Here is a 72089-nt window from a genome sequence, read left to right as displayed (position 1 = left end):
TTGGAGCTGAACGAGCACTCCATTGCATTAACTAGCAGCTCGTTCCATGGCATTGTATTAATTAGCAGATTCCAAACCAGTAACTGAACTTACCACCACTATTTAATACTCAAAGTAACAATTTCATGGACTTAAACTGTAAATTACAATGACAGCCAGGCTGTCTCCCTTAGTTTTTACCTTAATTGTCTCATTACTTTTTGTAGTTGATCACAGCAGTTAACAACCTCAGCAGTAAATCCAGCAAAGTGAGGTTTTAAATCACTGATGCAGATCTACGCTACTGATTTGTCTCATTTTTTCCATGTTGGTCTCTGCTACCATTATTTATATCATGCCCCTTCAACTTTCCCCGCTCCCATCCCCAGATTTACCAGGCTACAGGTAATATTGAAATGACATTAACCCTTTCACTATGTATGCGTTAGGAAATGTAACCTCTTCAGCACAGAGACTGTATCAGTGCTAGGTGTATGTGCAGTGCCTATAGTCAGGGTGCCAGAGGGGGGAGGTCAGAAGTCACCTCCCCTGCCACAGGCCCCAACTCCACCCCTGCCCCGGCCCGGCCCGGCCCGGCCCTGCCTCTTCCCAGAGCGCACCATGTTCCCCCTTCTCCTTCCCAGCACTTGCTGCCATGAAACAGCTGTTTTGCAGCAGCAACCAGTGGGAGCTAGGGTGAAAAGCGGGGATGCAGCTTGCTCATGGGAGGAAGCGGAGTGGAGATGAGCTGGGGGCACCCCCCAATTTTTCTCCATGGGTGCTCCAGCCCCAGAGCACCCACAGAGTTGGGGCCTATGACCCCATGCCCTGAGTTAACAGGAGGTGTGCAAGATCCCAGGTGGAGCTCTTAACTACAGCACAGCATTAATCTGAAATGTAAGTTCTCCAGAGGAGAGGTACTCCTGAGGCAGAGAGTCAATATTTTGTTTACAAACAGAGGCAGGGTGATTATGATAAAGGGCTGGTGATTAAATTAAGGATATGGAAGTTTAGCTTGTAAAAGAGGAATCCCTCTGGAGAGGGAGGAGGGGTTGTTTTAGACACAGGGGACTCAAAAAATACAGCAAAGTACTGAGCCTAGGTTACATTCAGAAAAGGGGGGATTTGGGGGCATAGGTTAAAGGAAGGGATCAAACCCAGGGAAGGGCCTCGCAGTGCATAGAGAAGTTCCCACTCTACCTGTGATACTTTTGGCCCCATCACCATGATATCTGAGGCTGCACCTCAATGTCAAACCTATTTCTTCTCCCAGTGAGGTACAGCAATGCTATTATCTCCATTGTACAGATGGGGCACTGAGGCACACAGACTAAAGGCCAGATTTTCAAAGGTATTTAGGCATCTAGTGAGATTTTCAAATGCACTTAGGTTTGGTGCTTTGTAAACCCCACTAGATATCTAGCTGCATCTTTGGGTGCCTAAAAACCTTTGAAATTCTGTCCATAAAGCATTGGTCTGGGTCAGATGGGGAGTCCATGGGGGTAGGGGGAGTACAACCCAGGTCTTTCAGGGCTAGCTCCCTGACCAGCCCCTCTCGATGCTGCATGCTGCCAAAAAACCAAAACCTCAGATGGGAGCAAAACCAATGTGGCCAGTTTTCTGAGACTCCAGCAAATGGTCCCAGGATGGATGTCATGAAAAGCACAGCATGAAAAGCAGCACAGAGGTCAGGAAGGATGGAGAATGAGAGTTTGATGAGAGGAGCTCACTTAACTCCCAAGGGGTTGCAGGTTCTGCCCCATGCTGGGTTGTACAGCAACGGCTGCCGTGCAATTTTACATTTTAACTGAAAACCATTTTGTTCAGTCATTTTTTTGTTCTGAGTTCGAGAAAAGGAAGGAACAAGTGTATCATAAGTATCAGATGTGTTTATGCCTCAAATTCTTAGGATTTCAGCTGGATTCAGGCCAATTCTAGAACAAAGAACAGAAACTGCATCCAGAGTCCATGAAGTCAACACTGTTCAGAATATGCCAGAAAATCCAGTCCCTGAGCCAATGCATATAAGATGTGTAACTCTGGGTAAGATGGCTCAGATATTTAAGTATGAAGTGTATAGTTACTGACCACACATCATCACATGGTTACTGTGATGTTTATATCTGAGTGGAGGTACTGATGGCAATAGAACTTTTCATAGAATATCAGGGTTCGAAGAGACCTCAGGAGGTCATCTAGTCCAACCCCTGCTCAAAGCAGGACCAATCCCCAACTAAATCATCCCAGCCAGGGCTTTGTCAAGCCTGACCTTAAAAACCCCTAAGAAGGACATTCCACCACCTCCCTAGGTAACCCATTCCAGTGCTTCACCACCCTCCTAGTGAAAAAGTTTTTCCTCATATCCGAACTAAACCTCCCCCACTGCAACTTGAGACCATTACTCCTCGTTCTGTCATCTGCTACCACTGAGAACAGTCTAGATCCTCCTTTGGAACCCTCCTTCAGGTAGTTGAAAGCAGCTATCAAATCCCACCTCATTCTTCTCTTCTGTAGACTAAATAATCCCAGTTCCCTCAGCTTCTTCTCATAAATCACGTGCTCCAGCCCCCTAATCATTTTTGTTTTCCTTCGCTGGACGCTTTCCAATTTTTCCACATCCTTCTTGTAGTGTGGGGCCCAAAACTGGACACAGTACTCCAGATGAGGCCTCACCAATGTTGAATAGAGGGGAGCGATCACATCCCTCGATCTGCTGGCAATGCCCCTACTTATACAGTCCAAAATGCCATTAGCCTTCTTGGCAACAAGGGCACACTATTGACTTATATCCATCTTCTCGTCCACTGTAATCCCCAGGTCCTTTTCTGCAGAAGTGTGGCCTAGCCACTTGGTCCCTAGTCTGTAGCAGTGCATGGGATTCTGCCGTACTAAGTTCAGGACTCTGCACTTGTCCTTTTTGAACTTCATCAGATTTCTTTTGGCTCAATCTTCTAATTTGTCTATCCCTACCCTCCAGCATATCTACCACTCCTCCCAGTTTAGTGTCATCTGTAAACTTGCTGAGGGTGCAATCCACACCATCCTCCAGATCATTAATGAACATATTGAACAAAACCAGCCCCAGGACTGACCCTTGGGGCACTCCGCTTGATACCAGCTGCCAACTAGACATGGTTGATTAAGGACTAGAAGATTTGACCCTCCAACTTTCTTTCTGAGGAAGAGCTGCCCAGAGCTCCTGTGCCTGTTTATTTTTCTTTCCTGCCTGCAGTGGGTTGATGTCTTTTTCCTCAACTCTAAAAATATAGAATTTTCTTGGTGTTTAGTTTTAACTGTTCTCCTGTGAGAACTTCAACTTAATCACTGTAGAGTTATGTTTAAGAGCCTTCTGGAAAGTAACTAGCCTTTAAAAAGCAGTGTTGCCAACTCATGAGTCTCATAATTGTTTTTCTTAAAGCCCCAGCTCCTGGAGTCAAGTGGATATGTTATTTCAGCCTTCATTCTTAAAGAAAAATGAAATTTCTAGTCTTCATGGTTGTGGAGAGCTCCAAAATGTGACCCCAGTGCACCTTAAAGGCTCAAAAAGCAGAAGGCAAATAAAAAAGAACCTCAAATCTATTTTTACATAATCTCATGATTTTAAATCCAATCTCATGACTTTTCGTGAACCTGATTCATAATTTTTGAATGTTTGGGATTGGCAATACTGTGAAAGTGATGTGAAAGTGTCAGTTTAATTCCTGTTTAAGGTTAGTTTCTAGTCTATTTGTAGTGAGGTAACACCCCTAAAGCCCCAGGCATGTGCAGTATAAACTATATCTATGAATCATGGGGCCTTGCCCTAGTAAGATGTTTCCTAAATTAAATGATCTATTCCAAGTTTGGTGAACTGCAAAAAAGTGATAGAAAGTAATCTAGATTCAAGAGCCCCATTCAAGAGTACTAATTCAAGAGTTAGTAACAAAGAATATACATTAAAAATTTAAACCTAACCAGTGTTACTTAAGTGACTTCTCACAAGATGTGAGAACATGTTAGTATTAGAGCTGAGTGGGTCCAATATTTATTCTTTTTTCATATATGGGAATTAGTTACAATGCCTTTATCTGCAAAAAAAAAAAAAAAAAAAAAAAAAAACCCACAAACAAAAAAACTCTAGAGTTTTCAGCTGCTTAAGTAGCCCTTGGAGTCAAAGTTGCCATCCCCCCTCCCCCCAGCCAAAATCTGAAATGGTGCCCCACCTATAGTATTGCCAACATGTTAAAAAAACATGAGTCAGTCCCCACCCCTTGTCCCCCACCAAGTAATGAGATTGGCTTAAAAAGCATGAGGCGATTTTGAAAAAATACACTGTGGGTTATTTTTATTGGCCATGTGGGGATTGAGCCTTTCTGATTCAAGTTTTCAGTCTTTTCTTACCAACCATAAGGGCTAGAGACCAACTGTATTTTAAAAAGAATGCTGAGATTTTCATGTAATCATATGACTCCAAGAGTGGGTGGGGGGTTTAAGAAAAACAAATATCCTAGCACTCATGATAAAATTGCAAGAGGTAGCAAAAATGTGCCTAACACAATGGGGCCCTGATCCAGGAGAGCACCTGGAAAATAATTAATAAGTAAAGGGATTTGAGGTTAAAGACCACTGCACTTAATATTCCCTTTCTTCCTCACTTTACAGATATTGAGCCTGATTCACTATTTTATCTATTGATTGCAATTGAGTTAAACTGGTGTAAAACTGAAGTAACAGTGCTGCATTAAGCCCTGCATGTGCTACTTATGATAACCACTAAAGTCTCAATGCTTATAATTACCATCAGGATTAATAAAATTGAAATAAAATGTCCATGCTGTGGGTATGTCCAAACTATTGGCATTTTAAAAAGTGATTTTCAGCGGTTATATATTCCTTTATTCCAAACATTTGTAACCTCTATTGATCTGCTAAGGCAGAAGCACAGAATAAAAGGTCTTTGATTGATTTGGAAAATACTACTTTGTTTTCAGTCCACAAATGTCTAGGACGGTTTGCCATACTTCTTCCTTTTTCCATGCCTAGAAAACCCATACATATACATTTGGTACAATACGGGGGTTTTCCATACAGTTTAATTACAGCTGAAATTTCCAGCATTTCCACCAGCAGAGTGGTAACAAATTTTGCTTTAATGGGCCTCATTGTGTTCACTTAACCTCTTGGTACCCCACTATGTTTGCATACAAACTCTTGGGGTCGCATCAACCCGTCCACATCCAGGCACACAAGGGAAGGGACTAGCACAAATATATTTGGCCGGTAAGCATGGAAGAGGGAAGTAGGGTCTATGGGGCATCTTTCCTCCTTCCTTTGGGCTCTATTTTGCCACCCTTACTCACATTGAATAGTGTCTCATTGTACAAATAGTTCCACTGATTTCAGGAGGACTGTTTGTGGAGGGTAGTACTACTCAATGTGAGGACGATAGAATGTGCCACCCCACACTCCAAGATGGAAGCTCCACTGTGTGAACACCACAGGGCACCCAGACACCGGAGGACCACGTGGGGAAGTTGTTCTATATGGTATTAGCCCCTACAGGTGCATTTTCCATTTAAAAATCCATCGGAAGCAAGTGTTGCTCAGAGCAGCACTAACTCCCATTCCTATCACCTCTCAGAGAGTGGGAGATACGTGCTCTGCTGCATCTGGGCTTCTACTGGACACAAGGACTTACCCATGCTGCCTGGAGATGGGGACTCCAGGGAGCAGCATGGAGGAGCTGGATCTCTGCACACATGGCCTCAGATGGGTATGTTTAACAATATGGTTAACAGTTTTCCCATTATCTTCCATTTGATACTTGAGCCCTTTGCGTCTGATGGTTCCAGTGTAGTAAGTAACAGTTTTCAAACCCAGCACAAACACCGTGAACTTGCAATGGCCCAGTAAAGTTTGCACATTGATAATTCGAGTGGCCTTTGTACTCTTATGACTTATGAGGCAGAACAAGCTCTCCAAGTTTTTCGGTCAGTGCATGGCTGTCATGTTTCATTTCAGCTGATACACATCAAGGTGACCTTCTGCAATTGCACTTCACTATGCTATTTGTTTACTTCTGCTTTCTAATTCCACCTACTGGGACCCAGGCAGTCGCTACATTGTTCAGAGAATTTAACTGGCTGTTCTCTATGCCCCAGTTAGTACAACTTTTCTTTGAAAGTCATCATTTTATATCTTTTTATGTCCTTGTATTTTCTCTCTCTCTCTCTGTGTGAATGCAGGTTAATATAATTGGTTCTTGTATGTACAGTGTGTGTGAGAATGAATGTTACTACTTAGCCTGCCATTTGAGTCTCACACATGTAAGGGACAGTAATGTTTCCTAATAGAGAATATATTTTTTAGATTTCCAATTTCTGAAATCAGTTTAAGACAATGCCCCGGCAATATGAAAAACAATTGTTTTGTCAAGTTGTGTGTTTAGTGAAGTTTAGAATGTCATGTTTAGCACTCTAGATCAGTGCTTCTCAAACTATCTGATGTGGGGGACCGGCAGTCTTTCCCCCGCAATGTGTGCGCAGACCAGCAGCCGATGGCTCACGGACCGGCACCGGTCCGCGGACCACCACTTTGAGTAGCACTGCTCTAGAGCCTTCAGCCAGGTTCTGGGCACTGTGTATACAAGAACCATACGTTTGCACCACAGAAAGGAGCTGGGGTTGCTGAAGTTCACCTCCCGCTGATCTGCTGAAAGTAGGAGAGCTCGCCCTCCTCCTCGGCCAATGAAGTGAGGCCTTCCAAGGCAGGGGAATGTGAAGTCAGAAAACGAGGTGCTGAGCTGATCCCAGTATCCTGCTCTGTGTCATGCTACACAGCCACACAATTTCCCCTGCAGTCAGGGCTCTCCAAGTCTGCGTTTGCCCTCTCTGCCCCATCATGGTGTCTGGACTGGCTCAGGAATGTGAGTGCCAACCTCAGGGCATACTGTTAAAAACCCAGGCACAAACCCCAAACTGGTTATGAGTTCTATTAGCTTTCACCAATCAAGTATCAAGTGTGAACTCCTCAAGCACTATAACAGCCTTAACATGGACTCACAGTCACTCCCTTTCGGCTCTCTGGTCTATTTTGCCACCCAGGCAAATATGCCTTTGTGATAGATGGTCCCTTACACTGAAACACATGTCAGTATTCAGTTACTCCCAGTCCTAAAGGGCCTGTCACTTACCCCAGGTCAATTTGTACCTTAGATTTCTCACCAAAGACAAAACTTATAGCCAAATAAACTAACAAAAGGTTCATTACCTAAGAAAAATGAGTCATTTACAAGGTTAAAGCAGCTAAACATACACACCCAAATGGGTTACAGTCTTAAGTTCCAAAAGGTGACAGGAGCACCTATATATGCAAGCTCTATATGCTCTTTAGGGATAACTCAAGCTAAACTTATGCTTAGAAATCTTTGCCCTCAGAGTTCAAGCAGCAGAAGGATAGTTTTCCTTAACAGGGATTTTATTTCCTTCCCTCAGCATTCAAGCTGTCATAGGATAAGGGCTTGTGCACGTACCGCTTTTCAGGGTATGGCGAAAACAACTGACAGTCTTTTGTCCACTGATGTTCCACAACGGCTTGGCTGGTGACTGTATGCTGCCTTTTGTAAGGGAGAAGATAACACTTTGTGGGAAACTAGAATTTCACACTTGGCAATTCTTCTTCCCAACTGTAGGGGTTTAGAGTCTAAGGCCCAGTTTACACTACAGACCTATATTGGTATAACTACATTGCTCAGATGTGTGAAAAATCCACACACCTGAGCAACTTAGTTTTACCGATCTAACCCCTGTGTAGACAGTGCCAGGTTGATGGGGCCGCTTCTCCCACCGACATAGCTACCACCTGTCAGGGAGGTGGATTAATTATGCTGATGGGAGATGCTCTCCTGTCAGAGTAGGCACAGAGTAGACACTAAAGCGCCAATGCAGCATTTTAAGTGTAGACCTGTGAGTGGGTGGAGGGTCCGTGTCCAGTGCAGGGTGAGTGCACCCCATCCCTCAAGCTGCCTTCTGCCTCCAGGCAGTGAGGCCTAAGGTTTAAGTCTACCAATTGGCTCTTTGCGGTAAGGCTGTGCAGCCTAGGAGTCAGAGTCAACAGCCCTTGACTCCCAGGGCCATGAGGCCTAACAGCCAGAGTCAACAGGTTCACCCTGGTCCACAGAGCAGTTAGGCTTAGTGGCTGGAGTCAATAGAGTTGGGCTGTTCCAGAAAGGTGGCAGCTGGGGTAGGGAAACCCAGGCCCTCCCTGCTCAACCAGGTCTCAGCCCAGGGCCCTGGTAGTGGCGAGTGGGCTAACCATTTAGTCAGCAGGGATCCACTCAAAACACATTGACTGCTTTGGGGACAATGGCTAGACCCTACCAGGGCTACTTCCTACCATGAAGTACTGGTCTAGACATCTTCAGGGTCTCTGGTCTGCTCAGGTTATGCTGATCCTGGGGGCTCCAACCTCTGAGTGGCATCCTCAGGTACCCGGGTATCTGCCTGAGTTTCAGTGTCTCCAGGTCTCTCAGCCTGAGGCTTCAGGACCTACAGCATATGTCCTTGCTCTTCAGCAACTAGCCCAAACTGAGATTGGCTGCTCCCTCCTATACTGGTGCTAAAGCTTGAGCATGCCCAGTAGGGATGTGAGGGTGTGGCTTCTTCAGCCCACAGGGAGACGTTAACCCATCCCCATCCAGTGCGTGCACTCTGTCACAACCTGCCCTTAGCAAACGTTTTTATAGTTCTAGCACAAACACTTAAACATTACCTTAGAACATGGGGTACAGATATTATAGGTAAGATTAATACATGCAGCAGCTGACAAGCATTCCATAAAGTCTAAACACATCCTTATATCTCAAATATCTATTCTAACAACACTAACACACAGGCAAGTCAGACTGGCTTCCAGCTATGCATTTGTCAGTGTTTAGTGAGGCCCAGTGGCCTCGGCATGAGCTGGCATCTGGTCTGCCAGTGCCACTTCCCCATTAAAGGGAGTGATTTAGGAACAAATGAATTACAAATAGCACTGGCATTTGTCAGTATAGACCATAATTGGCCGTTTGAGAAGCTGAAGACGTAGCACTTGATCCAAAGTCCACTGAGGTCAGTGGAAAGATTCCTATTGACTCAGTGGGCTCTGAGTCCAGTCCTACATGAGACTGGAGAGAGATTGTGTGACCAATAATGGAGCTCTTTCCCAAACAGGTTTTGGACTCAAGGGTGGTGGGGTGGAGCTGAAGATGCTGTATATTCAGGCTTGGCAGGATTTAATTTTAATCAGTAGTGATTTGTAAACATCCATTTCACACGTGATACACAGAAATTGTGGGGAAAAATATCCATCAATAGCATCAGGCGAGTATAACCTCCTTGTGCCTGCCGGGATTGGTGTCCCAGCCTTATGGACACACAGAGAGCCCTCTACAGCCCTATGGTCATGTCCCACTAACTCACTCACTGGCTGGGAGTGAGGGGCCATTTTCTGGCAGGAGCTGGCTCAGCAACGGGATGGCCTTCCCCAAGGCTGGGGGCTCATCCTCTTCCTCTCAGCCCTGCTGGGGGTTTCTGTTCTGCCACATCAGGATTGCAGCCCTCACCAAACCTACTGCTTGCAGGGATCTGGTGTTACCAGCCCTGTGGCAGCACAGGGTACACCCTGCAGCCCAGCTTTGAAACTGTGGAAATTTGTTAATATTGATTAAAATTGGGGGAAAAGATTAAAAATAAACATTAATATTAACAGTTGAATTTACAGGACCCCTCCCTCCCCCCCGCCAACCCAACAGAATTCTGCCAGTCCCGTTTATATGGCTGCTATGTTTGCTGCACCTGGTCCAGGATAAACAAAGGACTTCAGTATTCAGCGATGCATCATTCTCAAGAATTAAGTTCATTTTAAAGAAATGGTGGAGAGATTGTGAGTAAAGCAACAGAACCCAGAAAATGAAAAATGAAGGCCAACACTTTGTGAATGATCCATGTCATTCGCCTCCCTACACACTATGGCATTTGATAAAGGAAGGGTGGCAGCCCTGAGTTACACCTGGAATGTCTTGGCCACTTTGAATGTTACTAGAGACAAAAAACAGATAATAGCACTTAAGCAAAGCAAAACAGTTTTAAGTATGCAAAGCAAAACACTTACGTATGGGCTTAGTTCCCACTAAAATCAATAGGACTTCAAAATGTACTAAAAAAATCAAGCAAGTGTTTAAGCACTTTGCTGAAAGGGACCATAGCACCCAAAATTGATGTCCTGAATTAATATCTTGCAAAAGGAGGATTTGAATTTTGCAGTTTAGGCCTTGATCCTGCAAACATGTGAGCCCATCAGTAACGTTATGCATGCAAGGGTCCCATAGAAGTCAATTATGCATTTATCCCTAGAACAGGAAATCAATGGGACTACTTATGTGCGTCAATTCTCTGCTGTGCACAAACATTGGCAGGGATGGGCACTAAAACTGTCTGTTCCAAATGAATTCTTTACAGAATCCATGACATGTCACACCACTTACATCATTATCATTATGAAGGGTGCCCAAAATGACCTCATTCAGTGGGAAGAACTGGAAATATTTATATTTGGATGCTGATCCTATTATATGGGGGGGAATTTAGCTAGACTTTGCGTGGCACTGAATCCATTTCCAGCCTTTAATATTAATGTGTTTTAGATCTGCTGATTTTAATATTCTAAATATGAAAATACATTGGATCAGTAAAGTCTTTATGAGGTGACTAATTGTTTTTCTTTAATGTATCATTTTAAATGAACGTTAGTGCATGTAAAAGCTGTTAGATTGCCAGCACTGGAGACTGAAATACTCTATTTACAGAACAAGTACAGTAGTGGCACTTCAAGTATAGTACCTAAAAGGCCAGGCCTTCCTTCCCACAGAATACACCTCAATTCTTTCTGTTTCATTAGCAAAGAAATAAGCTGAATACAGGAGAAGGTGAATAAGTGGAACTTTATTAAACCCTGTGCACTGCTCTATCCATGTGGCTAAGTTGCTTCCAGCCCAACTTCCTGCATTCCCTGGTCTCCCATCAATAACAGCCCCTCCAGAGAATATAAGCTGTGACTCCAGTTCCACAGATCATGATATACTTTACAAGCAGGATTATATCAAAGGTTGGAAATTTAGTGTCCTTGCCTATTCAGTCCTCAGCTTGTCTGTTGAGATTGCCAACCTGGGTTCTAGCTGTATGGTTGGTGTTGTGATATGGCTTAGAAACTGGACTGAATCTACTATTTCCCATATGTCTCTGAAAAGTTGACAGATGGTAATGTGGTGGGTTGGACCCCTCATCCGGGATGCCACCTAATGTACTGGGATTTAACTGAGCCCCTCCTGCTCCACCAGCCTGGATTCCCTCTCCTTGTTTTGCTGAATTGGCTCTCTGGCCTCTTCCAGCACACACACAGGTAGGACCACATGCAGCTGCAGACACAGACTGAAATCAGCTCTGTGTGAGAAGGCTCACCCGGCACTCATGTGCACACCCCTTTTGGGAGAAATACCCCAAAGTATATTGTTTTGCACCGTATAGAAAAATCGGCACAGCACAAACTCATAAAATTTCATCCTCTTCCTCAATGTGCAGAGAGCTATGCATGACTTCTTGTCCCCCCAGTTAGAAATTATATAAACTCGGTTTAATAATAAACAAAACAAATTTTATTAACTATAAAAGGCAGATTTTAAGTGTTTAAAGAGATAGCAAACAGAACAAAGCAGATTACTAAGCAAATAAAACAAAACATGCAAACTAAGCTTGATTCACTAAAGAAATTGGCCACAAATAGGAATTTCTCACCCTCAGTATTGTCACAGGCAGATTACAGAAAGTGTTGAACGTCAGCTGCCCTGGCCTGCAGCTTGAGACTGGTATTATTATTCAGAAGCCAGACACTCTTCCAGCTTGGGCTCAACCCTTCTCCCCTCAGTTCCATTCTTCCTTTCAGGTGTTTTTCAAGGTCTCTTTTGGTGGGGAGGCAGAGGAGAACCACAATGATGTCACTCCCCTGCCTTATATAGCTCTTGTGTATAGTGTGAACCCTTTGTCTTCCCATGTTAAAACATTGGCATTCCAAGGGGTGGGTCCAGTACCAGGTGACCCAGACCCATGTCTCTGCAGGGCTGTGGCAGCCATTACTCACAGGCTGTCTGGAGTGTCCAAAGGAAGACTAAGCCTTTTTACAGTCTATTGTCTTTGCTAATGGGCCGTCAGCCCTGTCTGGCTTTTTCATTGTACCTGAAGGCTAGTTGTGGGTGACACCCAAAGTAGCACATTTGAAATACAGATACATGGTCCACATTCCTAACTTTGGATACAGAAATGATACAGGCATACAAATTGGGTAATCACATTCAGGAAATCATATCCTTTCCAACGATATCTGTGGCAAATTGCCGGTACGATTATGATGGGTCCCACGCTTCCTCTTCCTGGGGGGAGGGGGTTCATGGCGCAGTTTCCTGCCCCTGAACTAGGGTATCTACTGTCCTATTAGTAACCCAGAAAAGGGTAGTGGAAAGGGAGGGACTCGGGCCCGCCCCCTACTCTGGGTCCCAGCCCAGGGGCCCTAGGGATAGTGGTAAAACACTTGAATTGTGCTTCCTTCCCCTGGGCTACTTCCCTCTCCTGCTCTTCAGTTTGTAGAGCTTCCTGCCCTCTCTCTCTGCACAAGCCAGTTGTCTCTTTACCTAGGGTCTTGGTCTTCTAGCCAGCCACGGCATGTCTCCAAACTCTCCTCTGCTCCAACTCCTCCAAACTGCACTCTGCTCCAACTCCTTCCCCTGATTGAAGCAGAGGGTTTTTATCAGGTGACTTGCTTCAGGTGCTTTTAATTAATCTATAGAAACCTTTTTTCCCTCTACAGGGAATAAGGCTTCTCCTCATCCTGGGACTTACATATCTCTTTTATATCACTCTCCTGCTGCCTTCTGGCCATATTGTATCACATATCCTCCCCCCTACTCAACATCATGGGGTTGGGCTACTTGGGATGAGAGGCAATGCTTTCATGACAAGCCATCTGCGTTGCCGTGTTGGCTTCCAGCCCTATGCTGTACTTGGAAATGAAAGGGTTGCCGAGATAGGAACCATCTAGTCACTCTTGCATTCTTCTCCTTGTTTCTGTGCATCCACTGGAGCGGGGAGTGGTCTGTCAATAGGGTAAATCGCCGCCCCAATAGGTAGTAGCGGAGAGTTTCCATGGCCCATTTTATCACCAGACATTCCTTTTCAACAATGGTGTACTTTTGTTCCCTGGGGAAGAGCTTCCAGCTGAGGTACAAGATCAGGTGTTCCTCCTCCCCTACCATCTGCGAAAGGACGGCTCCTGGCCCTACTTCCGAGGCATCTGTTTGTAGGACAAATTCTTTCTTGAAGTCCGGGGCTATGAGTACTGGATGGCAGCAAAGGGCTGTCCTTAAATCTGTGAATGCTTCTTCTGCTGCATCAGACCATTTTACTATCTCTGGGCCCTGAGCCTTTATCAGGTCCGTCAATGGCCCTGCTCTTGTGGCGAAGTGAGGGATGAATCTCCAATAATACCCTACTAACCTGAGAAATGCTCTGACCTGCATTTTACGGACTGGCCGAGGCCAATCTCGTATTGCCTCCACTTTGTTCCATTGGGGTTTTATCAAGCCTCTCCCTACTATATACCCAAGGTATCTGGCCTCAGCTAGTCCTATCACGCACTTGAGAGGGTTGGCAGTGGGGCCGGCCTTCCACAGGGTGTCTAGTACCACTTCTACTTTCCCTAGGCGCGTTTCCCACTCAGGGCTATGGATGACTATATCGTCTAAATAGGCGGCGGCATAGCCGGCATGGGGTCACAGCAATTTATCCATAAGTCATTGGAATGTTGCAGGGGCCCCATGGAGTCCAAAAGGGAGGACAGTTTATTGGAACAGGCCATCAGGTGTAGAGAAAGCAGTCTTCTCCTTGGCGTTCTTGGCCAGGGGAATTTGCCAATATCCTTTGGTCAGGTCCAGAGTGGTTAGGTATTGGACCTTGCCTAACTGATCAACTAGCTTGTTGACACTTGGTATCGGATAGGCATCGAATTGGGATACTTCATTCAACTTCCAGAAGTCATTGCAAAACCTCAGGATGCTGTCAGGCTTGGGTACTAGAACAATAAGGCTGGATCACTGGCTGTGGGATTCTTCAATAATCCCAAGTTCCAACATCTTCTTCACTTCTGTCCTAATTTCCTCTCTTTTAGCTTCTGGTATCCGGTGCGGTCTTATCGTCACCCTTATTCCAGGCCTGGTGACAATATGATGTTGGACCAGTGTTGTTCTGTACACAGCCGGGCAGTACACATCTTGGTTACGTTGGATCATATCAGTGACCTCTGTTCATTGTTCTGGGGCTAACTTGGGGGATATCCTCACCTGCTCCTGAGGGTCGTCCATCTGAGGTGGAGCTCTCCAAATGACCAAGCATGTCTCTCAGTCACGCCAGGGCTTCAGTAAGTTTATGTGGTAGATCTGCTCTGGTCTTCGGCGGTCTGGTTGTCTGACCTTATAGTCCACCTCCCCAATGGCTTCCACTATCTCATATGGCCCATGCCAGCTGGCCAGGAGTGTGCTTTCCGCTGTCGGCACTAGCACCATCGCCTGTTCTCCCAGCTGAAATTTTCGTACTTTTGCCCGGTGGTTATAATATGTCCACTGGGTCTCTTATGCTTTTTCCAAATGTTCTTGTACTATAGGGGTTACTCAAGCTATTCGCTCTCTCATCTGTGTCACATGGTCAATGACATTCTTTCCTGGGTTGGGTTGGGTTGGGTTGTTCTTCCCAGTCCTCCTTGGCGATATCTAATATCCTGCTTGGGTGGTGTCCGTATAGTAGCTCAAAGGGAGAGAAACCGGTGGACGCCTGGGGGACTTCCTGTCTTGCAAACGTTAGGTGTAGTAGAAGGGTATCCCAGTCTTTTCCGTCTTGTGCTACCCCTTCCAGATCATACCTTTAAGGGTGAGGTTAAACCGCTCTACCAGTCCTTCTGTTTGTGGAGGTAGACTGAGATCCATATGGCATGGATGTGGAGCAGGGTACATAAGTCCTTCATTAATTTCGACATGAAAGGGGTTCCTTGGTCAGTCAGGATCTCCTTAGGGATGCCCACTCTGGCAAAAACCTGAAGTAGTTCTTTTGCTATTGCTTTGGATGTGGGGTTTCTTAAAGGAATGGCTTCTGGATACTGTGTGGTGCAGTCAAGGATGACTAATATGTTTTGGTGGCCCTGTGCTGATCTTTCCAGCGAGCCCACTAGGTCCATGGCTATCCTTTTGAAAGGGACTTCAATAATAGGCAAAGGTACTAATGGGGCCCGCAAGTGAGGTCGGGGGCTATGCAACTGGCATTCCGGGCAGGAGGTACAATAGCGTTGGACCTCCGTGCATATTCCTGGCCAATAAAATCTTCTTAGGACTCTATCAAGTGTCTTGTCTATTCCTAGATGTCCCCCAAATAAGTGACTGTGAGCTAACTCTAGTACTTCCCTTGTGTGTTTCCATGGGACTAAGAGCTGCTCTACTTCTTCCCCTTGAATCTGCACTATTCGGTACAACAGATCACATATGATCACATAATATGGCCTTGGGCCTTTGGTCTTTCCTTCCATGGGTACGCCATTTACTTCCACCACTTCTTCCCTCATATTTGCATATAGCGGGTCATTGGCTTGGTCCTGCCCGAAATTCTCATGTGCGGTACCGAACTGACCTAACTCAATGGGACCTATTTCTTCTCCGCCCCTTGGGTTGCCCCTACTTGGGCTAGGAACCGCTTATGAGTCCTCACTGGCCTGAATTGTCTCCTGGCCTCCTGAACGGATTCGCTTACCAACAAGGGAGGCTTTCTGGTTCTCTGCTAGAATCCTGGTCCCTAGCCTTTTATCTGCCCTCTTTTCCCTCCTAGACTTTTGGGGTTTCCCGGGGGATGAAAATAGCTCTGGGGAAAATCTGGCAAAAATTGGGGTGAGGCTATTGGTAGGTGCCTCCGTCTCAGCCTTGGAGTTGCTACCCTCCCCTGGCTCTACTGAGGGGAGTAAGTTCTCAAACCCAGGGAAGTCCCTATCAATTAAGATCAGGTAGGGGAGCCTAGGGACCACTCCTGCAGTTATTCTGGTAGTGTTTCCCTGAATCTCAATCCATACTGGGATTGTGGGGTACAAATTTACAGTGCCATGAATGCACGTTACCCCTGTGGTTTTGGCCCAGGTTAGTTGGTCTTGCCCCACCAACTTCCCTGAGACCAGTCATAGAATCATAGAATATCAGGGTTGGAAGGGACCTCAGGAGGTCATTTAGTCCAACCCCCTGCTCAAAGCAGGACCAATCCCCAATTTTTGCCCCAGATCCCTAAATGGCCCCCTCAAGGATTGAACTCACAACCCTGGGTTTAGCAGGCCAATGCTCAAACCACTGCACTATCCCTCCCCACAGTGTGACAGCACTCCCTGAATCTACTAATTCTATGGTCACAATACCATTCATCTTTACTGACCTTGTATACCCATGTGAGGTCATTGCAACCCCTACCAGGCCGATTAGGCCACATTGTTCCCCAGGATCCCCTAGATTGCACTGCATAGGCTCTTCCCTGTTGGGGCATTGGGCTGCTATATGTCCCAATTCCCTACACTCATAACACCGACCCTTATCCCAGTTGCCGCCCTCTGCCTGGGGCTATTTGGTTGCCCCCCCCCAGCCCTCTCATCCCAAACCCCCAGGTCCCTTCTTGGCCTCAGGCCATTTCTCAGTGTCTTTCCTCCCAGTTATGGTTCTTCTGTAGTTCTCGACAATCCAGGGCCTTGGGTTTGGGGCTGTCTTCCTGGTTTGCTGTGTCTCATCCCCTGGGGTCTGGAACAGTTAGCGGGCTGCCAGCTGTCTTTCCACGAGGAAGACCAACTCATCGTAGGTAGAGGGGTCATTCTGGCCAACCCAAGCCCAAAGGCCTGGTGGTAGCCCCCTCATATACCAGTCCAGTACCAGGAGCTCCAACATTTTTTCAGAGCTGAGGGCCTCAAGGCGCAGCCATTTCCGGGTCAGGTGGATCAGGTCAAACAATTGTGATCGGGGTGTCTTGTCCTCTGTATACTGCCATTCATGAAACCTCTGGGCTCGCAACTCCATGGTTACTCCGGATTTGGCCAGGATCTCTGCCTTCAGCTGCGGGAAATCCTCCGCAGTCTCTGCAGCCATATCGTAGTCGACCTTCTGGGCCTCTCCACACTGGAATGGGGTGAGGATACCAGACCACTGATCTCAGGGCCAGGCCTCCTGCAAGGCTGTTCTCTCAAATGCCAGGAGGTACGCCTCCACATCATCCTTCTGTGTCATTTTCTGTAGGCAGTGGCTGGCCCGTATAGTCCGGGTTCCGTCACAATTGTGGTTCCGCTCCATAAGGGCCTTCATCTGGTTTGCTAGCTTCTGTAGCAGAGCTCGGTCCTGGGCAGCCTGATTCATCAACAGCCAATTAGTCTCCTGCTGCACCCGAGTTGCCTCCTGTTGGGCGGTTGCTTGGATTTGGGTAGCCTCCTGCTGCAGTGGCTTGTATTAGAGCCTTGACCACGTCGTCCATCTTGGCGACAGGATGGTTTTGGTTAACCCTGGTTTAAGTCCCCAGCGCGGAGATCCCACTTTCAACATCACATGTGGCAAATTGCTGGTACGATTATAATGGGTCCCACACTTCCTCTTCTTGCGGAAGGTTCAGGGCACCTACTGTCCCACTAGTAACCCAGAGAAGGGTAGTGGAGAGGGAGGGACCCAGGCCCCAGGGATAGTGGTAAAACACTTGAACTAGTGCTTCCTTCCCCTGGGCTACTTCCCTCTCCTGCTCTTCAGTTTGTGGGGCTTCCTGCCTTCTTTCTCTGCACAAGCTGGGTCTCTTTACCTAGGGTCTTGGTCTTCTAGCCAGCCACGGCACGTCTCCAAACTCTCCTCTACTTCAACTCCTCCAAACTGCACTCTGCTCCAACTCCTTCAAACTGCTCTCTGCTCCAACTCCAAACCACTCTGCTCCAACTCCTTCCCCTGGCTGATCTAAGCAGGGGGTTTTTATCAGGTGACTAGCTTCAGGTTCTCTAATTAGCTTTAGGTGCTTTTAATTAATCTATAGAAACCTTTCTTCCCTCTATAGGGAATAAGGCTTCTCCTCATCCTGGGACTTACATATTTCTCCTATTTCAGAGTAGCAGCTGTGTTAGTTTGCATCCACAAAAAGAAAAGGAGTACTTGTGGCACCTTAGAGACTAACAAATTTATTTGAGCATAAGCTTTCGTGAGCTACAGCTCACTTCATTGGATGCATTCAGTGGAAAATACAGTGGGGAGATTTATGTACACAGAGAACATGAAACAGTGGGTGTTACCATACACACTGTAACAAGAGTGATCAGGTAAGGTGAGCTATTATCAGCAGGAGAGCGGGGGGGAGGAACTTTTGTCGTGATAATCAAGGTGGGCCATTTCCAGCAGTTGACAAGAACGGGTGAGGAAGGGTGGGGGAATAAACATGGGGAAATAGTTTTACTTTGTGTAATGACCCATCCACTCCCAGTCTTTATTCAAGCCTAAATTAATTGTATCGAACTTGCAAATTAATTCCAATTCAGCAGTCTCTCATTGGAGTCTGTTTTTGAAGTTTTTTTGTTGAAGAATTGCCACTTTTAGGTCTGTAATCGAGTGTCCAAAGAGATTGAAGTATTCTCCGACTGGTTTTTGAATGTTATAGTTCTTGATGTCTGATTTGTGTCCATTTATTCTTTTACATAGAGACTGTCTAGTTTGGCCAATGTACATGGCAGAGGGGAATTGCTGGCACATGATGGCATATATCACATTGGTAGATGCGCAGGTGAACGAGCCTCCGATAGTGTGGCTGTTGTGATTAGGCCCTATGATGGTGTCCCCTGAATAGATATGTGGACACAGTTGGCAACGGGCTTTGTTGCAAGAATAGGTTCCTGGGTTAGTGGTTCTGTTGTGTGGTGTGTGGTTGCTGGTGAGTATTTGCTTCAGGTTGGGGGGCTGTCTGTGAGCAAGGACTGGCCTGTCTCCCAAGATCTGTGAGAGTGATTGGTCATCCTTAAGGAAAGGTTGTAGATCCTTGATGATGTGTTGGAGAGGTTTTAGTTGGGGGCTGAAGGTGATGGCTAGTGGAGTTCTGTTATTTTCTTTGTTGGGCCTGTCCTGTAGTCGGTAACTTATGGGTACTCTTCTGGCTCTGTCAATCTGTTTCTTCACTTCAGCAGGTGGGTTTTGTAGTTGTAAGAACGCTTGATAGAGATCTTGTAGGTGTTTGTCTCTGTCTGAGGGGTTGGAGCAAATGTGGCTGTATCATAGAGCTTGGCTGTAGACAATGGATCGTGTGGTGTGGTCTGGATGAAAGCTGGAGGCATGTAGGTAAGCATAGCTGTCAGTAGGTTTCCAGTATAGGGTGGTGTTTATGTGACCATCGCTTGTTAGCACTGTAGTGTCCAGGAAGTGATTCTTTTGTGTGGACTGGACCAGGCTGAGGTTGATGGTGGGATGGAAATTGTTGAAATCACAGTGGAATTCCTCAAGAGCTTCTTTTTCATGGGTCCAGATGATGAAGATGTCATCAATGTAGCGCAAGTAGAGTAGGGGCATTAGGGGACGAGAGCTGAGGAAGCGTTGTTCTAAGTCAGCTATAAAAATGTTGGCATACTGTGGGGCCATGCGGGTACCCATAGCAGTGCCGCTGATTTGAAGGTATACTGATTTGAAGGTATACCAAATGTGAAATAGTTATGGATGAGGACAAAGTCACAAAGTTCAGCCACCAGGTTTGCCGTGACATTATCGGGGATACTGTTCCTGACGGCTTGTTGTCCATTTTTGTGTGGAATGTTGGTGTAGAAGGCTTCTACATCCACAGTGGCCCGGATGGTGTTTTCAGGAAGATCACCGATGGGTTATACTTTCCTCAGGAAGTCAGTGGTGTCTCGAAGATAGCTGGGAGTGCTGGTAGCGTAGGGCCTTAGGAGAGAGTCCACATAGCCAGACAACCCTGCTGCCAGGGTGCCAATGCCTGAGATGATGGGGCGTCCAGGATTTCCAGGTTTATGGGTAGCAGATAGAATACCCCAGGTTGGAATTCCAGGGGTGTGTCTGTGCGGATTTGTTCTTGTGCTTTTTTCAGGGAGTTTCTTGAGCAAATGGTGTAGTTTGTTTTGGTAACCCCCAGTGGGATCAGAGGGTAATGGCTTGTAGAAAGTGGTGTTGGAGAGCTGCCTAGCAGCCTGTTGTTCATATTCCGACCTATTCATGATGACGACAGCACCTCCTTTGTCAGCCTTTTTGATTATGATGTCAAAGTTGTTTCTGAGGCTGTGGATGGCATTGTGTTCTGCACGGCTGAGGTTATGGGGCAAGTGATGCTGCTTTTCCACAATTTCAGCCTGTGCACGTCAGTGGAAGCACTTTATGTGGAAGTCCAGTCTGTTGTTTTGACCTCCAGGAGGAGTCCACCCAGAATCCTTCTTTTTGTAGTCTTGGTAGGAAGGTCTCTGTGGGTTAGTATGCTGTTCAGAGGTGTGCTGGAAATATTCCTTGAGTCGGAGACGTCGAAAATAGGATTCTAGGTCACCACAGAACTATGTCATGTTCGTGGGGCTGGAGGGGCAGAAGGAGAGGCCCCGAGATAGGACAGATTCTTCTGCTGGGCTAAGAGTATAGCTGGATAGATTAACAATATTGCTGGGTGGGTTAAGGGAACCACTGTTGTGGCCCCTTGTGGCATGTAGTAGTTTAGATAGTTTAGTGTCCTTTTTCTTTTGTAGAGAAGCAAAGTGTGTGTTGTAAATGGCTTGTCTAGTTTTTGTAAAGTCCAGCCATGAGGAAGTTTGTGTGGAAGGTTGTTTTTTTATGAGAGTATCCAGTTTTGAGAGCTCATTCTTAATCTTTCCCTGTTTGCTGTAGAGGATGTTGATCAGGTGGTTCTGCAGTTTCTTTGTGAGCACGTGGCACAAGCTGTCAGCATAGTCTGTGTGGTATCACACTCCTGCTGCCTGCTGGCCATGCTGTATCACATATCTTACATGAGCCATCTTGCATAAAGTATATCTCAATTATGTCATGTCTATATCATAAGCATATTTTCATAAAGAATATGGAGTGTAACGTCACGGGTAATGAATGTCAATATTGAATAATTATTCAATATTGAATAATAAAAGGCCTACCTACTTTGTGTGTGTGTGTAACATTCTCTAACATGAGAAGTTGCATGCATACATTGAAAACGTGTTCCTCCCTTTGAGGATAAAAACATAATAATTCTAATTTAAATGTGCATATCACCATATTTTGCATTTAGAAAAACACAGTGAATACAATGCAAGCATGCCAAAAGGACATGCTATTGTATGTATTGAAGAATTTCAATTCACTAAACATTTTGCAGAGAGATTCTAGCAAGACACTAACTTCATGTATTAGATTTAGAAGCTGAAAAAGCTGTGATACATTCATTGAGTTTATAGTTGAACATACAGTGACCAGACTCGCATAGAACTGCTGTTGGCTACCATTTCAGACCTTGTATATGAACCATATTATACACGCAAAAAGAACAGGAGTACTTGTGGCACCTTAGAGACTAACAAATTTATTTGAGCATAAGTTTTCGTGAGCTGTAGCTTATGTTCAAATACGTTTGTTAGTCTCTAAGGTGCCACAAGTACTCCTTTCCTGTTTGCGGATACAGACTAACATGGCTGCTACTCTGAAACCTGTCATTATACATGTGTAAGCAGTGTCAGGATGAGCTCCACCCTGACATCTGGTGGTGAGGTGTGGCAAGTTGTGGAAAAGAACTTCAGGGGCCGATCTCATTTGCATAGGCACACCCACCCCGCCTAGAATAAGGCCATAGCTGCCCAAATTGTCACTTTAGCTGCTGTGGGATCCCCAGTGTCTCTGTTATTGGGGCAGGAAGAATAAATTGTTATTACCCTGATTATGGGAACTGTGCTTGGAACTGTACTTGGCCTTTTGTTATGCTGGAGGGACTCACCATCAACTAAGTAGCACTCGCTAGGCAAGGGTCATGGGTTCCAAAACTCTGTGAATTGAGAGAGGCTGGGGACAAGTGTTAATACTTAGTGGCATGGGCCCCTTGGTGAGGCCCATACATGCTAATTGCACTGCCTTCTGTCTCTGCTGTGGAATATCAGAGCTAATTTTGATTCTATTAGGAGTCTAGTTACAGGCTGCTGAGCTTGCTTTGGGCTAATGGTGTGCTAGCACTGAGGCTCCCCTGCTACAAGCTGAATTCACCAAAGAGCTGAACTGACTAAGAGCTGAAATCACTGAGCGTTGTGTTAAGTAGTGGGGGAGCCTGAAGATATATTGTGGAGCAGTTTGCGGGATGGCTGGAGTGCCTTGTGGACAGGCTGCTGGAGCAGTTCATGAGATGGCGGGAGCTGCTTGTGGGCCGCAGAGCGGAGCCGAGCAAAGCAGTTTGTGGGGCGGCTGGTGGAGTGGAGTGGAGCAAAGGCCTATGGAGCTGTGGGGCGGTCAGCTTCAGATTATGTAAGGTCCCCCTTACCTCTCTTCCCCCCCCCATCTCGACCCAGGTTGGGAAGTAAAGCTCTGCAGATAAACTTTCGAACTCTGGGTCTGCCCTGACCAGGGACAGAGACTTTTGGGTCATTGGACTTTTGGGACTTTGGGTGATTTGGGGTTGCTGGACTCAAGAACCAAAGGGAAAGGTTTGCATGCCCCAAATTTACTTCAGATGGGTTTTTGCTCATCGGTTGTGTTATGAATCCTGTTGGTGGTGTTTCCCCAACACAATGCCACATTGTTTCTCTCTGTTATTAAAAGGCTTTTTGCTACACTCAGACTATGTGCTTGCGAGAGGGGAAGTATTGCCTCTTGGAGGCGCCCAGCGGGGGTGGTATATATTTGTCCCAGGTCACTGGGTGGGGGCTCGAGCTGGTTTGCATTGTGTTATTGGAATGGATCCCCTAGATATTGAACCCGGCCCTTGTTGCTGCCAACTCTGACGGGCAGAAGGGTTACATATGCAGTCCATCACTTCCTTGTTATCATTTAGGCTGTGTTTTTAGTAGTTGTGAAGGCATCTAGAAAAGATTAAGCCTGAAGTATATCCATACAATGTCACTAGTTAAATGTTCAGATTTAATACTTTCTAAAAAAGGGGCATATCTCAATGAAAACACACACTTCATATATCAGATTAGTAAATTTGAACACATGATCAACAAAGATAAGGACTATTTTGCAACTCTGTGTTGAAAAGCAATGAAAATGCAAATTAAACACAAAGTGGGAAACTGCAAATGTTTTGACCTCAAAATGTCAATGGTTGGTTTTGGTTCTGGAAAAAAAAATGCAGAAAGTATGTTTTGTTTATTTCCACGATAAACAATGAGATAATGAGGGTGGGTTTTGAGCATTGCTCTTGATCATCAGGCTAAAGGGCTTTGTGTTTTTGGTCAGCACCTCATTCCTTTGGATAGTGTGGATTTGCTGGAGTGTGGTACCTAATCAAGGAGGGTAATTGTTGTCTAAGCATGGGGCCAGGGCTCTGTTCCTGCCCCTACTGTTGACATATCATATGACCTGTTTCCCTCTCTGTATAATGAGGAAAATAATGCTTACCCTCCTTTGGCAATCTGTATGAGATTTGCAAATGAAAAATCCTATACAAATTCAAAGCACTATTTTTATTTATTTATAAATATTAAGCACCAATCTGCTCCTGCAGCTTTGTGCTGCTCTTAAAATGTCAAGCAACTGTAGACTGTATAACTGGCTGGGTAAACTGTGTTTATGGCTGATTTGCAACACTAGAGAAGCACAAAACAGCCAGAAGCTACCTACCAGAGAACTTGGCTCAAAGTCTCCCCTTCTCACTCCCCTTCCAGGTTGAACTGTCTAGGGATTTTTGTCCTCAGTACCATTATTTAAGGTTCTTGTTCAAAAGACAGGGCTTCCCAAACAAAGCTAATCTCTTAGAGTATCAGGAATTAAAAAAAATTATTACAAGAAAAACAATCTTTTATTTTTGGATCATTCATTACAACTCCCTTAACACCACTTTCATCAGAGTACTCCAGTGATCCAAAGCAATTCAGTTACGGGTTAACCATTCAGTTCTGATTGCTTTACAGCTGCTTTGCATGTCCAGAGCTCGTCAGTGAGCCTGGTCCAACATGGGATTTAAAAAAAAACTGGCAGGAAATATCTCCTGTCCAGGGTAATATTGCCTTGCTTGGCTTCTCTACCCAATCAACAATTGTGCAGATAGGAGCTCTGCTTTTCTATGTGTATTTCATGCTTTATTTTCTTGCTGGGTGCCTTTTCCTAGTGTGCAGGCTCTGTGTACGGATGCATTCCACTCAAAGCAGAATGCCAGTATATCCATTTTCGCTGTACTCTGGGGAGAGTTAGATTAGATTTGCCTCCTCTTCCCACGGACAGTAAAAGAAGACTTTCTAAAAACCTTTTATTAGGATGAAAGCAGAGGGCACACTTCCATTGGTAGAGTGGCTCACAAACATTTGTTTCACTAGATGAAATGCAAACCCTCTTGTGAAGCTGGCTGTTTTCTGACAGTCAATATGTGTCTGTTCATAACTGTCCTTAATTCAGGAAATCAGGTAAGCATGTGCATATCTTAAAGTGCTTGCTTAAGTCCCACTGAAATCAATGGAGCTAGAATGTAAGTAATTTCCTGTATTGGTACATATATGAACATATTAAAAGGGGTACAGTAGTCTAGAAAGGTTCAGAGCCACTGCTGTAAATGTTACAAAAAATTTATCAATACACATTCATTTTTAGATCTAACTCAAGAGTTTAGTTGTTCTCTATGTCTAACCACTTGATCTGCAGGGAGCGTTATTGTTATTTGGTTTGTAGGCAGCCAGTAGATGGCAGTCGGAGCATTATAATTCAATAGGAGCCTTTTAAAAAAAAACAGCTTTAGAATTTTGTTTTGTCAGCTCCTGGAATATCACAGCTACAGTTCATTTAACAGAGTCCTAGATGTATTGGAATCTCCCTTTCAATAGCAATTTTGCTAAAAGACCTTTATTTTTACACTACAGAACATTAAAATAAAATCGATCATTATTTTTCTATTGTAGAACATTTACTATAATGAATTTCAGGAAAAAAAAATTGAAAGCGCTATATTATATAAGGTGATCTATCATTCTGTCACCACTAGCTGTGAGCTTCAGAATTCCAGAGGGTGATTTCCTCAAACCTCATTTCAGACCACAAGGGAAAAAACAAACTGATTGCTTATACATTTTGGGATGTATAAGTAGGGGCATTGCCAGCAGATCGAGGGACGTGATCGTTTCCCTCTATTCGACTCTGGTGAGGCCTTATCTGGAGTACTGTGTCCAGTTTTGGGCCCCCCACTACAAGAAGGATGTGGAAAAATTGGAAAGAGTCCAGCAGAGGGCAACAAAAATGATTAGGGGACTGGAACACATGAGTTATGAGGAGAGGCTGAGGGAACTGGGGATGTTTAGTCTATGGAAGAGAAGAATGAGGGGGGATTTGATAGCTGCTTTCAACTACCGGAAAGGGGGTTCCAAAGAGGATGGCTCTAGACTGTTCTCAGTGGTAGCAGATGACAGAACGAGGAGTAACGGTCTCAAGTTGCAGTGGGGGAGATTTAGGTTGGATATTAGGGAAAACTTTTTCACTATGAGGGTGGTGAAACACTGGAATGCGTTACCTAGGGAGGTGGTGGAATCTTCTTCCTTAGAAGTTTTTATGGTCAGGCTTGACAAAGCCCTGGCTGGGATGATTTAATTGGGGATCGGTCCTGCTTTGAGCAGGGGATTGGACTAGATGACATCCTGAGGTCCCTTCCAACCCTGATATTCTATGATTCTATGAAACCAATTAAACTGCATGAGCCTGATTTTGTTCCAGTAAATCAGGAGTTACTCCATTTTAGTCAGTGGAATCACACTGGAATAAAAATGATGTGACAGGTTTCATTTATGTTCTCATTTTTGGACATTAAGCGTGAGATCTTTAGCTGGTGTAACTCTTGAATCTCAGAAGAACAGGGCCAGTGGTGCAAATCAGAGGAGAAATAGTGCAGCAAATCCTGCTTGCCTTACTCAAGCCAGTAACTCCTTTCAATGACTCAACTGACACAGTAAAGTGAGCAAGATTTGGTTCAATTACTAGTTTTGGGATCTGATTTTCCATGGTCAATAGTAAAACTCTTTTGACTTCAGTGGGAGAAGAGTCAGGCCAATTGTAGCACTTTGAAATTCCCACCATAGATATACAAGATACAGATGCCTCTGAAATATTTCTTACTTTGAGGGACATCATTAATTTGAGTCCCGAAGTTCCTTATGTTCTCCCATCACTTTTGATACTGAAAATGATTTACATCAGAAATAGAGAATCATGAAAGAGGGGTTGTAGACAGTGCTGTTTACAATAAAGGAGTGAATCCCACAGCATGAATACTCTTTGTGTCCCTCATTTTGTGACTTTGTCAGACATTTGTGCTTTGGCAGGTTGGAAAATACAAGGTACAATGTTTATAAGGGCCAAATGTCTCCCTAATGCAGCTCCAATGTCTTCAAGCATCTGACACTGCTGATGAATTAGGCTCACTGTCTTAAAAATAGGAAAGCTTTTTGATTTTGTACAGTTGAACTTCAGAAATTATAATGGTTACTTCAACTCTTGTATTTTTGTTATCGTTGTTGTGAATTGACAAAAATCACACACTAAGCTGAGTTATGACTGGAAGTGTCTCTATTTGAGAAAGAAAAATGTTTCCCTCAAGAAAGAAAACCTTGTACTCTTTAGTCTTAGTCTTCCTACATTTTTGTCTGTGAGACTCAGGGCTCTGATCGTATGCAGTTTGAAAAATGTCCAGCTCACAGGCCATGTGGGATGGGTTTAGGTCAGCAAAGATTTAGATGTCAAAACTAAATATGGTTATAGGGTTACACTCCAATTTTTTGCCCATTACTCAGACTACAGCATGGCATGTATCATCTACCTCTTCTGTTTCTACTGTTGTAGATCTCATTCCAGACAGAATTTACTCCATGTTTAAAGATAAAGCAGTTTTAATTAAATCTCAGAGAGCTCCATTTATCCACAAAGAGTATATTTCGGTGTCTACCTTCTTTCCTAACAGTGAAGTTGAAAAGTGTATTAAAAAGAACCAGTATTAAAAATGAGAGGGATATTACATGCTAGGCTCACTTATAAGGCTCCATATTACAGCACTGACTTCCAGTTGTATGGATTGCCTTTGTTTTCATATTATAATCTGCCAAATATAGGATAACAACACAAATGAAACATATTCTTGTTATATCAGGCTGTATCTTTTCAGCAACAAGAAGTCTCAGAAGGAAAATTTTATAATTATAAAAAAGTACAGAAAGCACAAGTTCTCATGAGAGCAAGAAACCTACATCATCTAATGATACCACATTTTACAAAGGGACTTGGTCAGATGACTAAATGGACCAAAGGATGCAGGTGGGGCCTGATTCAATACTTTGGAATAGCCCCTATTTGTCTTAATAACACTGTGTTCAGTATGTGTTTTAAATGTATTTAAAACATGTCCTGTAGCAGCACTGTTCATAAGACATTCATCTGTGTAGATGCAACATTTACTTTAATGGGCATTCCGCTTTCAACTTTCATTCAGAATTAAGTATGATACCATTAACATACAGGAACCAATGGTTGATAGGACTTGAGTGCACAGATGCATAAATTCAAGCAAGTGTATAATCCCAGTGAACTCAATGAGACTACTCATGTACTTAAAGTAGGACATGTTCTTAAGTACTTTGCTGAATCAATATATTGGTGGGGAAATAGTTGGATACCTGATAGTTATCTCTTTGCACTTTAGAATTTCTGAGCGAATTTGTGGCAACAGAGGATTTCTATAAGATACCAAGAACAGGAGTTACTCTTATAAAAAAAATTGACTTAGATGGCTTAGTAAATTGGTATTAGATACAGCTGTTCCAGATTTTTTAGTTGAACACTTTTTAGTAAAAAAAAACAAAAACCTCTTTTGCAAAACAAAATTTTTTTTGCAGAAAATTTGGCCCTAAAAACCAAAACTATTTCCATTTTCAAAAGCGCCAAATTGAAAATGTTTCATTTTTAAAAAGTTTTCTGTCTATGCAAAATTCTACTTTTAGGTACCTGATTTAAATCTATGCCAGATTCATGAGGAACAAAAGACATTACTGTCTAATCACTGTTTAATGGCCTTGTCATAAATATAAAGGGAAGGGGAAACACCTTTAAATCCCTTCTGGCCAGAGGAAAAACCCTTTCACCTGTAAAGGGTTAAGAAGCTAAGATAACCTCGCTGGCACCTGACCAAAATGACCAATGAGGAGACAAGATACTTTCAAAGCTGGGGGAGGGGAGCGGAAACAAAGGGTTCTCTCTGTCTGTGTGATGCTTTTGCTGGTACCAGAGCAGGAATGCAGGTCAGAACTCCTGTAAAAAGTCAGTAAGCAATCTAGTTAGATATGCGTTAGATTCTGTTTTGTTTAAATGGCTGATAAAATAAGTTGTGCTGAATGGAATGTATATTTCTGTTTTTGTATCTTTTTGTAACTTAAGGGTTGGCCTAGAGGGATTCTCTATGTTTTGAATCTGATTACCCTGTAAGGTATTTACCATCCTGATTTTACAGAGGTGATTCTTTTACTTTTTCTTTAATTAAAATTCTTCTTTTAAGAACCTGATTGCTTTTCCTTGTTCTTAAGATCCAAGGATTTGGGTCTGTGTTCACCTATGCAAATTGGTGAGGATTTTTATCAAGCCTTCCCCAGGAAAGGGAGTGTATTGCTTGGGGGGGGGGGGGAATATTTTTTGGGGGAGAGACATTTCCAAGTGGGCACTTCCCCTGTTCTTTGTGTAACACTTTGGTGGTGGCAGCGTTTAACCTAAGCTGGTAGGATAAGCTTAGGGGGGTCTTTCATGCAGGTCCCCACATCTGTACCCTAGAGTTCATAGTGGGGAAGGAACCTTGACATGGTGGCAGAGTGGTGGGATTTATTTGAAATCATTTTGAGATTTTTTTTTTAAACCAGAAGCACAGAAGGATTTTAAAAGATTTTAAAGGGTTTTGTAAAAGGGGACAAAGCAACAAACATAACAAAAGGGATTTGTCTTTTGTGAGCTGGAGTTTCTCTACCTAAAGGCAGGGTAGTTAACCTCCTGCAGGGAAATTCACAAGTCTTCACAGACCTGAAGTTTTTTTTTAGCTAAGAGCAACTAGAGGGTTTTTCTGTCTATTTGCCTGGAGACAAAGGTGTTAGTTTTTTTTTTTAAAAGGACTTTTTCTGTAGGCTGACAATCACTGTCAGAGAACACAGGTATCCAGTTACAGCACAACCTATTTTTTTGACAAGCCAAGTTCTTTTGTTTGTTTGTTTTGTTTTATTTCTAACTCTCGGGTGTAAAGTTAGTTAAAAAGAGAGAGGCAAACATGACAGAAACCAAGGCAGAAAAAAACCAAGAGACTGCCCACAGGAGAGCTATGGAGGTAGAAAAAAACCAAGAGGCTGCCCACAGGAGAGCTATGGAGGCAAGGGAAGAAGAAATGGAGGAGAAGAAAAAAGAGAGGAAGTATGCAGAGGAGAAAAAGAGAAGAAGCATGCCCTGGACATGGAGAAGGCAAAGGCTCAGCATAATAACAATCGTTCTCCAGGTACCACTTTACCTCACATCCCAGGAAGTTCCCCACCTACAAGGCAGGCGATGATACTGAGGCCTTCTTAGAAAACTTCCAAAGGGTCTGCCTTGCGTACAGCATCTCTACAGAGCAATACATGGTAGAGCTGAGGCTGCAGCTCAGTGGACCCTTAGCCGAGGTGGCAGCTGAAATGCCTAATGAACACATGAACAAGTATGAACTGTTTAAAACCCAGGCAAGAGTCAGAATGGGCTAATACCTGAGCATTCCTGTCAGTGGTTCAGAGCCCTAAGGTGGAAACCAGATGTGTCATTTACCCGACATGCCTAGCACACTGCGAAACATTGGGATGCCAGGATATCAGGAGCAAGTGTTAAATCTCCAGAAGAGTTGCCCTTCCTAATGCAAATGGAACAGTTCTTAGAGGGTGTTCTTGAGGAAATAGAAAGATACATCCTAGATGGGAAGCCCAAAACTGTAATCGAGGTGGGGGAGATTGGAGCCAAATGGGTGGAAGTGGCAGAAAAGAAAAAAACTGGTCGCAGTTGGAGCAGATACCAGAAGGGACATCCTCAGACCACACCCTATGACCGGGGGCAGCCCAAGGCCCCACCTACCCCCCAAGGAATTCTCCAGCCACCTTATTGTCCTGCCACACGGTTCTCCAGCAACCCACCTCACCCCAGTGACCCGTCAGCTGGATGATGTTTTAAATGTAATGAGCCAGGACATGTAAAGGTCAACTGCTACAAGAACCCCAACAGATTACAGTTCATTGTACCGGAATCACACCAGAGTCCTCAGGCCCAGATGCCTCCCAGATGCCCTCTGAGCGGAAGGAAACTGTGAGTGTGGGCGGGAAGAAGGTCACACCATGGAGGGACACCGGAGCACAAGTGTTGGCTATCCATGCTTCCTTAGTGGACCCCAATTTAATCGACCCTGAGATCCAAGTGACGATTCAACCCTTCAAGTCCAACTCTTTCAATTTGCCTACCGCCAAGTTGCCTGTCCAGTACAAGGGCTGGTCAGGAATGTGGACTTTTGCAGTCTATGATGATTATCCCATCCCCATGCTGTTGGGAGAACACTTGGCCAATCATGTGAAGCTAGCCAAGAGGGTGGGAATGGTCACCTGCAGCAAGGCTAAGCAAGCTGTCACACCTAGCTCTGTTCCAGAAACTTCTACCAGGACCAGGTCAGAGATGATGGAACCGGACCCCATGCCAACGTCTGCAACAGCAGTAGTGGATCCAGTCCCAAAGACTCAGACAGAGCAAGTCCCAGAACTGGAACCGGTGGAACAATGAGCACCAGACCCATTGTCAGCATTGAATCCAGTACTTGCAACCTCAACACCAGAGGGCCCCACCGACCCTGAAATGGCAGCAGCCGATAACCCTACACAAGAGGCTCAGCCGGAGCCTGAACCCCAACATAGTGCACCAGCGGAGAGCGGTTCACAGTCAACGGAAACAGCCCCATCCCCTACATCACTTCCAGAGGGACCAAGCCTAGGTCCACAATCCAATGAGGAACTCATGTCTCCAGCATCAAGGGAAGAGTTTCATCTGCTTCCTGTTTGGTCTGGAAGCCTCCAAAGAGCTTGGACAGTGGCACGGAGCAACCCACCGCCTCTCAGCCCTTCTAATCGATCCAGGTTTGTTGTAGAAAGAGGCCTTTTATACAAGGAAACTCTTTCTGGTGGACACCAGGAAGACTGGTTTCAGAGTAGCAGCCATGTTAGTCTATATTCACTAAAAGAAAAGTAGTACTAGTGGCACCTTAGAGACTAACCAATTTATTTGAGCATAAGCTTTCGTGAGCTACAGCTCACTTCATCGGATGCATTCAGTGGAAAATACAGTGAGGAGATTTATATACACACAGAATATGAAAAAATGGGTGTTATCATACACACTGTAAGGAGAGTGATCACTTAAGTTGAGCTATTACCAGCAAGAGAGTTGGGGGCGGGGGGAGAGAGAACCTTTTGTAGTGATAATCAAGGTGGGCCATTTCTAGCAGTTAACAGGAACGTCCGAGGAGCAGTGGGGAGTGGGGGAAATAAACATGGGGAAATAGTTTTACTTTGTGTAATGACACATCCACTCCCAGTCTCTATTCAAATTTAAGTTAATTGTATCTAGTTTGCAAATTAATTCCAATTCAGCAGTCTCTCGTTGGAGTCTGTTTTTGAAGTCTTTTTGTTCTAATATTACCACCTTTAGGTCTGAAATTGAGTGACCAGAGAGATTGAAGTGTTCTCCGACTGGTTTATGAATATTATAATTCTTGACATCTGATTTGTGTCCATTTATTCTTTTACATAGAGACTGTCCAGTTTGACCAATGTACATGGCAGAGGGGCACTGCTGGCACATGATGGCATATATCACATTGGTAGATGCGCAGGTGAACGAGCCTTTGATAGTGTGGCTGATGTGATTAGGCCCTATGATGGTGTCCCCTGAATAGATATGTGGACACAGTTGGCAATGGGCTTTGTTGCAAGGATAGGTTCCTGGGTTAGTGTTTTTGTTGTGTGGTTGCTGGTGAGTATTTGCTTCAGGTTGGCGGGGCTGTCTGTAGGCAAAGACTGGCCTGTCTCCCAAGATCTGTGAGAGTGATGGGGTCATCCTTCAGGATAGGTTGTAGATCCTTGATGATGTGTTGGAGAAGTTTTAGTTGGGGGCTGAAGGTGATGGCTAGTGGAGTTCTGTTATTATCTTTGTTGGGCCTGTCCTGTAGGTGACTTCTGGGTACTCTTCTGGCTCTGTCAATCTGTTTCTTCACTTCAGCAGGTGGGTATTGTAGTTGTAAGAATGCTTGATAGAGATCTTGTAGGTGTTTTGTCTCTTTCTGAGGGGTTGGAGCAAATGTGGTTGTATCATAGAGCTTGGCTGTAGACAATGGATCGTGTGGTGTGGTCTGGGTGAAAGCTGGAGGCATGTAGGTAGGAATAGCGGTCAGTAGGTTTCCGGTATAGGGTGGTGTTTATGTGACCGTCGCTTATTAGGAAGACTGGCATCCTCAGAGAGAGTTGGGATTTCCAACTAAGTACTGGGTCAAGCTTTTGAGCTTAACCCACGATCATCCTAGTGGCCACGCTGGGGTGAACAGGACCAAAGACCATTTGGGGAGGTCATTCCACTGGGAGGGAATGGGCAAGGATGTTTTTACCTATGTCCAGTCTTGGGGTTTTCCCCACTCTTTGGCATACCTCACAAGACCTGGTCAGAGTCCCTCTCCAGCCACTCCCCGTCATTGACGTTCCATTTCAGCGAGTAGCTGTGGATATTCTGGATCCTTTTCTGAAAAAGACACCCAGAGGAAAGCAGTACATACTGACTTTCATGGATTTTGTCACCCAGTGGCCGGAAGCAGTAGCTCTAAGCAACACCAGGGCTAAAAGTGTGTGCCAGGCACTAACAGACATTTTTGCCAGGGAAGGTTGGACCTCTGACATCCTCACAGATGCAGGAACTAATCTCGTGGCAGGAATTATGGAAAGCCTTTGGGAAGCTCATGGGGTGAATCACTTGGTTGCCACACCTTACCATCATCAAACAAATGGCCTGGTGGAGAAATTTAGTGGGACTTTAGGGGCCATGATACATAAATTCGTAAATGAGCACTCCAAAGATTGGGACCTAGTGTTTCAGCAGTTGCTATTTGCCTACAGAGCTGTACCACATCACAGTTTAGGGTTTTCACCATTTGAACTTGTATATGGCCGCGAGGTTAAGGGGTCATTACAGTTGGTGAAGCAGCAATGGGAGGGGTTTACACATTCTCCAGGAACTAACATTCTGGACCTTGTAACCAACCTACAAAACACCCTCCGAACCTCTTTAGCCCTTGCTAAAGAAAACCTACAGTATGCTCAAAAAGAGCAAAAAGCCTGGTATGATAAACATGTCAGAGAGCGTTCCTTCAAAGTAGGGGACCAGATCATGGTCTTAAAGGCGCTCCAGGCCCATAAAATGGAAGCATTATGGGAAGGGCCATTCACGGTCCAAGAGCACCTGGGAGCTGTTAATTATCTCATAGCATTCCCCACCTCCAACCAAAAGCTTAAGGTGTACCATATTAATTCTCTAAAGCCTTTTATTCCAGAGAATTAAAGATTTGTCAGTTTACAGCCCAGGGAGGAGATGATGCTGAGTGGCCTGAAGGTGTCTACCAAGAAGGGAAAAGTGATGGTGTCGTGGAAGAGATGAACCTCTCCATGACCCTTGGGCATATGCAGTGACAGCAGATCAAGGAGCTGTGCACTAGCTACGTGCTGACATTCTCAGCCACCCCAGGACTGACTGAACAGGTATACCACTCCATTGACACAAGTAATGCTCACCCAAGTAAAGCCCAACCTTACTGGGTGTCTCCTCAAGCTAAAACTGCTATAGAATGGGAGATCCAGGATATGCTACAGATGGGGGTAATCCGCCCCTCTGGCGGTGCATGGGCATCTCCAGTGGTTCTAGTTCCCAAACCAGATGGGGAGATACGTTTTTGCATGGACTACAGTAAGCTAAATGCTGTAACTCGCCCAGACAACTATCCAATGCCACGCACAGATGAACTATTAGAGAAACTGGGACAGGCCCGGTTCATCTCTACCTTGGACTTAACCAAGGGGTACTGGCAGGTACCACTAGATGAATCCGCCAAGGAAAGGTCAGCCTTCACCACACATGTCGGGCTGTATGAATTTAATGTACTCCCTTTCGGGCTGCGGAATGCACCCGCCACCTTCCAAAGACTTGTAGATGGTCTCCTAGCAGGACTGGGAGAATATACAGTCGCCTACCTTGACAATGTGGCCATATTTTTGGATTCCTGGGCAGAACACCTGGAACATCAACAAAAAGTTTTTGAGCACATAAGGGAGGCAGGACTAACTGTTAAGACTAAGAAATGTCATAGGCCTAAACAGTGTGACTTACCTTGGACACCAGGTGGATCAAGGAACTATCAACCCCCTACAGGCCAAAGTGGATGCTATCCAAAAGCGCCCTGTCCCAAAGTCAAAGAAACAGATCCAATCCTTCTTAGGCTTGGCTGGATATTACAGGTGATTTGTACTGCAATACAGCCAAATCGCCGCCCCGACAGACCTAACCAAAAAGAAACAGCCAAATGTCGTTCAGTGGACTGAAGAGTGTCAGAAGGCCTTTAACCAGCTTAAAGCGACACTCATGTCTGACCCTGTGCTAAGGGCCCCAGACTTTGACAAACTGTTCCTAGTAACCACCGATGCATCCGAGCGTGGTGTGGGAGCAGTTTTAATGCAGGAAGGACTAGATCAAGAATTCCATCGTGTAGTGTTTCTCAGCAAGAAGCTGTCTGAGAGGGAAAGCAACTGGTTGGTCAGTGAAAAAGAATGTTACGCTATTGTCTATGCTTTGGAAAAGCTACTCCCATACGTTTGGGGACAGCGTTTCCACCTGCAAACAGACCATGCTGCGCTACAGTGGCTTCATACCACCATGGGAAATTAAAAAAAAAAAAAACTTATTTGGTGGAGTTTAGCTCTCCAAGATTTTGATTTCGACATCCAACACATCTCAGGAGCTTCTAATAAAGTGGCTGATGCACTCTCCCGTGAAAGTTTCCTAGAATCAACTGGTTAAAATTGTCCTTGAGATGTGGAAAATATTGTTCGTCTTTATATACTTAGTATATTTAGAGGTGCATGTGTCTTATTAACTCTGTTTTCTCCTAGAGCTCCAGGAAGAAATCACAGGCAGCGTTTCACCCTATCTGTGATTTGGGAGGCGTCATAAATATAAAGGGAAGGGTAAACACCTTTAAATCCCTCCTGGCCAGAGGAAAAACCCTTTCACCTGTAAAGGGTTAAGAAGCTAAGATAACCTCGCTGGCACCTGACCAAAATGATCAATGAGGAGACAAGATACTTTCAAAGCTGGAAGGGGTGGGGGAACAAAGGGTCCTCTCTGTCTGTGTGATACTTTTGCTGGGACCAGAGCAGGAATGCAGGTCAGAACTCCTGTAAAAAGTCAGTAAGCAATCTAGTTAGATATGCGTTAGATTCTGTTTTGTTTAAATGGCTGATAAAATAAGTTGTGTTGAATGGAATGTATATTTCTGTTTTTGTATCTTTTTGTAACTTACGGGTTGGCCTAGAGGGATTCTCTATGTTTTGAATCTGATTACCCTGTAAGGTATTTACCATCCTGATTTTACAGAGGTGATTCTTTTACTTTTTCTTTAATTAAAATTCTTCTTTTAAGAACCTGATTGCTTTTCCTTGTTCTTAAGATCCAAGGATTTGGGTCTGTGTTCACCTATGCAAATTGGTGAGGATTTTTATCAAGCCTTCCCCAGGAAAGGGGATGTAGTGCTTGGGGGGATATTTCTGGGGGGAGACATTTCCAAGTGGGCACGTCCTCTGTTCTTTGTGTAACACTTTGGTGGTGGCAGCGTTTAACCTAAGCTGGTAAGAATAAGCTTAGGGAGTCTTTCATGCAGGTCCCCACATTTTTACCCTAGAGTTCAGAGTGGGGAAGGAATCTTGACATGCCTATCTGAAATGGATTTGTGGTCTCAGTCTAGTAGTTTTTAGTGACCAGACCTCCAGACATCACAGAAACCACCGACACAATGAACTTGCATTAGCTTCCTAGTTGTCAGTTCCAGCAGAGCCAAAAACTCCATGTCCATGGAATTATCTTCTTGCCCTTAAGGCTGTTTTCTCCAGGACAGAAATTAGACATGTTTGCAGGGCAGTATGGGGAAGATTGCATCTCTGCTGCCTCACTTGTACCATGCTTGTTCTGGAAACAGAGGACTTATTCCCAGTGAGCTTTCCATCTACCATTTTTCAGGAATATCCAATCCACTTTAAGATGTATTAAAAACAAGATGTGGACTAATTCCCTGCAACAGTCATGTTCTTTATCTGGACTTAAGTATGGAGAGTACATTTTTTACCAGTCTTGGTTACACAACTAGTTCTAATGTACAACTCCCGCAGGGTATAGATTCTGCTTCAGACAATATTCTTGTATTTACACATGTTCAAAATAGATTGTACATGGCCCTGCACCTGCTCCCATTTTAAGCCAATAGCAACACTCCCATTGACTCCACTGGTACAAAGTCAGACTCTCTGAGGTTGCACCAGAGGTCGTGCAGCATCAAATGAGTTGTTGGGATCAGTTCAGAATGTATACTGGATCAGTTCAAAGGCAAAGGGTATGCCTTTGACTCCATTGTCATGAATGGAGCCACAAGTAATCCCATGAAGCAAAATAAAAAAAAAATCCAGTCAGTTGAAATGTTTTGTTTGGATAAAATTGAAACATTTCATTCTGATTTTGACTTTCCAAAAGTTTTACAGCGTATAAAATTAAAAATGGAAAAATCATTTGAAAATGGAAACTCAAAACATTCCAGGCTGAAAAGGAGAGTTTCGGCCTTTTTGAAAGGCTTTTAAATCTTTTTCTGTAAGATTTGGTTGATATCAACACGTTTCCACAAAATATAGTTTTGGGGGAAAAAATTGCATTTTCTGAAGGAAAAACTTTTGGTAAGAAAATTTCCAAGCAGCTGTAATGATGAGCGTCATATTGTTATAGATTCATATATACCCATCTTATTGGACGTGTGGCATAGCCTGTGAGATGAATCCTCCAAAGTCAATCCTCTGTGCTCTTAAATACAAAAAACAAGACACCCATTTTAGTGATCCTGAGCGTACAACCTAGAACTGTGGAGTGCTGTGCACCTTAGCTTTCCAGCCTGGGCTGACTTTCATGATGCTTTGCCCTTGAAAAATGGCAAACCCCTCCAGGTGCTGTTATCACTCAGCCACTCACCCCCTGACTAATCTAATTGCCTTCTATGATGAGATAACTGGCTCTGTGAATGAGGAGAAAGCAGTGGACATGTTATTCCTTGACTTTAGGAAAGCTTTTGACACAGTCTCCCACAGTATTCTTGCAGCAAGTTAAAGAAGTATGGGCTGGATGAATGGACTATAAGGCGGATAGAAAGCTGGCTAGGTTGTCGGGCTCAATGGGTAGTGATCAATGGCTCCATGTCTAGTTGGCAGCTGGTATCAAGTGGAGTGCCCCAAGGGTTGGTCCTGGGGCCAGTTTTGTTCAATATCTTCATTAATAATCTGGAGGATGGTGTGGATTGCACCCTCAGCAAGTTTGCAGATGACACTAATCTGGGAGGAGAGGTAGGTACACTGGAGGATAGGGATAGGATACAGAGGGACCTAGACAAATTAGAGGATTGAGTCAAAAGAAATCTGATGAGGTTCAACAAGGACAAGTGTAGAGTCCTGCACTTAGGACGGAAGAATCCCATGCACCGCTACAGACTGGGGGCCGAATGGCTAGGCAGCATTTCTGCAGAAAAGGACCTAGGGATTACAGTGGACAAGAAACTGGATATGAGTTTACCATAGCCCTTAGAAACCATAGCCCATAGAAACCACATTCATTGAACCAGGACTCATTGTGGTAGGTGCTGTACAAACACAGAACAAAAAGATGGTCCCCACCCTGGAGGTCTTGCAGTCAGATATCATCTTTGCAATAACCTGATACAGTGAGAGTTGGAAGATTCTGTGCAACATGTTGGTACTGATATTTTTATCTATTGTTTTAGCTATATCCATGATCAGTACCAGTTGTTGGGAAGGATCTTTGCTTGGAAATTTCAGTGAATTGTCCATCATTGTTTCCAACAGAAAGGGAAACTTCTAAGGAGTGTATGGTAGAGATGACATACTGGGAGCTTCTCTGGGGGTCCCATCAGTTTCTGCAAAGTACACTTTCTGTATGGTGTTACGCTAGCAAAAAAACCCTTCCAAATGTTGACTGGATGTAATCAATGAATGCTGGGACTGACTGAAATGCCAGCAGCAGGAGAGGTGTGAGACAGCAGTCGTTTCAGTGGGATGTTGATTCTGAAGTTTAATTATAATAATTTAAATATCATCATTGTGACCTGTTTTGCAGCTGATCATTTGAGTACATTTATCCATGTCACAAGTTGGCTCCTGGCTGGGGCTGCCTCCTACAGCAGACCACAGCACAACAGGTGCACCTAACTTAGTTTCCCCTTTCCTCCACTCAGTGTAAGCCCCTCCCTTTTTCCCCTGACGCAGGGCCCCAGTCTCCAGACCTCCCTGCCAGAGAGAGACCAGTCTTCCTACAACCCTCCACTCAGGTCTGCAGTACAAGAGCTCCCCTTCCAGCAATGTTCTACTCCCCCTCTTGGGATGCTGCCCCTGCTCAGAGATCCACCCTCCTACAACAACCCTATTGCTTCCTGCTCAGCTTTGCATGACCAAGCTCGACTGCACTAGCCTTCTGCTCATCAGAGGTCCCCAGCACTGGACAGTTGTCACCAACAGCCTTCTTCCAAACTCCTCACCAGCAGCTCATGGTTTCTGCCCTCCTTCCAACTCTTTCCCTCAGGTAATTCTCTGCTGCTCCTTCCTGACTCTCCTGGTCTCAGGAAGCACTCACCTGTCCATCTTCTGACTCTCTTCAGCTGTTGTCAGGCAGCTCTCACCTGCCCCTTTTCCTGGTTGATCCCACTGTCTCAGTCTCTCCCCATTTATGTGGCCCAGGTGCCTTCCCTTAACCTCAGTTGGGAGGCAGCTAACCAGTCACAGGTGCACTGGTCTCTTTCTTTTGAAATAGTCAGTGCTGTCCTGTGACAATCCAGCTATTTGGAGACAAGTGGTGGGGCTGCGGCTGTATACAGTGCTTGAATTGAGTAACATTGCATTGGCCCCAAATTTGACTCCTGGCAGGGGTGTGTAGAGGGATTTAAATTTGACCCCTTTTGGAGGGGCACATGCTGTGCCCCCACAAGGAGTTTGCTCTCCTGCCTCCCCATCCGGCCCCGGCAGGAGCTCGCTCTACCCTCCCTCCTGCACCGGTCCTGGCAGGAGCTTGCTCTTCCCTGCCTCCGCAGCCTTGGGGCTGGAGAAGTTCTGTGCCCCCGACCATTATTGGGAGCGCCTGCTTGCCCCTCCCTTGTGCACACCCCTGACTCCTGGACTATTGGTTGTTGTCTACTCCCTCAAATGGACCAGTCTTTATGTTTGCAGCCTCTTTCTTTGGCTGGCTAGCTGCTGTTCAGACTGTCCCACATTATATTCAGCTTTTGCATGCTTTGGTTTGTGGTTGGCTTGACAAGTTTTGAACCGTTTCCCCCCCAGTATAATTCTATTGCGGTTTATGACTTTCCTTTAAGTTACATACTGATTCTTCAGTCTCTCTTTAGAATACGTCCGTCCTGTGCAACGTACCATTTGGTTTTGATTTTCTGGGCTAACTCTTTTTACATTTAGTTGCTGAACCTTGTTTTCATCTGTGGTTTCCTGCCAGCAGGAATTCTGGCAATGTGTGCACCTGGAGCTCTGGTTGCTGGAAGTGGGGGAGATGGGTGTTTTGATATGTGATAGTCTATATTCTGCCAATTGCCAGAAAGTTTTACACGCCCCCCCCCCCACCACCTTTTGGTTCATTCAGGCTGCGTTGTGCTGCTCCTTGCATGTACAGTGGCCTTACACCTGATTTAACTGTCCAGAGAAGAGTTCTTCTTGAATAGAGCTGGTGAAGGGCTGCCCCCACTCCTGGTTAAGGGATATGACCAGGAAGAAAGTTACTGGCTGTGGCAGTCCTGTACCTCGCTGGTCCCTGCTGCCAGAATAGGGCCTGAGGGCAGTTGGCAGTTTGTATGAAATAGAGCAGCTTTCAGTCTGCTTTGTTTTATGCTGGGGACTGGGCCTGCATCCAGAAGCTGTGGGATCAGGGAACATGAAGGTAACCTAAAGCCACCTTTATCCTCATCCCAGTTGAGCATAGCTTTTTGGACCAGAGGATCTGGGATCTGAGTCTATAGGGCAGTCTGACCCTTTAGTAATGTACCAACCTAGCAATGTAAGGCCTTGTCTACACTACAAATATACCTGTGGCAGGCAATCTTCTTACACCATGGTTATAAATATGGTTCCAATTTGTAGTTTAGCGTGGACCTTAACCATGTTTTATAACCAGGCTAAAAATTATCATGACTGTTCCCTGCCATTATTGAACAGCATGGCTGGAAACCTGTTCTGCAGCAAGAGCCTAATCTGCCACGGCAGTGTAATACCCATCTAGTTCTCCCTGATATAAACTCCATCTAGTGAGTTGCTACAGAGGATGAAAAAGAAAGTCAGATCCCCATGTTCCCCGGAGCCTCTTGCTGATGTGCCATTGTCAGGTGGACAAGTTGGACGGATGTTTTTGTCCCAGGTATATCAAGCCCCTTTCAAAGGAAAAATAACACAGCATTTCAGGCATTTTAAATATTGCTATCCTGTTTTCTGCACAAACCATCCATATATTCATCCGCTCCAGGTCCACATTTCATTCTTTAATTTATTTTAAAATGTTCTCTGTTTTAGAAGCTCTCTTCATTCACACTGCAGGGAAATTAAATGCATTGCTTACTATATTATCACTGAACACACTGTCCTGTGAGTGCAGAATGTAGGAGAACTTACCTCGTGCTAATGTTTGCAATTTGTGCTTTAAAGCATAGCTAATAGATTTATGGGCTCAAAATGTGATATCCTAATTTGTAGCACGTGTTTGTATTATGGTAAGAGGATGGCAGATACCAAGTAATAAACCTGAAGGAAAGAATTAGCCTGTCATGTTATGTCAGTTCAGGACTGGATGAGAGATGCAGTACATAGTACAGTATCTACAATACAAAAAATGGTTACGATAAACAGTGGTATTGGTTAAGACCAATATTGTTCCCATTGAAGTCAATGACAGAACTCCCAAGGAGCTCAAGTGTGGCAGGATCAGGCACAATGTCTTTTATGCCAAATGAAATATACAATAATACTTAGCTCTGACCTAGCGCTTTTCATGAGAACAGCTCCAAAGCACTTTACAGGTATCGTTACCCCAATGCCTGAGGAATGGGAAGGTGAAGTGAATTACCTAAGCTCACCCAGTAGCAGAGCTGGGACTAGAAGCCACATCTCCCAAGTCCCAGTGCTGTGTACTATTGACTAGCTAAATAATGTCAATGTATAACAGTGAGGGAAACAGAATTTACTGTTGTGAAAACCTACTCCTAGCAAACACCGAGTCACCACCCCAGGTTTATTCACAGGGTCTTTCTCAAGAATCATTCCATGATTTATTTGACTTTTACTCAGGAGATGTTTGGTCTTGCTTCTTACGGACAGGTTTCAGAGTAGCAGCTGTGTTAGTCTGTATCCGCAAAACGAACAGGAGTACTTGAGGCACCTGAGAGACTAACACATTTATTTGAGCATAAGCTTTCGTGAGCTACATCCCACTTCATCGGATGTGAGATTTGTGAAAATGGCTTTTTAGGTAAAGAATAATTCAGACAGGAGCTACCATTAAACATTTTTTATTGCGTAGATTGTAGGCTTTGCAGTACATGCAAAATTAAAAAAAGGTGGCAGTTAAATCTGTAAGCATATAATAGCAATGTAAATGTCTCGGATCAGCAATGTATTTGGATTAGGGACTAATAAGTCTAAGTGAACAGACATCTTTCAGGATACACAGTTTACATGATAAATCAAGGAGGCCTTTTCAAAGTGATTTTCTTCATATCAAGATAAAATATTTCTTGTTTACAATCTTGCTTGTTTTTAGTACTGCAAAATCTCTATAATAGTACACTCTCAGTTCTGTATATAGGAAAACCATAAAACTCTACCCATACCAGGGTCTGTTTTAAATGCAAAACAAAAGTAGTGAATAGGTTTGCAATGCATGTGCCTATAAAAGAGAGAGAGAGAGAGAAGCAGCAGCTGCATCCTCCAAACAGATTTAAATGCACTTGTGGCAGAAATAGAGTGGAAGGCACCACTGATTCATATGAAGTATTAGGCAGAAAGCTTTGACAATACCAGACAACTTTATGTGCATTTCAGGTTTTAAGGGTTCTAATGCTTCATGCAAACCTTATGAGGATGTCCTCTGAACTCAGTAACATCACTGTAAGGTCAAAGGCTCCCATGGGTCACAGCAAATGCTGTGTTGCAAATGCTTTATTTTCAAGGGCTAGTGCTTTGCAACATTTGACAGTTTCACACAGTACCCTCCATTAAGACTTCCTGATGGCTGCAGCTCAGCTAAAAAAGTGGAACACAATGTGGAGTTTCTAAAGCATCTCTTGTGATGGATTAGTTTGGACTCAGCAAAGCGTGAATTCTCCTGAAACTAATCTGTGAGCTAACAGCATGCTGACCTCGGCTGACAGGAAGGTTTTTTAAAGCTGGCTTCTCTCAGAGACAGCTCATAGTTGGTATGATACAGCATGAGTTTGGCGCACCTGGATTATTCATTTTTTAAGCCAGTGTCATCTCAGACACATTTGTGATGTTTACTGGTGTGATGAACACCTACATATTAGCTAAGAGACATATCATAAGTCACTGCCAGAAAAACATTTTAAAAACAATATTTTTTAATTTTGATCTTCAGTTTGCTTCTGTAATTATAGTGAAGGGCTGACAAACAGTTGGCAGCAAACTTTCAGGATAGCTACTATGACACAAGAAGGCATTAACTGTAGCTTTTTATGGACATTCAGCATTCAGACATGGCAAGTTTTATGTGTCAAAGTCTCTGACCTGATAAGGCATTAGATTTTCAGAACATATATTAGTTAAGTAATTTGTTTATATCTGTCTTTTCATATCTGACCATTACAGTAAATGGCTGTAGTCAACTGACAATACAATTGAAAAAAGAACATTCTTTTAAAACCTGCCAACTTGTCAGGTTCATTCTGCTGCAATAGCTTTATACTGTTTGCCCACAATAAAATGAATGGCATGACAGTGTTGGAAAGCATTTTTGCAGTTCTTTATTATATCATTGTGAATGTATCTTGCAAGGAATGAATGGAAGGCTAAAAAATCCCCCAACAGAAGCACATCAATATGTTTATCAAATGGTCAGCAAAATGATATGCGGCTGGAATGGGAGAGTAGCAATTCAAGATCATTTTGAAAAATGCAGAGTGAAAAAAAATCCAGTAGGGATAAATATTAGTAATGAAAACCGAACACATGATTCTTTGTTTTGGGCCAGTATATTCACCAGCGGTTGCTGCAGATTGATTTAGGAGCCTTGAAATTGGCACACAAAAAAGACTCTCCAGACAGAGAGCTGTCCTTGAAGCATCACTTATATTTCTTTTCGTATTGTTGCCCGGATAGTGCTGAACATTTTGCCGATGGCCTCGAATAATCGGTCGCAGAACGTGTGGATGCAGATAGAATAGACCCGGCTGATGCATTGGATCTCAATCAAGTAGCTTCTTATGCATGGCACCACTGCCCAGATGTGTAAGAATGACAAAATGGCAAAGTAAATACCCCAGATGAGAGCCAGAGGAATGCCAAAGATTGCCGACAGTAAGCGATAAAACCAGTATTTTGTCACAGTGAAGGTGGTGAAGCTGGCCTTCCAAATCCCATCAAAACTGTGTGTTCCATCAGGTTCAGCAATGACACCTTCAAAATCAATCTGAAGGCAAAGAGGACACAAAAACAGGTTAGACAGATATTCAAAACTGACACAGATGTGTGGATTCCAAATACCCTTTGTCTTAACAGTGATCTACTCATTATGGCCTTGATTCAACAAAACATTTAAGCATGTGTTTAACTTTGAGCATGCAAGTCCCATAGATTTAGACACTTAAGCACATATGTACATTAAGCATGTACTTACGTTTTTGCTGACTAAAGATAGGGTTACTCATGTCATTAAAGTCAAGCACCTGCTTAAGTAATTTGCTGAATCAGGACTTTAGTCTCCGAATTGCATGGAACAGTTTTGTGGACTGTGTGAAGCATCTGCATGTAAGTGTGTCTAAAATATAAAACGAGCCTCTGCTAATTGTGGCTAGCAGATCTGTTCATGTAACTGGAATGGAAGCTCAGATTCCTGGCCTGGAGTTTCCTTCCATGCTGGACACAGGGTAATTGGGTCATGGACCCCAAAGGAAGTAGCAAAAAAGAAGAACAAATGGGGACACCATTTTCAGGCCTCCAAAGGATATAAGGAGAATTGCACTGTAGAGAAATGCTGCTATCTGACTGTGAACCAATCCTTGAAGGACACAAGAAGATACAGCAGACAAGCATCTGCTTTCCACTTACAACAGTGAAACTTCAGAGCCGTATCTGGGGTTTCTCCTAATTTATATGATCAGGGAAGTGAGATCAAGATTAGGCTCCATATATTCTAACGTAAATATGCAATGCTCTGGAAGAGAAAACTAGTATTAAAAAGAGGAGCAGCAGTTCTGCATTGCAAAATCACAATATGCAATACGGTAGAATGAATGGCTTATAAACAGTAGTAAAGATTTCCATGCAAACCCTCCCATTTTGCAAAAGCATTTAGAATATGTAAATAATTTTAGACTTACTCACACTAAACAGTGAATTTCTGTCCTGTCTCTTGAGGCCCCTCTTAATAGTGAAACAAGTTATTGTTGGGTTCATGAAAGTGACAAAGTATTGATGTTAAAGAGTTATGATACGTTTTGTGTAATTTTCTTTGAATTCTAATGAGAAACAGCTCTTTTGACACTGGGCTTATCTGGTTGTTAAAGAAGAAAATTTTCTTACAATGAAAAATTGAATACTATGAATTTAAAAGTCTAAATTTTTGTAAGAAAATAGTTGCTTTCCTAAAGCACTTTGAGTGGAGTATTATGTGGCTATGTGAAATTATTACAAGTCATTTATTTAGACAATTTTAGTGCATTCAGAAAATCTATTTTAATTTAATAGAATGAGGTTAAAAATCCCAATAAAAGCTTTTCAAATTAAAGTGCATCTTTCCCTCATTTATTTCCTATAAAATCAATTATAGAGGAGCAAATATTGAGGAAAAACAAATTTAAGCCATTAAATATCAACCCAACATTTTCATACCTCCTGATCATGTAAGGGTTTAACCTGAAAGGTGCTGATTGTCTTCAATTCCTACTGTAATCAACAGGTTCATGTTGCATGTTCTGCCTCTTGAATGACTGGACCCTTAAATTCCAGCCACTTCACACTGTGACATATATGTTACCATGAAACCAAGCTCCAGACTTCAACAGTGCAACAGGGACTTCTGTCTGATTCAAATGAACCAGAAGTCATTTTCACATTCCAAGGTGACAGCAATTTAATAGTTTGTAAAATTTTGACAGCTCAATGTAAATTGAAAACTAGAAACCCTAGATATAAATTATTATTTTATTAGATGTATTTGAGGTATTCAGAATCTAGACACATTTTATGTAGCTTAAATCAAGAGCAAACAATATTTCCCCAGTCATGTGAAGCACACACCTAATCACCCCTCTGGTAACCAAGCCAACTTCTTGAAAGGTGGGGAAGACCAACTGGAAAACCATATATCTTGGGATTTCAGAACCTGCAATTTGTGGAGGACGTGATTAATGAGATGCAGCTTACATCATGTTCTGAAAGAGGCCAGGCTCCAGCTCACTTCTGATAGGAGTGAATTCTAGAAATGAGGAACATCTGCTGGGAACATTTAGTTCCAGAGCCCATTCACCCTTGATAGGCAGGGAAAGAATTTCTGTTAAATGTTGGCATTGTGATGGGGAACAGAGGGACAGCTGGCCTTTGTGATAACAGGGTTCTAGAACTTTTAGGGCTTTATGTGTAGTCAAAGGTAGTAACCAGCATCTTACATTTCACCCAGCAGAAAACTGGCAGCTAGTGGATATGATGGACCACAGATGCAATATGCTCTCGCTAGTCTGCTCTGCTCTGAAGATCGGAAACCACATTTTAGAGGAGTAGAACCTTTTAATGGGCCTTCTGACTGTTCCCTGATAAAGTGTAATACAACAATCCAATCTTAAAATGATAAAGACATGGACGATTATAGTGAGGTTTGCATCTCAAGGGAAAGGATGAAGTGTTTGTCAGTTGAGGAAGACAATGATTTTTCTGACCTTCTGGGAGTAGAGGAATCTACTAAAGGTCCTGAGATGGCAAAAGCATTGTGACAATAGGTGGACAGATGCCTTCAATAAAAATAGCAGCCACGGTCTATGCAAATTCTACAAAACGTTTCCTGCTCCAACATGCATCACATTTATCTTACCCAAAGTGAGCCTAAGAGATCTATCTGGCTTTCATTCAGATTTACCTGTCTCTCCACCAGATTCTAAGGGAGTGAAATCAGTAGGAGCTGGATCAGAACCTAGGATAGCAGGAAAATGATTCTGTCTGTCTGGGCCTGATGAAAAGGAGACATAGAGCTGCTCCTTACTCCCAAGGACCTATTGGTGTGGAGTGCCACAGGTTTCAATCTTAGCCCCCTCATATTCAAAGTATCTGAGAGGGGAAAATTGTGAGACATAGTATGGCATCTTCAATGTGTTGAGTGCCCAACACAACCTTCTGGGAGCTCGCCTAAAAAAATAAGTATGTAGCCATCTATAGTGATTACATCCATTCGTGCCACATCATGCAGTCATCTAACTTAAAGACAAGCACTCTTGACTGAATTTTCTAATACCACCCTTAGAACACTTATTGAATTTTTACAGTCAGTGTGTGGGGATGACAGTTCTTTAAACTTGTGCTTTAAAACCAAACATAAATAGTTGTTAATATACCATATTTATAACAGCACCCGATGATGCATCTCTTTAATTCTGGAAGTGTCAGGGGGTTCTCAGTTTGAGTTAATCATTAGGAACATCTTTACATTGTAGTCTGGTTCTTGCACATACGGATCATGGGTTGACACTCTGTTGGTAAGATACCTGGCCAGGCTCATATATTAATATTTAGAAGAAATACCCTTTCGTACACATTTCATAGTTTTGACTATTATAGCCAACCTGTGCAAAAACTCACCTGAAGGAAGTGCTACAATAAAGGGTGCATATTTTACAGGTCTCTGTTGAAATGCCAAAATATCCAGGAAGCTTAATTGTCATAACATTTCCATTACAATATTAACAGAAACATGTTGAGACATAATAGTTCAGCCCCATGTCACACAAGCTAAACATGTGTTTGATATAATCCACTGCACAGGATATTTAGCGTGGCCAACATAACCAAGCAGAGTAGGTCAACAGGAAAAATGAACATCACAATAGTATTCCACGGCAAGAAATTAAAGCAATTATATATATTGGTGGAAAGAACAATACACTCATAGGAGCTGATACAAATGAGACTGCTGCCAAGAGTATGGGTTTACTGGATCAGGCTCAATATGCCACACACACAGCAATGGTTCTTTAATGTGCTTTTCTAAGGCACAGCACATTTGTTAATTACACAATTCTCAGCAGCATCCTACTCTACCCTATGTTTATGGAGTCAGATACTTTTAACACCTTATGGGATAGGGAATGTAATCATTAACCTCTTCTGTAATACCTGTAAAGATGACAAATCATGTACATAAATGGATAAGCAGCTAAAATTGTATTTCCATGGAGACCACCTCTTATTGCAATATTGGGAATGTGTTTGGCTTGAAAGTGCATAGCTCTGATTTCTGACACTGGATGTAAATCCCTGTAAATTTGTGCAGTCTCCACCCAGCTCCAGACACAAGTCACACACTCGCTGTAGAGTCATTAGTTGCCATGTCACCACCATGGAGGATCTCATTTTATTCAAAAATTCCAAAATAACACTGTCTAATCCTCAAACCAACAGCTGGTCTACACACAGATGGTGAAATCCTGTCCCCACTGAAATCAATGTGAGTTTTGCCATTCATTTGAGCGGAGTCAGGGTTTCACTCTGAAATTCCAATAGTTTAAATCAGTTTCTAAATCAATTTGTTTAAATGGATACAACTTCCTGGTGTAGTGTCAGTTAAGGATGGATAATATTTTAGCTTAATTTGGTGTGTTACTAAGCCTAAGACTTCTCCCCAGCCCGGGCTACTTGCAGGTTTCCATTCCCAGGCTAATTCTTCTCCCTGGTTCTGCAAATAGCAAGCTATAATGATACTTGTTTGATCATCTGCCACTCTGAAGAAGGCTCTAATAGCACAAAAGTGATTTTTGGTACTTCTCTAAAAGAATGATTTCACCAAATGAAAACAAGTTTTCTAACCAATACAACAGCATATAGGGTGACAGTCTGGCCTCATTGATGTCCATGGCAAAACTCCTCCTGACTTCAAAGAGGCCAAGGTTTCATCCATGGAATCAATCTTCCATTAGGAAAACGTGTTATACGTGCAATGGAGACACAACTCTGTATTTTTTATAGGAGCTGTGCAGAGCCAGAAATGTATAAGGAGTTTGTACAATATAACTCAACCTAATTTAAAATATAATAATAAAAAAAATCAACTTTAAAAGCTAGGATTGGCAAATGTCTTTTCTTCAAATAAGAATTAGAAACAGTGTATGGTTTTGTAGCTCATATAAATGCATTAAAATGTTTTTCATATTAGAAAATAACTCCCTGTGAAATCAGTTTAGAAAACTAGGGGCTTTTCTCCTGTAAAGTTCTACAGTCATCCAAGCTCAATACCATCAATGAGCAAAGATAGAAAAATGGAAATTTTTTTACTGTAATGAATGAAACATATTGCTATGCTGGCAATCTTGTGAGTGACTTCAAAGAAATAAATATACTCCAATTTCTCTGTATTTCCATTAAGGCTTTGTTAGGATTGAATGGTTTATACTTTTGGACTTTTATAAATGATGCTGAATACTTTTGTGCAGCACGTTGGCCTATAAAATAAATCTGTGAATTTGCAAGTACAAGTTAACCAAAATCTAGTAACATATGTTAAGAAAAGTAATCCTTGCTTGATGTGTTGTGACATTGTTTGGTAAAATGAACTGTCAGGTGGTGTTGAATCCAGTCAAATACATTACAAAAAAATGTATACATGCAGAAGTGAAAAAAAGCCTCATTTTCATTAGGACAGGGTCTGGATATTATATTTCTGTTTCAGTAGAAAGCTTGGAGTTTAATGATCCATGTGCTGGAATTTAGATGATTCTAAGACCTGCAACACTGATTTCTAGAGCCAACCTTCCTAACCGGGCGTGGAACATATGAGTGTGAATCTATGCAGTGTGTATATTGCCTCATTCATGAACATAAAAACATGTTGTTAAAAAAAGACATTTCTGCAATAGTTAAGATAACAAGCTTTAGGTTATAGTAACTCTTTCCCCAAACTATACAAGGATTTTTCTAGTTAAGCACATGAAAACTGTCATCAACATTCACTTTTGTATCACATTATGCTAACGTTGGTGAAACATAAAATGTATTCAGCAACATAGATTTATTTGCTTCCGCAATGAGCCAAATTGCTCCTCAAATTAGTTCAGTGCTCATCCTTTGCATAAAGGGTTTTTAGGATTAGGCCAAAAGTCTTTTCACGCATCCAGAAGGACCGCAGGATTGAGTTTGCACAGGCTGGCTGTTTTACAGGAGAATTTATTTTTTTTCAACTGGCTCATAGTAGAAACATTAAATCTTACTGGGAAACTAACTTTGCATTGAAGCCCTTCTGAGGCTGCATCTTTAACTTACCGGTCGTTTTTGTTAACAACAGACTATCTTTTTGGCACCCAAAAAAAGAAACTATATGTTTACATGGAACTCACAGAGCTGTTAAAGTAAATGATTAGAATCACCCATGTGCTCAGGTGTATTTATATATAATTCATTACAATGGTGAAATATTTATTTTAAAAATATGACTCCAAAGCAATCTCGTTGCTTTTCAGGCTGAAAAGTCGAGTGAATGTTCTCTCTAGGCCTGAGTCTCGGTAACTGCTCATCTTACAACACTAGCCTAACTGTACAGACTTCTGTGGAGTGACTCCTGAGGAGAGGAGAATCAGGCCATATTTCTTTTCTTGGCAGACATTCCTTTTCCAAGTGTAAGAGATGAAGATGATGTCACGGAATCATGGTACTTGCTATGCCACGGTGGTACAGCTCAAGTCACACACAAATGTCCTAAAAGTACAGAGGAACCGTTATGTGTGTGAGAGGCTAAACAATTATTAGTTCATGCCACCAACAATCAGGGAGGGATTACTGTTCTAGACTAACTTTAACAAACGTGGGAACTTTTATATCAATTTTAGATTATATTGCACAATACTGAATACACCATCTCATATGAATTGCAGTCAATGTCCCATTGCCACATCTTCCCTTTTCACTTTTCTACTGGCCACAAGTCCCAAGCTGCTCCACAGTGATTAAGTAGTGATGTTAACCTGACTCCTGAGAGTGAAAAGACCAATGAGCAGCATGGCAAATTAGGAGACTTTCAGTCATGTAAAGTATTCATAAATGTAGCGATCAGTCTGTTCATGGCGCAAACACAGTGAAATTACATAAGTGATTAGAAGGTCTCAGCTAAGACTGGAGCTTTAGTGTGTTAAGTGCTGTACAATCACATAGGATGAGACAGTTCTTGCAGGTTATGGTCTAAATAGACAAGACAGGCAAAGTGTAGGAGAAAGGAAGTATTATTATTAAGGGAGCACAGCTGGACTCCACCAATTCTCAGCTGCTATATGTTCATTTAGGAGTTATGCCAGCTGGCATAAGATAAAGCAGCCCCAAGGGTGCTCTACCTCACAGTGCAGCCAGCACAGATCAGCCCAAAGGATCAGGGAGTGGATCATAACTAAGGCTACATTTCAGTCATGGGTATTTTTAATACAAGTCATGGACAGATCACGGGCAATAAAAAAAAATCACAGCCTGTGACCTGTCCAGGACTTTTACTGTATACCCCTGACTAAAACTTGGGGGGTGGAGGGGCGGCTCAGGGGAGCGGCCCTGGGGGCACTGTGGGTGCTAGGTCGGGGACAGCCTGGGGGGTGCCACGGGTAGTTGGGGAGGGGAGGAGCATGGCCCAGGGTGGGGGGGGGTGTTGTGGGTGCTGGGTTCTGCAGCTCCCGTTGGCTGGCAACCGTGGCCAATGGGAACTGCAGGGGCAGTGCCTGCGGGCGGAGCCAGCACTTGGAGCTAGGAGCTGAGGGAGGGGAGTTCCTGTTGCCCTTCTGGGGAGCCTCCCTGCCCCAGGTAAGCACCGCCCGGCACCCCAATCCCCAGCCCTGAGCCCGCCCCCCCACACCCAAACACCTGCTGTGGGCGGGGTAGGGGGAGCGCAGGGAGCCCGAGACAGCCCCAGCAAAAGTTGGTGCGCCTGGCCTGGGGGCTGCCCGAGCTGCTCAGGTGGTCATGGAAAGTCTCAAAATCTGTGACCTGACTGCCAAGACTAACACGGAGCCTTAGTCATAACAATCACCCTGATGCCTCCTCTGAGGAGCAGATTCTGCCCCTAGCATAGGGATCAACCCTGTACAAGCAGAATATGCACTACGCAACCTATGCATTTTGTTATCCTCATTTCTAGGTTCTATTGTCATTTCCATTGTTCTGACTACATCACTCTTCCTGCCTCTCCCACAGCATGTTCATGTCTCTTAGCTTTCCCCTCTGGTTATCAGTTCAGTAACACTCTGCAATGCTGAGTGTCATCAGACTGATAACAAGAGCCAAAGTGAACCAAGCCGTGTAAAAATAGGAGTGAAGTGGCCAGAAATATGGAAATTAGGGCAGAGAGATACAGCAAAGGTTCCCATTAGCTTTTAGTGGGGAAACTCACTGGCTCATGAGGATAAGATAAACTTTACTTGGGTTCCACTTTTGTCAAATATACCAAACGAAGGTTAGCCTGTAAAGACCTTGTTGCAGCTCCACGCAGTCAGGCACAGATTTAGGCAGAGGCCTCCCTCACTGCAGTACATGTACACCAGGGAACTAGTTATTCTGCAGCCTCTAGGGTGTATTGTGACATGGCCATGACACGTCTGCAATGCTAATGAAAATACAGGCATGTTAAATTATGGACACAAGGTAAGGAAATGGGCTTTGACCAATTAAAGGATGCTAATAACTCAAAATAACCTTCTGTTTAGGCCAAAGATTTTTAAACATTACCAACTTCTGTTCTATGTCTACAATACATTTCCTGACCTCAGCGGTTCTTTGTTTCCTACTATTCAGTTTGGTAAAGCTAGTTGTTGCATTGCTTGTAGCTTTTGTTAGGTTTTGCTATGAAAAATACTGCAGTTTCATTTGCCCTGGAGGTGTTTTTTAAACTAGTTTATCAGTGAGTTAAGTCCGTTTGAACAGAGATTTATTTGCAAGGAGGCAAATGATATGAAGAACTTGTCTACTCTTTCAAGGTTTGTTTAAAGAAAACCTCTATTAATTACAGTGTCTGAGATAAGAGTTATTGTTCCGAAGGAGCAGCCTGCTCAACGAAGAAATGTGCACTCTTTATATGAGAAAAGAGAGATGGGTGCAAGAGTGAGTTATATATCAAAAGCTGTGGAGTTGTGGGGTGTTTCCTACAAATTCCAATCCCAAACCTCCAGCTATCATTGCTGCCCCTTTTGAAAGTTTGTTCTTTGAGACATCACCTATTGCAAAGCAAACTTTACCATGTTGTGTTGCCTGGGAAGATAACGAAGGATACCTAAAGGCCACATTTTCCCAGAGGTTTCAATCCAGCCAACATTTCTGCAGGTATGATGATGCATGCCCAAAAAAACACTGCCATGTTTTTGGAGCACTACTGCGTGTGGTCACAAACGATCCAATTTACATACACCACTGATGCTCAGTTTCAGCGTGAACTAGCAAGGTGCTGAGCGCCACGATGAAGTGCTAAAAGCCCTCAGTTTCCACTGAAGTCAGTGGGAGGGTGTTCAGCTCCTTATGGAAGCACTCAGCCCCTTTCAGAATTGAACCCTTAAGCCCCAGATCTAACAAAGCACTTAAGTATGTGCTTCACTTCAAGCACATGAATGGGCCCACTGAAATCATGGGCTTAAATGCTCTTCTGGGCTGCGGGGCCTGATCAAAAGCCAGGTGCTTAATGAGCAATGTACATGCATGAATATATTTCTATATAGCCATAAAAAGGGGTTATTTATATTTTTAAAACATGTCTAATGTGAAATGTTGAGGCTGATTTTAATGCCAGCACTGTGCTGTTTTACGGCAAATTTTTCCTCACATTAAATAAAACCCAATATTTTTGCTAGATTATATCGTGTCCTTACAAGACTAGTAACAAGCATATAGCAGGAAGCAGATAAGATCTTTCCCTATTGTGCTCAGCTTATCATTTAAATTTTTCCATTTACTCAACTTCCTTTAAAAACAATTCAGTTCAAGCAAAGATGCCTATAGTCTCAAAATGACCATAGCCGCACTGTATTATGAGTCACATCTGGGAGAGGAGAGAAGCTCCAGGACAGATGCAATTCTTCCAGAGGTGGTTAAGACTGGTGAATATGTTATTAAATAATGGGAGGCCCAGAGGATTTTGTTCTTAGCTATTTATGCTTCCACTTACTTTTTGGATATTGAAAATGTGCAGTTACAAAATCTGGAGAACATTGTTGGGTGGTTGGAACTAGGTAAAAGTTATGCAAGAAGTGCCCAATAGTTGCAGATAAAATGCATCCAAACTTTTAAATGCTTCTCTGACTCAAACATTCCCACTTCCTTTGCAAAATACATGCTTCCACACACAGAACCAACTGTCTTCCTGACAGTCCTTCTGATGTATCATAGGAACCGAGAAGTTGGAAAAGCACATTAGGTCATCCCCGCAGAATGTGCGGAGAGGAGAAGACTAGGAGAGGGATATGGGGTTGATTTGGGGTTGAAGCAGAGGGAGTAGGGTTATATGTCATTGAGCTGCTCCTTTCCTCTTTTGCCTGGGCTCCTAGCAACCATGTGATTTTACTGATTTTGATTTTATAATAAACTAGAGCACTGACATTACGTAGCACTTCAGAGCTTCAAAGCCTTTATGAAAAGGAAACAGGCATGGTGAGCTGCTGTCCATCTTACAAGAAACTCCAACAGATATTTCACTCCTTGACCTGTAATACACCCCCCTGCCCTGGGTTGCACTTGCCTGGGTGGGGGCGGGGGAGGAACTGTGGATTTTCTTCACTTGTTTTCCATTTTAAACAAAAACTCTCTCTCAGACCAGAACCGAGGACGGAGGCAGCACCATCTGGCAAACAAACATATTCACCTGCATTTCTGGGATGTTTATATTTTGTCCCTGAAAACGCACAGCATGCTCATGCCCAGGTGTCCTGCTTCCCACTAATAACCCTTTTAAATACTGGCCATTTGGTGAAATCTGGTACCTGACAAAGGCAAAATTCTTACTATTCAAAAGTATAGATCCTCATGGTTTGACAAAGATGTTTAGAGATTAGGAATCTCTAGCAGTATCCAGAGATGGTATAATTTTGATCAGAAACAGGGAAATCACCTTGACTTGTAATCTGGTGGAAGAAATGTATCAAGAGTCTCTTCCAGCACATGAGACAAAGAGGTAACTTGCCTTTGACCACACAACCAATGAATACAAAAGTCAAGATTAGACTTTGGCTTCCAGCCCTGAAATCAGTCCATCAGAGCACACTTCCTTCATAGAAGCCCGCCAGGTCCCCCAGGGATGACACTTTTTTAGCACCAAAAACAAACAAACAAAAAAAAAAACAACAAAAAACAAAAAAACACACTAGGACCACAAATAGTCAGAAAAAAGAAACACTAGGACCACAAATAATCAGAACCTTGGTTTTATATAGAACTGGCTCAATGCTGCAAATAAATAAATAAAAATATCCCACAAATATGTGCTCAAACTTTTAAGTGAGTTTGCTTTGATTGTGTTTCCTCCCCTTTTTGTGTTCACTTGAACTACAATATTCTAGTAAATTCGTTTCCTGGCAAGAATATTCATGGAAATAACGAATCTTTGGCGAGTACTTGAAAATATTAACAGAAAGCAAATGCTGAATTCATAAATAAGAATCCTGATTATAAGGCTGACACTCCTCCAATCAGCAAAGAGAAATATTGCAAGTGTTCAATCAAAACTAACCAATATGGTTCAAATATTCAGTTCTGAATATCAAATCATTCCAATGGGCTGCTTGTAAACAATCCACAGATACATTCAGTAAATAATTTTGAATAATGAATAATTCTGAGAAAATCATGATTTGCTTGTGCGCATTTCAGATAAATTATTTGCTTTTCATTCACCCAGCTCCAGTTTTATGTCCTGCCAAGAAGACAGCGTCTGGTTCCCTGACACTATGTGGGGTTATTGATTCAGTACCAACCAAGGCCTGCATACATTTCTTAGCACATGCTTAACTTGATCGGTTGAGCGGTCCCACTGAAGTCACTGTAACTACTTGTGAGAGCAAAGTTATGCATGTGAATGCAGAGACAATTCCACCTGCTTTTACCAACATAATTTCTTGCAACAACTAGGCATTCTTTAGAGGGCCTTTATCCAAGTTCTCACCTGGTCTGCCTCAATATAGCTTGAGAGATTTGATGAACTATCCATCCAAGGAGTCATCTGAATCTATCTGAAGTACTGCTATATGTCCTGTGCAGGTGGTGTATTCCTACCAGCCAATTCCCGAGGAAAATTACTTTGATGTTGCCAAAGTAAATTTGTCATAGAGGAAACAAAGTTGCTGTTTCCCTCCCTGGAAACTGGTGTTCTGAAAGCTAGGTTAGGTCACTACATTTTCCCCATACTGAAACTTTTCTCAACTACGTTTAACTTTTTTGTATCACTTTGTTTCACAAGCCACAATTTGATACATCTGATTCAACCACCTACACCAGGGATATCTGAAAATGTTTCCTACTCAGAAAAAATATAGTTTCGAGGTAAAATTCAGGCAACTCTGAAGTCAAGGAGAAATCTGCCATTGATATCAGGATTTCACCCTAGGATTTCTTTATGAGAAATAAAGATTTTGGTAAACAGATTTTTAAAAGACTCCACCACTCTTTAAAACAAAATGTCTTCTTTTTTGGGCCCTGATGCTGTTAATATTTCCATTAGCTATAACGGCCTTTGGATCAGGTTCTAGCTCACATGTTTGTGCTCCAGTACCACTTTATACTGTGCCGCTAGCCTCTCTCTCATTCACCTAAACCTCCCCACTTACAAACACAAGCTCCTTAATAACAAAGATTTTATTAAACAAATTTAATGCGAATTTGTGTAGAGGCACCAACACGTCACTGGGATGAGAAGTATAATTTCCCAACACCCAGTTTCCACTGGGTAGGCACACTACATCAACTGAAATAAACACTTTCCCTTTGATTGCCATAATGATATGTAACAATTTTCTCTCTCTTCTTCCCCTCACGTGCCTCCCGCCCACCCCGTTTTTTACCTGCCATGCCTAGAACTGAAGGTAGCATTAATACAAGGTGCATAAAGCTGTTTAAAGTCTAATTAACTTTTCTGAGCCTTTTCAAAATATTTGTCTCTGCATGTCCTCTGTTAGAATTTTTTTATGGAAGGCCTTAAATTACAGATCCTCAAGTAACAGTGTTAAAACTATTTAATTTTAAATATTGCTATAATTTCTATAGATGACACTGTGAGTCTAGGGCCTTGCTCCTGCAATGAAGTCTGCACAGGAACAGAGATCTGTCTGTGTGGAACTCATAAAAGGATTGGGAGCAGAGAAATGGGGCCGATAGGAAATAGTAACTGTGTGTAGTGTGCAAATGGAGTGTGCTTCTTGTTATTTTTTGGGAGTGACGGCAGGGATTTTGAAGGCGCCTGTGGGAAGTAGGTGTCCAAACCCCACTGATGCTCCCTTGTGCTAATAAAGTTTGTGGATGACACGAAGCTGGGAGGTATTGCCACTACAGAGAAGGACCGGGATATCATACAGGAAGATCTGGATGACCTTGTAAACTGGAGTAATAGTAATAGGATGAAATTTAATAGTGAAAAGTGCAAGGTCCTGCATTTAGGGATTAATAACAAGAATTTTTGTTATAAGCTGGGGACGCATCAGTTGGAAGTAACAGAGAAGGAGAAGGAACTCGGAGTATTGGTTGATCACAGGATGACTATGAGCCGCCAATGCGATATTGGCGTGAAAAAAGCTAATGCGGTCTTGGGATGCATCAGGCGAGGTATTTCCAGTGGAGATAAGGAGGTGTTAGTACCGTTATACAAGGCACTGGTGAGACCTCACCTTGAATACTGTGTGCAGTTCTGGTCTCCCATGTTTAAGAAGGATGAATTCAAACTGGAACAGGTACGGAGAAGGACTACTAGAATGATCCGAGGAATGGAAAACCTGTTTTATGAAAGGAGACTCAAAGAGCTTGGCTTGTTTACCCTAACCAAAAGAAGGCTGAGGGGAGATATGATTGCTCTCTATAAATATATCAGAGGGATATATACCAGGGAGGGAGAGGAATTATTTGAGTTCAGTACCAATGTGGGCACAAGAACAAATGGTTATAAACTGGCCATCAGGAAGTTTAGTCTTGAAATTAGATGAAGGTTTCTAACCATCAGAGGAGTGAAATACTGGAACAGCCTTCCCAGGGGAGTAGTGGGGAAAAAAACATATCTGGCTTCAAGACTAAGCTTGATAAGTTTATGGAGGGGATGGTATGATGGGATAGCCTAATTTTGGCAATTAATTGATCTTTGACTATTAGCAATAAATATGCCCAATGGCCTGTGATGGGATGTTAGATGGGGTGGGATCTGAGTTACTACAGAGAATTCTTTCCTGGGTGTCTGGCTGGTGAGTCTTGCCCAGATGCTCAGGGTTTAGCTGATCACCATATTTGGGGTCAGGAAGGGATTTTCCTCCAGGGCAGATTGGAAGAGGCCCTCGGGGTTTTTCGCCTTCCTCTGCAGCGTGGGGCACGGATCACTTGCTGGAAGATTCTCTGCACCTTGAAGTCTTTAAACCATGATTTGAGGACTTCAGTAAGTCAGACATAGGTTAGGGGTTTATTACAGAAGTGGGTGGGTGAGATTCTGTGGCCTGCGTTGTGCAGGAGGTCAGACTAGATGATCATAATGGCCCCTTCTGACTTTAAAGTCTATGAGTCTTTTGAAAATCCCAGTTTATACTGAGCACAGCAGCAGTCTGAATAGGGAATGTGATGCTTTCACCTTAAGCTGTGATGGTATCTTCTCGCTTACTATTTGAGAAGCTGAATTTATCAGTTCCCACTTGTCTAAAAACATAGCATGTGTGCCAGATAAGCATAAGACTACAGACCAAACTCATCCCACATACAATTCCCCTGAAGTCAGAGAGTTACACTGTGGATGAAATTGCCTATAATAAGGGCTACCATTTAAAGTTATTAAGAGGCTGGCCATTGGAGGGTACAGAGAAATACTGAGATTAATTTAATTGACAGGTTTCAGAGTAGCAGCCGTGTTAGTCTGTATCCACAAAAAGACAAGGAGGACTTGTGGCACCTTAGAGACTAACCAATTTAATGAGCTGTAGCTCACGAAAGCTTATGCTCAAATAAATTTGTTAGTCTCCAAGGTGCCACAAGTACTCCTTTTCTTTTTAATTGACATGGATTTTCTCTTCAGTTAGCAGGTGCCCCTAGTTCTATAGCTTCATCCAAGCCAGTTTAGTATGATGTATTGCTTCTTATTGCTTGAAAAGTGTCAAAGTGTAAAATACTCTTTTTGGACCTAATGTGCAGCGCTCTCTATTGCATACTCCTTACATGTTCATGTCACAGAACTCCCAGTTTTGTTAATGAAGAATTGTGAGATAAAGAGTTCAACACTATGCATCATACAGGAAATTCTGCCCCAAAATGACATTTACCCACTGATAATTCTAACTTGTCAAAGTCTTTTTAAAGTTTGTGTGTTACATGCAATCTGTCAAATTATGTTGGCTATAACATTTGCCTTCTGTGAAGCACCTGGTATAATTTGGGGCAGTGTAAAAATAATAATACAATAAGCATCAGTACTGAATAGTTAATTATGTCACCATAGCAAACAAATAAACATTATGAATCATATTCATTGGTGTTAAACAAGAAGCCAATGCATAAGGGTTTAATTATGGTGAGAGCTTAAATATAAACAAAATATTTTAAAAAGAGGCTTTGATCAGAATAAATACAATTACTGGTTAACCACTGCAATCCCTATGAATGATTAATCTTCCGAGACCTGCAAAAGAGTACCCAATACTTCCTTGCCTTCCATGTAAAGTATGACTGATGCTTTGAAAGAGCTGTGCTCTGCCTCAATTCCCTATCTACATTACTCCAGTTCCAAACCAGTGTACCCTGATATAACACTGGAGTATTGCAATGGTGAATCAATCCCCTAACCCCTGAATCCAGAGCTGGAAGAGTTATTTGAACAAGGCCACCAGAGTGTATGGGTAGGCAAAGTTTGTCCAAACTTCTGGGACTATGTACAATTAAGGAGCCAAATAAACACTTGCAAGTTAATATTTGACATTAAGAAACTATCGGCACTGTGCAGAAACAAAGGAAAGGGACTGTTTATTAAATCTCATCCATTCCTGGTGGAAGAAAAGTTCTGGCTGAGCTCTGGATTTTCTCTTATTTCATCTAGTTCGACCCCTGGATTCTATTCCTGGCTCTGCCACTGACTCTGGACAAGCCACAATCTTTCTGTGCCTTAGCACTTCCATCTGTAAAACATGGATGACAAACCTGACTTTCCTCACAGAAGGTTTGTGCACTAAGCTATTCCTTCATTCATTAGATGGAAAATGCTCTGTCTGGCTAGACATCTATCTCTGTATTTATGCTGCACTCCACACACAGGTGTCTGACTGCCTAGGTGCAAAGTATTAGATGAGGTGATTAATTTGAGTTAATATTGCCTTTGGCACTGACTTTCTCTTTTTAGCCATTGATGGGAGTCATAAATGTTTTTAAGTAGGCTTGGAAGGATTAGATTTTTATCTGTAAATGTGGGTAAAATGTCAATTTCACCGCATACACACAAACCGATGAAAAATATTTTCATTGATAATAACGGAAATGTACAGATAGGCAAAGTAAGAAAAATGCTGAGCTAGAACTTAGTAGAGTTTGATTTAAGGATATTTACTCTGTATATTTTGACGTGATGTTGACAATTTCTATTTTAATGGTTATAAAGCTTTAACTTTTAAAAATCAATGTCTGTGGTCATTAAATGATTATTGTCTGACCCATCCTGTTGTCTGATACCCCTCCCTGCATAATTTCCCACAACCATGAAATTTTAAATAAATAAAAATAGAAAAAATGCTTACAAATAAACAGTGATATTATCTATCAAAATTATATTAAAAAAATCAAATTCTGCTAAGTCTTGTTTTAAGATACATGAAGGGGGCGTGCCAAGCCAGCATGGCTCATTGGACAGACTGAATAGTAGTGCCCTCCCTAATACCAGTGTAAATGGTGTATGTGATGTTTGTTCACATCTGATCAAAGTTTCTGGAATATGTTTGATCCTGTAGTGAGCTGAACTGCATCAAGCTGAATAAACTGTTGTAGTGGAAGGACTGAATACTTAATTGTACTTGAGCAACAATGATAAAAGCTTTTGCAAATTAAACTAGGTGCAAAAACTCCTTGTTGTTTCATAGAATCTCAGGGTTGGAAAGGACCTCATCTAGTGCAACCCCCTGCTCAAAGCAGGACCAACCCCAAATTTTTGCCCCAGATCCCTAAATGGCCCCCCTCAAGGATTGAACTCACAACCCTGGGTTTAATAGGCCAAAGCTCAAACCACTGAGCTATCCCTCCCCTGAATTTGTAGCTGTAGTTTGTATCTGTAGTAAATCAGAAGATGTCTGCCAAAAGAAGGGTCTCTCAAGCAGTAAGTAGTTGGTGGTCATTGCTTTTTAAAAACAAAATAAGAACCAAATTGTGGATGGCCTTGCATGGGTTTTCCAGAGGGTGCAATGGACATTTCCTATCCAACACACCCTTGAAGGAGACAGTCATTATCTGGCTGGCTATGCTCATGACCAAGGAGTGGGAACCAAATACTGTAGCTGTATCATCACTGGTAGTCCCTACTGGTGCTGAGGCGGCACGGCTGAGTGGGCTGGGAGGCTGGACATAGCCCACCCAGCTTGGGTAAGAAACAAGGAATTGCTGGAGGAGGATAGGCTACATATTTTTTAAGGTGCAAAGAAACCTGCTCCTCGCTGTGCTTTTCCCAGAACCAGTGAAGTTGTTATGCCTTATGCAGGCAGAATGTCTTCCTCCACCACTGCGGGAGCACTCAAAGTGTTCCCCAGGCCACACTACAGAGGGTTTCAGGACCATAATTTGGCCCTACGATGGAAAAAAAATCAAAGTGTGTTGTGGGGCACAATTTTAGGAAGTGCAGAGAGTGATAAAGTCCTCATGAAGAAAGCACCCCCTCCTCCTCAGCCAGCCACAGGTGAATATTGGCTCCCTTGGGGAATGATAAAAGGCAGATGAGAACAATAAGGGGTTTGTGATAAACGTCATTGTTGTGATAAAGACACTAACGGTTGTGTCGCCTCTCACAGAGGTGAAGAACGTGGCATAGAAAGTGCAGAGTACAGCTCAGAGTCAATTGTGGTATATGAGCTATATAGCTGTAAGGCTGTTCTATGTACTACAGAATGGCCCTAGGATCTCGCAGGTGCAAAGGCAGTACACCTGCTGCTAGAACCCATTACTACCTTCCAGCTGGCTGGCCAATTCCACTGTCAGGTAGATGGAGCCATTACCCCATCTTCTAGCTCGCTCCCCCTCATCCCAGAGGAAAAAGAGAGGGAGCATTCTCTGTCCTCCTGCTGAGTGCTAGTACTACAAATTTGCCTGGACTTATGTGGGTCTCACAAGGGAGTTGAGGTTACACTCTACCCCTCCTTCCTATACCTCTACCCCAAATGATTTCTGACTGGAGAAATTAATGTAGGCCTTAACCCTCAGAAAGTGCCTTCTTGTAGATGTAAAGTCTGGCTTCGACTGAAAATGACCTAGATTCTGATAAGCAGAGAATCTTTACATACTCATGAGATTCCAGCATGTCTTCATACCTCTCTCTTTATATCAAAATGTTGCACCAACACTCACTTTTAAATTCATTATGCAAATTGAGCTAAGTTTTTAAAAGAAAGCATAAACAAAGACAAGCCAAATTCTGTTCTCCTCCATGTATGCGACTCCATTGACTTCAGTGGGGTTGCACACATGTAACTAAGCGTTTTACCCCATTTTTTTCTAAGTGGATGAAAAACATCCTCTCAGGAAAATTGTAACTTTAGAATAAATTGTAACAGATCTGCATGATGAAAGAAGAACTTAATATAGATACTACTGAAGGCCTACATTTTGAAAAGAACCAGTTTTTGGTGCCTCAATTTTGGTGTCCAACCTGAGACATGAAGGCATGTTCGTCTGAGACATTGAGAACCCACAACTTCAAATAGGAGGTGCAGGTGCTCAGCACTCATAAATTAGACCCAGCAGGTCTCAAGTTGGGTACCCAGGGGCTGGACACAAAATTAGTGGTCATTTTTGGTAATGTAGACCGTACAGCAAATAAAACAGGAAAATATGGCACTCAGTGGTAAGCAAACACAATTACTTTTATTTTGTCCCTCTTTACAAACTTATATGGCCTCCATCACCAGAGTATCTGAGTGCATAAGAAAAATAAAATTGCAGAGGTGCTGCTGTTTTATTTATAAAGGACTGTTACGTCAAAGACTAACACGAGACAACAATGTTCAATTTGGAGCTGAGTAAAAAGTTTGGAACAAAAATATATTTGATAAATGTAGCAGATATTTTTCTGCTCATGAAATGTCCCCAAATGTTGCAGTTTTCTTAGATTTATTTGTTCTTTAAAAATATTTTATTAATTTTTGGCAATTTTTTTCACTCCATAGACATCAAACAGCTGCGTGTGAGTATACACACTAGTTGAGCTCTGTTGGTTAGTGGGGATTGGACAGTCCTTAAAGGCCCTTCTAGCCTTAAAGTCTATGAGTCTATGAAATAAGACATGTGGTATTGTTTCTCTTCCCTGATTGGGCAAGTGTGGAAGCACACCAGTACTTCTGCATGTCAGTTTTCAAATTCAATTTGGAAAATACTCATGCATGGAACTATGAAATTCATGTCCCATGAACATTCATGCCAATAACATTTGATCACATGAATGTTCACTGCAAGCTGACATGAGAGCTGAGCCCGTGGCTGAAGCTAATTCATTGACAACACTGAGAATACCCCTGGAAAAGTTTTGCCGTATTCACCCTGTGGTAGTTCAGTCCAAACAGCCCAACACATGGTACTGCTTAAAGCAAGTTGTTTTTCTCTCACACAGCCTCATGAATACACAATGTTGTACACACATGAAGAGATTTGAGCATATCAATTAATTTAGAACCTCATCCTGCACCATGTTGCCCAGTCAGGGGCACTTGGCATCTTGTAGAATGCGGCCTTACGTGAGCATGAGGAAATGCCAGATGTTGAAAGATTCTTTCTCCCCCCACTCCCACCCCACAGTCAGAGATTGGACAGGGGTAAAACTAACTATTGAAGGTACTTATAAGGGGGACATTACTGTACGATCTGAAGCTCAAATCTGAGGCATTTCAATGCCTCCTCTGCTCCTCCAGCTGTTTTGCTTGGTGTTGGGTGTGCTTTGAAAATGCCTACCGGATCTGGCCCACAGGTGAGATAGGCAGGGCATAAGCCAATCTTCATCTAGCTTGAGGGTCATCTGGGGCCCAGGCATCTAGAGTGAGGTGTTGTGCATATGCCCAGCAGCAGAAACTTGGGTAACCTGGGGACTTTTACAGTGAAAATGTCGATGTCAGGAGATTTTAGGAGTCTTCAGGGTTAGGTGGCAGCTCAGTAAGGCTTTTGAGGATCTCACTTGTGCCTAAATTTTGGACTTGGTGCCTACTGTGGCTTTAAAGTATTTATCTTTGGCATATACCTGTGAGATAAGGAAGCACTATTATTATCTATTAGAAGGGGAACTGAGGCCCAGAAAGACTAAATGACTTGCCAAGGAGCAAGCACTGTGGCAGGATAGGGAATTGACCCTACAATTTCTAAGGCCTGGCCTGGCCTACCCCAACCACTACACCATCCTTCCTCCCACGTAGAATCCCACATCATGCTGCCTTTTCACCTTAACAGAGAGGGCCTTAGGTACTGGGAGTTGTAATATACACCCCAATGCTAAAATAAATGGGGCCATTTAGTCAGCTTTTCAGGAATTAGTGTGGCACTTAGCTTCCATTTCACAGACCTTTTAAAGTCACATTGTGACTGAAGCTTAGGTCACCAATATCTTTAGCTTTAGAGTCAAGCTCCTCCAGTCCCCCAGTGTCAGTACAGATCAGGAGCAGGTGTAAGCCCTTTTCTTGATTCCTACCTAGCTGACATCACCTTACTTTACTGCTGTGCTCCATATAGCTTATTTATCTGGTGCAGAGGACACTGTGCAAATGCAGTGAACTGTGTGGCTCAGCGTGATGTACATCAGGGGAACGCATCCCCTGCTTCTCACAATCTCGGGTTATTTTTAAAACTTGTTATGAGATTTTTTTGAATGCAGGCAGCACTGAGGCCTTTTAAAGAGCTGCTTACAGAGCAGATTCCTTGTTCTCTGTCTAATCATTTACTTTTCATGGTTGATTTACTTGCCCCCATGTTACCGTCTGACTCTCATAGCATAGTGGCAAGAAATGCATGGATGCCGAGTAAAAGGCTGAAAGTTCTGAATCTGGTGAAACACAAATATTTTAAACAAAGTAGAAATAGGGCTGAATCACTACTCTGACTCCATACACCCCTGAACTTGTACTATTTGTTTATTACTTGTATTGTAATATTACTTGTATGGTAGCACCTAAAAACCCCAGCTGAGACTGGGGCCCTATTGTGCTAGGTACTGTACAAACACATTCTCTGCCCTGAACAACTTACTGTCTAAGTAGATGAGATGGACAAATGGCAGGGGGGAATAGAAGCAAAATTGCCTGCTCAAGGAACACAGCCAGCTAGTGGTTGAGACAGGAGCAGAACCCAGATTACCTGACACCCAGTCAAGTCCTGTCCACTAGACTACACTGCCTTTCCAGAAGCTTTCAGAAAGCTCTGATATGGATCATAAACTGGATATGAACTTTATGTTTGCCACTTAAAGAGCTGAACTTAAAAGCAGTAGCCAAAGAACCCGGAAATTTGGATCTAAAGTTTGCAAATTGGAAGTATCTGTGAAATAAAGTATAAACAGCAAAAGAAATGATTGACTATCTGGTAACTAGGCGGGAAAATGTTGTTTTTCCAATTGCCCTACGAATTTTGCAAATGTTGCTGTTAGTAAAAAAACAAAAGTTGGATACCCTGTGTAGCGTGAAAGCTTGTCTCTCTTGCCAACAGAAGTTGGTCCAATAAAAGATATTACCTCACCCACCCTATCTCTCTAAGCTTTACTGAAAGTGGGGATCTGAACACTGTCTTGATATGATACTGACATTCCCTGTCACTCACTCACTGGGATGGGCATACCTTGGAAGCAATATGAGTTTTCTGACTGGTTGGTTGGTGGGGATTTTTAGAGTGTTTGCAAGTGGCACATTTGTGGATAAGAGGGATCCAGATTGTTTCAGAGAGAGATCAAAGGTTTGGGTTTTTTTTAAATTCCTATAGTTCTTACTTTTTAACTTTCTTTTGGGTCACTGGGAGTAACAAACAACCATCTGCAGGACTTGTCGCTGTGGGCAGGTGGAAGGGATGTGCTTTGTAAATTTCAGTTTCCTTTAAGACAGCTATGTTTTTCCCCCCATCTGCGATCTGCTTCTTTTCCCAGTAGGATCTTTCTTTCTCTGTTTAGTTCTGTTCTGTGGCTATCCAGATTCCAGCCTGCCTGGGGGCTATGACTCATACTCAGAAGTTTTAGTTGCAATGGGGACTTCTACTACCACTGCTGCAGCATACAGTGAGTGTAACACCAACTGTCCCAGGTCACTAGTGGGCAGGATCGCACCTGGGACCTCTGGAGCTAAATGCATGAGCCTCTGCTACAATAAGCTAAAAGCCATTTGGCCCTTAGCTGACACGGTAGAGTAGACACATTAATTTTTCTGTCTAAGTGGGCTGGGTGCCACTAGATGGGATAGAACACCACACCCAGGAGATATGTGGGTTACATGAGCACTAGCATGCTCCTCTCTGAACTCTCACATAGCTCTCCCCCTACATCTCCTCTTCCACAACCAAAAGGAAAACAAAATTCTCGATTTATAAATACAAGTTGTTGGTTTGTAAATTGAGATTTGCACCATTCTGTATCTTTTTGTAGACCATTTTTCAGTGTGTACAGAATTTAACTTCTTTTGTTTCTAGATTGTAAAGCCAAAGTCATGGAAATAGCTCTATGAGCATTCCATCTGCCTGCAAAAACTTTTAGGGCTTGATCCAGCAAGGCAGAGAGCCTCTGCTGTGATGACTGCCTTCAAATCTTGTTGCAGTCAATGAGATTTAAGACTGCTCTGTACCTTTCTGGATTAGGACCTAGAGGTCTAAATCATTTCACCAACCTGCCTTAAAAATCAACAAAAGTGAAATTGTTCTGATACAAAGAGAATGAAACATTTCCCTGAAAGTACCTGAATAGACAGGCTTTGCCTCCCATCCCAGAGGCAGGATGGACTAGGATTGCACTAAGTGACTGCTGGATCTGAAACAGGTTAGCATTGAGTGCATATCTGATGTTTCCGCAGATTCCAACAAATTTGAAGGACATTGTCCTTGGCCTTCACATGTGTAGTATAAAATTCCTCTGCTAATGAGGGATCAACTCCAGGGTTTCTCTGACCCAGATGGGCCCAGGCAACAATGTCCATTGACCCAGATTTGCTGAAATGATCAAAATTGGAATTAAAAATCTGACCAGAGATCTAGTCACAGTGAGTTTTTGCTTGTTTATTGCCTGCTTTTATCATTTCACTATTGGCGGGGAAAAAATAACCAGGGGCTATGGTTTTGCAAACATTTGGCTTAGGAAAAGTGAGCTGTGTGCATCTGGATCAGGAAAAAGCTGTTCCACAGGAAAGTAGTTGAGAGAAATCACGGTCAATATCCTTAACAGTGTAATCTGAGTTCCACCTGATTTTTGCTTTTTTTTTTTTTTTTTTTTGGCCATTCCTTTATAAGGCATTTATAGGAATCATTGCTGGCCAGTAAAATCTCCCTTCCTGGGTTAAATATGGTAATGTTCGTTCCATGTCTCACCCCACCAACAAGCATTTGCAGCCAGCGGGACTGCAACAGAAGGACAGTTCGCACAGTTATAGCTGCATTTTGTTCAGCTTGCACTACTGGCGTGAAAGCTCCAGTAGCTGGTTGGTTACCGGTTAGAGATGCCCAGAAAACACGTTTCAGAGGAGCAGGCTGTGCGGACGCTGCCGAATCCCCCGTTTCCCCTGCGCTCCCGCAACAGCTTCCATGGGTCTGGAACACGTAGCGCAGGTTCATTCACTTAGCGGGTGTGTGTCCCCCCGGCCCCCCCATTCTGTTGCGGTCCCACGGGTCTCCAGCTTCCCAGCTAGTCACCATTAATGTATTGACTCACAGGAGGCTATTTAAGCCGATGCAGTAGAGTGCCCCCCCCCCCTTTTAAATAGTTTGCCGGGACAGCAGGTGGTGGAGGGAAGCAATGAACTGTCACAAATGTTGTCAGCTCCGTCCCTGGCACCTCTGCAAACACCGTGCCGCCGGCACTTGGAGCTGCTGTCGGGAAAAAAAAAAATCCCCCCATAACAACAAAACGGCTCCAGCTTCTCTGCCCCCCCCCCCCCCGGATCTCCCGCGTCTCCTGGCTTTTAATCCTTACCTTGACCACGTCGTCGTTGAGCCCGTTGGGGTCCCGGTTGACCAGGTCGATCTCCTTGGTGTGCACGTCGTGCATCGCCTTCTCGTTCAGCTCCTCGGCCATGCTCTTGTTGTGGGGTTTGTAGATGTTCCCGTGCTCCCGGACGGGCGCGGTGTACAGGAGCCCCTGGGCACGGGACGGGAGCGGGGCAGAGATGAGGCGCTGCCCGGGGCTGGGCGCTGGCGGGGAGCGTCACCAGCTCATCCAGCGGCTGGGCTGCGGCGCGCGCGGAGCCGGGGACCCTTCAGCGCCGAGCCTGCCCCCCGGCTGGCTTTTTAACCGGATAAAAGCAGCCCACACCACACCCCTCGCGCGCGCCGTCCCGGGCAGCGCACCGACTCCCGCCGCCAGGGGTCCCCGGCGCCCAGCCCGCCCCGCCGCGCCCTCGCCCCCGAGGAGAATGTGCCCAGCCCCGCTGAACCCGCGCCCGCTCCGTGCCCCAGCCACCGCCGCCCAGTGCCGGGCTGCACCCCGCTGCCCCCCACCCACCCCCCATCCCGGCAGCGCCAGATCTCCGAGCTGGGCCATGTCCAGGCCCCGGGGCTTGTCTCAGTCCCTACCCCCCTCCCCGGCGCCCCCCCCCCCCCCAGGGGATCTCAGGTCTGTCCCCCTGTCTCAGGCCGATCTCCAGCCTCCTCATTTCAGCCATCCTTCTCCAGCCTCGGGCTGTAGCGTGCCCGGCCCCGATCTCTGCGCCGGGTCCCTCACTTGGCTCCCATCTCCAGCCCAGCCAGCTGCGGCTCCGAGTCCCTGATCTCACCCCTCAGCCCCCACATGCCGTCAGCCCAGAGCCCCCGGCACGGGGCGCCCTGGGCCCTTGTCAGATGCTCCTCCCCGGGGCTGCCGAGGAGAGTCGCTGCCGGGGCAGAGCAGACCCCCTTCCCGACGGGGCTGCAGCGGGCCGAACAGCCCGCTCAGGTGGGGCTGGCGGTGCCTTTTGCTCGTTGTGCAACATGCCACCAGTGCTGGCTGCAAACACCCTGCGGCTTCATGAACAGCCCGCGAAATAAACTGTCGGCGCTTCCCCTGACCCGGTCGCTTTGCGGAGCGACGCGGTTCCCTACAGAGATGTGTTTACAAATCCAAGCTAAAGAGCCGGACGCAGGGAAAGCGGTCGGCTCTGGATGGGGAGAGGAACTTTCCCAAAGGTGCCAAATAATAGATCGAATTTCCTTGGAGAGCCAGCAACATGGACAAACAACCCCCCTTATCTCTAAGCATCCCTCCCCATCTCCTTTGCTGGAAGGGGTCACGGTCAAGAGCAAGATCAGTAAAGTGCCAAGAATGCCCAGAGAAGCCAAGCCAGCGATAGCTGAAGCAGGTACTTGGAGCCAGGAAGAAGCAGGAACGAGAAGTACCTGACCTGAAACTGACTTTTGAAAGGATCCCAAGGCAAATCCTACCTCTGAGTCTACGTATTGGCTACCAGACATGCTGTCCTGGGCTTGATGGAGAGTCGGACTGCGGTGTCACTGCGCTATAATTTAGACGCGCTGAGAAAGGAAGATCCTGTATTGTAAAAAGCAAGCGAGGGGGAGGTAGCTATAAGTGAGACAGCTGGCCGCCGGCCAGAGGTTGTTCTGCTTGCTTTTGGCTGGGATGACAGCAATGGTGGGTCTAGGCACATCCCCAAAGCTCTGGGAGCAGCAGGGGGTGGAAAGGGGAAACAATAATCCTGCAACTGGACTTTCCCAACTTTGTTCTGCTTGTGCAGATTTTGAAACCTTGGGGGGGGGGGGGGGGGGAGAGGTTGCCTTGCCAACCACTCCACACAGCGATCCAAGGGAGGCTGCTGCTTGCTCCGAAAAGGAAAATCGATGTATTCACTTTGCAGCACGTCGGCATGTTGCGAGGGCGGTGGTGCTGGAAAGGCACCAAATTTTAGCCCTCAGATGACAAGCTCTTCGGAGCTGTCTCTGTGTTCTCTGGTCGCAGTCAGAAGCCTCCAGTTTCCTTCATAAATCCTCTTGCAGAGCACCAGATAGCGTGTACGAAAGCGGTGGCATTGATGTTTCAGAGCGGAAAGCAATGAGAGTAGTTGTATTTCACATCCCTACCAAAGTGAGGAGTTTGTATTTTTCTTTGACAATAGTTTACATGTAAGAACAACTGTGGCAAATGGGGTTCCTTTTGGGGAGGGAGGGAGATTGCAAGAGGGAGATTGTTCCAGTGATTCATTTCACAGCTATGCAAATATTTAACAAGTCCGCGCTTTTACCGTTTTTTTTTTTTTCTGGGAGGAGAATGATCCATGCCAACATGTTGTAGCATGTTTGCCATGCATATTATCTTCCGGGATTTTTAAAGACGAGGTATTGAGGCAAACGCTGCAATGTTTTCAGCATGGGGTTTCTTTATCATCTAAACCCCAGGCTAACTCAGAGGGATTCGGTTTTATTAATAATAAATAAGAACAATGCTTAGCACTCTATGGGTCCGAAGTGCCTTTGCTTACCGTTACAAAGGCACTGCACTGCTAGGAACTAATTCGTTGTTTTGCTATATAAGATTTTGCCGTGTTGGAAAGATCAGTTATTTCCTGGAGGCCCTTGTTAAACGTTTGCAGAGATAATCTGACCTTTTCAAAACATGTCCCTTAGCAGAGTATTGCACCAAGAAAACTAGATGTAAACTTTGGTCTAATGCAGTAAAATAGCCCATAAAGTTCATCACCTAAAAATGAAAATAGAGTTCAAACATATTATCGTGATGTTCCTAAGTGGGAGAGGGGTCATCAGTTAAAATGGTAAATTATCCCTCCTTTCACCCCCCTTTTTTTTCAAGTGCTCAGAACTTTATCAAACAAATTCCCTTCAGGGCGAATATTTTCCATGCTTCAGGTTGGCTCTCATTTCCAATAGGATCTTGTTAATTGTTTTTTGTTTTGTAAAATTGGTTGGGCTAGAAACTTGGCCTAAACTATTTTTTAAAACCAATCTGCATTTGAAGAACATGTCATTGTTTTAAAAGTTAGGAATGTTTAAATTAGTTAGTTTCACACATGTGCATCAGAAGCATTATGCTGCATTGTTGCATGCCTTAAGGATGACGAAATTAAAGATACATTTGTTAACTCCGAAGTCTACATGGATCCAGAGTTCTTACATTCTGCAGAAGAAACCTGTTTCTAGGAAGCTTCTAAGAAGTCAGGTAGGACTGCAGCACCACTATAGTACAAAAAATTTTCAAAGTTGGCAGAGTTTATACACATTGCAAGATGAATTCCAGATCAAGGAACTTGGGGCTGGTCTACACTACGAGTTTAGGTCGAATTTAGCAGCGTTATTAACCCTGAACCCATCCACATGACAGAGGCCTTTTTTTCGACTTAAAGGGCTCTTAAAATCGATTTCTTTACTCCACTTCTTTACTTTCTTTAATCTCCACGAGGGGATTAGTGCTGAAATCGGCCTTGCCGGGTCGAATTTGGGGTACTGTGGATGCAATTTGA

The 72089-nt window shown here is 43.7% G+C and overlaps 1 protein-coding gene across 2 annotated transcripts; it reads right to left on the bottom strand.

Moving 5' to 3' along the window:
• Positions 1-42158: 42158 nt before the first annotated feature.
• Positions 42159-70147, bottom strand: CAV1 (caveolin 1). 2 transcript variants are annotated; one of them, XM_073328143.2, is made up of 3 exons: positions 70042-70147; positions 68600-68764; positions 42159-44302 (listed from the first exon to the last, which is right to left on the bottom strand). In XM_073328143.2, the coding sequence occupies exons 1-3, from the start codon at positions 70069-70071 to the stop codon at positions 43961-43963; spliced, it is 537 nt and encodes a 178-aa protein (XP_073184244.1). In that variant the 5' UTR covers positions 70072-70147; the 3' UTR covers positions 42159-43960. The 2 variants fall into 2 exon arrangements, with proteins under 2 accessions (XP_073184244.1, XP_073184245.1); XM_073328144.2 differs by lacking the exon at positions 70042-70147 and adding an exon at positions 69399-69625.
• Between the last annotated feature and the right edge of the window lie 1942 nt (positions 70148-72089).

Source organism: Lepidochelys kempii, chromosome 1 (genome assembly GCF_965140285.1).
Source record: "Lepidochelys kempii isolate rLepKem1 chromosome 1, rLepKem1.hap1, whole genome shotgun sequence".
Taxonomy (NCBI): domain Eukaryota; kingdom Metazoa; phylum Chordata; order Testudines; family Cheloniidae; genus Lepidochelys; species Lepidochelys kempii.
Note: the sequence above shows the minus strand (reverse complement) of the source record. Positions and strands in the feature narration are given on the sequence as shown.

What these genes read in the sequence shown, in the direction of transcription:
- CAV1 (XM_073328143.2), bottom strand. Translation starts at nt 70,071, where the DNA reads ATGTCTGGTAGCCAATACGTAGACTCAGAG. An exon ending in GCCAATACGTAGACTCAGAG is followed by an intron (nt 68,765 to 70,041) that starts GTAGGATTTGCC and finishes TCCCGTGCCCAG; the next exon opens with GGGCTCCTGTACACCGCGCC. An exon ending in TCAACGACGACGTGGTCAAG is followed by an intron (nt 44,303 to 68,599) that starts GTAAGGATTAAA and finishes CTTTGCCTTCAG; the next exon opens with ATTGATTTTGAAGGTGTCAT.